At 45.0% G+C, this 72,089-nt stretch overlaps 1 protein-coding gene and 1 long non-coding RNA gene across 2 annotated transcripts; one reads left to right on the top strand and one right to left on the bottom strand.

Moving 5' to 3' along the window:
• Positions 1-5,959: 5,959 nt before the first annotated feature.
• LOC125945443 (uncharacterized) lies at positions 5,960-9,504 on the bottom strand. The gene is made up of 3 exons (XR_007466895.1): positions 9,248-9,504; positions 6,462-6,578; positions 5,960-6,070 (listed from the first exon to the last, which is right to left on the bottom strand). It is a non-coding gene; the product is annotated as an uncharacterized LOC125945443 (long non-coding RNA).
• A 28,348-nt stretch (positions 9,505-37,852) lies between these two features.
• Positions 37,853-61,056, top strand: LOC119454359 (uncharacterized). The gene is made up of 4 exons (XM_049668033.1): positions 37,853-37,918; positions 49,947-50,167; positions 51,712-51,862; positions 60,812-61,056. The coding sequence occupies exons 2-4, from the start codon at positions 50,045-50,047 to the stop codon at positions 61,054-61,056; spliced, it is 519 nt and encodes a 172-aa protein (XP_049523990.1). The 5' UTR covers positions 37,853-37,918; positions 49,947-50,044.
• The last annotated feature ends 11,033 nt before the right edge of the window (positions 61,057-72,089 follow it).

The following is a 72,089-nucleotide window of genomic DNA, read 5'->3' as shown; positions in this document are numbered from 1 at the left end:
TTGATAAAAAAATTGTTAAATTCATTGGCCACCTGCGGGGAGATACTACTCGGGGTTACTCGCCTTTCTTGATTCAACCCCGTTGCATCCTTCACGATATTCCACTGCTGTCTTGTATCGCCTTTGTTTCGTGTGATAAGCCTAGTCAGGTATTCTTTTTTTGATTTTCTCATCATTGCAACCGATTTATTCCTGTAGTACTTAAACTGGTCATGGTAGTATTTGTTCGATCTGTTCTTTTTCCATTTATTGTAGTATGAGTCCTTTCTTTTTAATATGCCAAGAATCTCTTGTGTCATCCACGGACACACGGGTACTTCATAATTGTGCTTTGAGTACGTATGCGTACATTGGGTTAATATCTGTTTAATATGAGTGACAAAATTCTGAAACTCAACGTTTACATCCACGTTTTGCAAGACTGCGAAATCAGTACATTGAAGCAGTGATTTAACACTCGCATAGTCTACGCGGACAAATTCATTTGGACGCCTTTGATACAGAGGTAACATACAAGCCCGCGGCAACAACAGAAATATAGGGCAATGGTCCGCAATGGCAACATCACAAACACCTGCACGTAACGCGATGTCTTGATTGAATAGCATGTGGTCTATTAAAGACGCAGTTTGGCTGCTAATTCGAGTGGGAGTCGTGATAACATTTCTAAGGTTGAATGACTGGAGAAGAAATACATAATCACTGCAATCATTACCCAATAAATCAATATTAAAATCACCACAGATAACAATAGGACCATTTTGTATTGTGAACGGCAGCAAAATAGCCTCCATTTCTGCAATAAATTCGTTCTTACACGAGCTGGGAGGCCGGTAAATGACACCCATTAGAAGACCACAACTGAACCGAACAAAAAGTGCCTCAATTGTTTTTGTGCTGTGTTTCTGAACATCGCAGCAGCGGAATCCAAGCCCGTTCCTGGTAAACAATGCAACGCCGCCGCCACGTGAAGAGCTACATCTAGGCAGCGAGATTACTTCGTATCCCGGTATATGGGCGGATTCACTTTCTTTTAGCCATGTTTCCGTGACGCCAATAATGTCGTAGCGAAAAGAGTGCTGCGACAAGTAAGCGAGGAGGTTATCTGAATTTTTTCGGATGCTTCTTATGTTGATATGAAGAATAGATAAGTCATCACTGCCTAGTTTTGCTTGTTCAATTTGTGATACACTATAAGCCATAGGATTACACTACTTGTGTCAGATCTTCTGCGCATGTAACATGCAGCACTTTGGTTTGTTCAGCTTTCCGCATCAGGATTTTTCCTGCAGACACCCATGTGAAACGCCAGTTTTTTTCCCTTTTTGCTGCCAAGGCCTTTCCTAGGAGCACTTTGTTCGCTGGACAGAGGTGCTCATTTATATATATAGGATCACTGTCCTCGAAGCCGAGGGCAGAAGTATTTATTCTGCACTTCCTAGCTGCCTTCAAGACTCGGTCTCTTGCTCTGAGTGACGCGAACTTGACAACTATGTTTGGTTTATTTTTATCTTTTGACGGTACACGATGGACCGTTTCTACGTCTGATTCACTGATTTCTGATTTCAAAGAAGAACAAATGGTCTGTATGATCACGAAAGGGTTTTCATTTTGTCGCAAAGGGACGCCTTTGATTTCCAAATTGTTCTTTCTACTGTATTGCTGTAGGTCGACTACATCTCTCCTGAGTTCTTTCAGTTCATTCACAAGACGACTGTTTTCCTTTCTAAGTTCCCGATTTTCAGTTTTGACACAAGCAACGTCCTTCCTTAGCGTCACCACCTCGGCCTTGAACTGCTCAAATTTCTCGTTCATAACATCCATTGATGCCTTCACAGTTTCTAGTTCTCTTTCTATAAGCCCTCCTAATTCCTTTTTCAGTTCTACCTGTGCAAGAGTAAACCGATCCGCTAGGTCAGCAAAGGCTTTCCCCAGCTCTTTTACTGTAGACGGTACCTTGTCTCCCATATTGATAACACAGAAGCATGCACACTTGGAGCAAACCAGGAGCTAGAAGACAGTTCGTAAGAAGGTTCTATGAGAGAACGTACCTGCGTGGAAGCAGAACAATACGCAGGTGAATAGCTGTTCGATACCAGCGGCTGCCTGGTTTGCTCCAAAGTGATGCCGGTCCGCCGTCGATTCTGCTTCTTATAGGGGCCGCATGACGTCACAGGTCAGTACCACGCAGGCGTGGTTCGTTGCAGGCTTGTGGCGAAAGCGTTGACGCATGTGGCATTCCGTGAAGTTCAAGATGCAAGAATGGTGTAGCTGGAACAAGTGTCGATGTGGCCACCAAGCGCCTGACCGCAGGAAAAACTGCGTGGAAGCAGAACAATACGCAGGTGAATAGCTGTTCGATACCAGCGGCTGCCTGGTTTGCTCCAAAGTGATGCCGGTCCGCCGTCGATTCTGCTTCTTATAGGGGCCGCATGACGTCACAGGTCAGTACCACGCAGGCGTGGTTCGTTGCAGGCTTGTGGCGAAAGCGTTGACGCATGTGGCATTCCGTGAAGTTCAAGATGCAAGAATGGTGTAGCTGGAACAAGTGTCGATGTGGCCACCAAGCGCCTGACCGCAGGAAAAACTGCGTGGAAGCAGAACAATACGCAGGTGAATAGCTGTTCGATACCAGCGGCTGCCTGGTTTGCTCCAAAGTACTACCATTCTGCGACTTCGTTCACTTTCACTGCTGGGTTGAGAGTGTAATCAAGAGTGAGTGAGTACGAACTTTATTTAGGTCCTGAGGAGAAAGAATTAAAGCGTGGCCGGAGGTCTCGCCAATCAGTCCGTGGCTACACCTAGGCCGTGGGCGGTAGACAGAGTCCTTCGGCGACGGCCCGGGCCCTCTGGACAGCCTTGAGCTGTGCGATGAGCTCTGTGCTTCTGAGCGCTGAGTCCCAGGAGGACTGGTCAGGAAAGTCCGTGTCCGCGTTGGCAGGGCACAGCCAGAGCATGTGTTCGAAATAGTTGCATTCGTGGTCGCAGTGTGGGCATTCAGTAGGAAGGTCAGGATTGATCCTGCTTAGTGTTGTTGGTGTGATGTATGTCCTATTAATGAATTTTCACGTCAATTAGATTATGATAACGCTGGCTTCTTTTATTAGCAAAAAAGAAATGGACGCAAGGCGGTGCCTTGAAGCTTCCTCACGCGGTGCGGGCAAGCAGTGAAGTGATCAAGGGGTGGCAGCGCCGGCGCTTGCGTCTTGCAAGCGGATACCTGTGTTGCGTGCACCGCTATCGGCGAGATTCTGCCGTTTCTCAGCCAACCGAATCGGTCTTAGTCACTTGCGTTCCACGAGATACCGATAACGTGGCCTAAGACGTGCGCTCATCACCACTTATTCCGATGACTAATTCGGTTTCTCAGGGTCACAAACACTGGCTAATGCAGCGGACAATGGCTTGTGCGCAGCAGACGACGGAAGCAACGGGCGTTTTCGACAAAATAATCGAACACTTTCAGCAATAAGCTGTTGTATTTTATTGCGACAGCAATTATGTGGACACTGCAATACATTTCTGTTGAGCCGTCGCCGTGATGTTCTGTATAACGTCCAAACACAATAACATCGTCGCTGCGCACGGTATGGGCGAGTGAAAGCTTGCGAGAAAAATTAATTAAAATAAATCATGGGGTTTTACTTGCCCAAACCACAATATGATTATGAGGCACGCCGTTGTGGACGACTCCGCAATAGTTTGGAGTTTTGGAGCACCTGGGGTTCTTTAACGTGCACATACGTCGAAGTGCACGGGTGTTTTCTTAGATTTAGGTGCACTTAGGTCCACGCTTTTCCTTGTTCTACGTCTCTCCTCGCTCTCTACAATTGCTAATATACTCGGCTTCCTCTGTTCTCGCCTGATAACTATGTATATTCATCGTAAATGGAAGAGCCTTCCTTGGTTGCGTATTCAGTAGAAAACCTGTTTGCTTTATATGCAACTAGTATTTAAGAAATTTCTTATATTTGTGAAGGTTTGACGTGAAGCTGCTTATGTGTGTAGCATAGGACTTATACGTGGTGACAGCTTTCTTCATTTGACGGTGACGTTAAATGTCTAGTGCCTGGCATAAAAAAGGGGGTTTGGCAACTTAGGCCTTGGTTTCCCCAGCAACATAACTGAGTTTTCCATATAACAAATCCTCTATACCTTTTTCGTTACTGCTCCTCCCCCCCCCCCCCCCCTTCGCAGAGTATCAGGTTACAGGCGCAAGCTCAGGCCAACCCTGTTGTCTTTCTAAAATTAATTCTACTACTACTGATACTTTAAGCTGTATACTGTATCATTTTCTGTATGCGATAATATGATTGTCGCGTAGAAAATTGCCACAGAAGTGTGCCACTGCTGCGTTTTCATTGGAATCACTCGTTCCAAAACCTATCAGTTCACGATGATCATGAGTCCTCCTGCTCAGCCGCTTTCTTTCAATCGGCTAGCGCTAACGTTACATGAGACGTGTCATAGTCTCATGTAGGCGGCGGCACTCCGATTTTCAGTGTACGCCTTTTTCTCGCTTGCGAAAGCTCTGTTCTCACTACTAATGACAGAATCGTTTCCCAGCAGCCTAGTACTTATTTCTAGTTCAGTCTAATACTTTCCTTTAGTGTCGTTTTAGCAAACATTGTAAAAATGAAAAAAAGGTAATAAACTTACTGTGAGCTGCGATTACTATTCACATCAGTGACTCCCTAGGACGACAACAGCTCTTGAATTTATTTCATATAGGTGGTAACTTATCGTAATGCACTGATAAACTTTCTGTTGCTTGGCCGGCGTCACTTCTAGCCATTGAAGTGGCCAGTCGCTTGAATACGTAAGGACCCCTGCCATTTTCAGTCCACATACCTCGTCGGTCCGATATGACATTACCTTTCAAAGAATTAAATTTATCTGCCTGCGAATGTTCATTGGACAGAAGTGAAATGTGTACACAGATCGAGTGGGTAATTGGGTAACCGGGGGTTTAGCGTCCATTTTTCTCATAGACATTTCCATTGTGAATACATGTGTCGTCTAGTCTTTAACTGGGCTGAAAATTGGTCCACATTTTTCCTATGACAATTCGGTAATATTTCTCTGCGAACAAGATTTGACATTATTCGATTGACAGACTGTGCTGCAGGCAAAAGACGCACCATTTTAAAGAGTTATTGTTGAATGATTTATTTAAAAAAACAAAAAGAGCATGTTAGAGAAAAAATGCAATTGTCAAGAAACAGCACATTGAATAATTTCAATTGACTAGCCCTAAGCATTCAAGTATATGATGTCTAAAGAACTGCGGAACTTATAAAGTAGCAATATGGCGACATTAACCTAACAGTTCGTGCTTTTCTTCCCTGTTTGTTTTCGTAGACATAGCTATATGTCTTTACATTAAATATTGACGTAAGGACTGCATGACTGGCAAGGAACGCCAATAGTTAATGCAGATGCTAATGACGCTTTGATATTCTCTATTTTTACAGGTATTGCTGAAACAATCTGCAGTGTGCTTATGCATTTCATGAAAACTTCTTTTTACGCAGACATTGAATATGCTTTTCGGTTGTGTGTTTCAGTCTGCCCATACAATTTCCTTCTGCTCATCCTTGATGTTTGTCGGTGAGTAACATGGCGATGACGAGATCTTCTGGGTCTTTCTTTATCTTAACCTCTTTCAGCTTACTTTCGAATTTAGACACAATGATTTCACCAATAAACAAACTTATTTTCCCCCTATTTTGTGTGTTGCTGAATCAATGTTCTACTTTAGTTAATCAATTTTGCGCGTCACTTAATTCCTCTAAAACTACAACAGAGCAAGTCGCTGCAGTAAGGTATCCATAATGTACAGTCCCCGACCAGATAGCAATAATGGAGCCTTCTGATTCCCCGGGTGGTTCCAGTGTATAATATAACTGCCTGCGTAGACCCCCTGCAGAGATGCTAGTGCATACAACTAATACGCTCAGTACACCAACAGGCGTCGTTCCAGCACGAGCGATGACTGGGGGGCCAGAGCCACCAGCAGGAGTCGAGGCAGCTGTTCGCGGATGCTGCGGTCCACCACTCGGCTGGTTACCTGCATGTGGCAAAATGGTGCAGTACAGTGCTTTAGTCATATTGAGCGTGTAAACATTCGGCTACCTTAGTGATGAACTTATTCGAACTTGCAGAAGCTTGGGGCTGTCTGCTAAAGGGAGCGTCGGTGATTCGTTTCATCGAACTGATCGCATAATTTAGAGCCGATCGAAGATTCATGCTCTAAATTGCACAGTATGGGCCTCAAAACTGTACATACCTTTGAAGAAGCTCTTAGCTGTACATCAGTACAGTGAGCGCTAGAGTCATGTAAGGGCAACGGGTGGTCATGTAAGAGCATTGCATTGGTTTTAGAGGAAGCTTAGCATCAATACTATTTTTTGTCATGTCATCAATGGGAAAATGCTGAGGGTTAGAACTTTTTTTTTTACCTGCAGGAGAAAATCAGCTGCCCGGTCTCCTTCCTTGCCCGGTTTTTTGAGGGCCAAGTCAGTCAGTCTTACTTCGTCCACGGTCAGACCTGTCACACGGGGTCCAGGCCACGTAAGCTGCGGGTAGGATGTGATCATAATGAGACCATAAATTTGTCTGACACGGAAAGCTTTGAAAGGAAATGTATACAATCAGTGTGCTGTACAAGTAATATGTGATGGGCATAATGCGACTAGCAGGATAATGTAAATATTTAGAAGTATGTGTACATGGAGTAATCATGACGGAATAGCGTATGACGCCATCGGGTGACGCCGCGTGCATGCTCGTTACGCGAAGGCGGCTTGACATGGTTAGTCAACCTTCCAACTCAAGTTTTTTTTTAAACCTCGTGAGTTCTTACGTTTGAACTACGTTGTACTGTATATTATGGTACACTATTCACCACAAAATTGAGCGGCCGTAGTCACTGCATCATACACCGTCGAAACCGCTTTTAGCGCAAATTACTACACAAGCACGGTCGTATCCAGGAATTATTCTCGGGAGCGGCATTGCGGAGACTTAGGACGGAAATTTCGAAGTATTTCTGATAATTTATTTCCATGTATGAATCAAACACATCACCGACTTACGATAATAAAAACATGTAATACGTATAGTTACACGCACATATAATATTATTACATATATGTAAGTAGCGCTGAGCCATATTTCGCTGCAGGGATAAATTGGGGAAGTGTCAGGATACCCTAACCCTCAGCCTGGGTTGCGGGCCTGCAATCGCGTAAACGTGTTGCAGAGGCTTTGTTCCGTCCATTCAAAAAAGCTTATCTCGAATTTTTGAACGATGAACGCCAGCATTGAGCATTGCGCTGCTGTTTATGCACTCTCAAAAAATTTATTATTTGTGGCTTGCACGCACTGCGCGGTCTGTGGCACGCTCTGTTGGCCATATATATTTTATTTTTGTGGCCTCTCAGCTGATTAAGAACATCAGGGAAGGTGTTTATTGCCGTTCTCAAAAAAAAAGTCACTGACGTCTATTAATGCTGGGCTAGCATTCGTGTAAAGAAAAGTGATGTTTTCTGCAATGGCAAATTAGCGGGAAAATGTGGCGTTAGGTAAATGAGGGATCAGCAGTGTTAAGTTATTGTGCGTGATGCAAGCCGAACGTGCTAAGGAAGCGGAAAGTTACGAAAGCGTAAAAAAAATACATTGTGCGGCTGAGTGCCAGATCGGATGTCTTCCTTACATTATTTCCCCTAGAATAAGATAATTACCCGCGTTTTGCGCGAAAGTGCCATTCTAAGAGAGTATATTATCAATTCAATGCAATCGGAGCGTTTAGATGCCATAAACTCGAGCACTGCCGCCCACCGCGTACGGGGGAAGCGTACCGACGACGACTCATTGACATGTTTTCCGCGGTTGAATGTCTCGAACACCAAGTTGAAGGATGGGCAAGCATAGTAGACAAAGTAGACGAAGTTACGTACTGATTCACCACAGTATTGACATGCCTAGAAGACTATACTTAACTTCAACATGCCTGTGCCTTAAGAGGGACACGTCACGAAGAACACCGCGTCAGCGAGTTCGGCGTGTGTCAGATACGAGGGATACAGTGAATACTGGACTTTTTATATAGAGATCGTCCTACACTCCTGCCTTGGGTAACGCGCACAATTCAACAGTAAGGTTTGCCCAATGTTGCAAACAGCTGCGATCGTGTTCCAAATGCTGCTTGTATTGCCTCAAATATTTCGTCGTGAGCGTGTCATACTTACTTTTAAATTACAACAATAAGTTTTAAGTATATTTGGGGCATTGGCGAAATGAGTTACTAGAGCGCTAGACATACAAGGACGGGAAAGCGGACGCAGAGAGTCACAAGAAAGATTGTGCACACTAAGGATGGCTTAACATGTTTTCCGGAATATAATTTTCGATAAATAAAATATTTTATTTTTATATTGATAAAAGGTGTTTTGCGGCTCTTGTAACGTTTTCTGAAGTTGCATTCTTAAGAAATCGTTCCATCATTCTGACTATAATTAGCATTGAATTCCCGTATTGAAAAGCGATAGCGAGAGAGCTTGCGGGAAAATTTTTCGAAGTACGCTTGAGAATTGAGATATATGACAAAGCATGGTGGAATCACTGTTCGCGAATAATCGCTTGCCATTGAAAATTTAAGATATTTTCTAGTCAATGATAAGTTACCGAAATAATAATTTAACAAAAATATCTGCAATGTAAAGCACGCGAACACGTTCGTTGAATGCAAAAAATAATCTGCTCTACAGTCACTATGGCCGATGTAGAGCGTGCCCATTCGCTGTACATAAAATTACCTGCAAAAAGTTGGCTGCATAAAAAATTTGCCGCACTCAAATGTTACGGCGCTTAATGTTTCTGCGTGTCTTCAGGGCAAGGCATCATACATTAAGCAAATTTCATACATTACACATAGGTTGGTAAAAGCAACTTATGATACATATGCACCGAAGGAAAATTTCGGAGCTACCGTTAATAACGATAACTGTTGCTCTGCCTGCCTTCAGGGCTCCATTTGGATACGGTATAATATAGGGGCGATGTAATTTAGAGAAGTTATGACAACGAGCTAGAAAACAAAGTCATTGCGGACGCCAATGTGCTAACTACTCCCACCGTAAACTGTGGCGCAACGGCTGTGGTGCAGCAACCTTTTGCAATTCTCTTTTCCCTCGGCAGGTTTCGTGCTTCAGTAATGAGGCGACTCGCTCGTCGCAATGCTCACGTTTGCTGTAGCAAGAGCAGACCCCTGGAAGTACAGCGGTGTCGAAGCGAAGGGCAGCGCCAACCTAGCCAATCCCTGTAGAGGAACTTTGAGGAGCAGCCGGGATCCGCAGCTATCGGCTGGGAGTTCCGCCCGTGTCCAGGATAATCCAGATACCAGTCCCCAGCCAAGAAGAGAACCTTTGCCCTTGCGTCCACCACTGGACTGCGCCGGCAGAAGCCATGGGTCCGGGAGCAGCGATCCAATTCGTTGGCCAATCTCTTTCAGCTGCTGCACCACGGTTTCGTTGCAGGATACACCGTCTGAATGAAAATGAAATGAAATTTAAATCAATTGAGTTCTTTTTATATAGTTTAGCTCAAATCTCGTGCGCCGGATTCTCCATCATCACGAGTAATTACATAATGAATACATAAGCTTATCCGCCGTGAAGCACGATACGATTGAAAAAATAAATACGATTGAAATTTATCAATCGTATTTATTTTTAGCATGGAATGTACTAGAAGATGTTACAGCTTTGCACTCTTCTTGTCATACTTAAACACGAACACCCCCCTCCTCTCACCCTCTGCTTAAAACTTATTTCTACTTCTTCCTAAGCTAGATCTAGACTTTCGATCAAGGACCAAACAGCAACAACGTAAGCGCTGATCGCTCGTCATAACCCACTGTAGCTCAGCGAAAATCCCAAGGCACGTTGCGCTGCGCACATAGTTGGAAAACTTAGTCTATCGTTGATGGAAATAAAGCCGAGCCCAAATTAAGACGAAAACATGGACTGGGCAACATGCTCGCTCTTTTCAGTTTCCCGGTCTTCATCAAATTTTGCCCTCTGATCTTCAGGAAGTGGTTTTGGGCACGTTTGAATATTTTAGCGGGGCAATAGTAACAGAACTTTTCGGCGAGTAAGATTAATGTGCGAATTTAGTTAGAGCAATCAGATATTTCGGCATGAACAAGGAAGGCCACCATAAATGCAGTCGCCCCATAGTTGGTGTCCTTGCATCTAGCGCGAAGCCTCCAGCAGGCACGCCTATCACATCTTCCGGTTCCCTGCGTACCGTGTTTACATAAAAGTCCTCCTGCGAACCGGTTTCTCTTGCCCAGGGAGTCTATTCTTTCTATCGATTGTTTTTGTTTCCATTGATCCCTTTCGTTCACCAACACGCCTACACTCCATAATTATGTTATGCATTTGCTCCTGTATCCGTTATGTTTGTTTCTATTCTTCTTTTCGTGATTCTGTGAGCACGGTGATGACGGAACGCTGAATCGTATCGTCACTAGTTAGATTTTTTTTTGTGACCCCATAGGTGGCTCGCCACTTCTTATATTGGCTTACAATTTATTTGTTTTACATTCTGTTGCTATTTTGTGGTTGGAGAAAAATAAACTTATTTTCAAAATGTATAGCCATGCTTCAGCTGCCAACAAGTGGTTGGAATATTAGTCTATAAATGCAAGGATGCATCACCGTGTTCCCCGGAAAATTAGGTGTTATATCGGACAAGAACTGCAGTTACAGCAGGACCTGGCCATGTGGCGACTCAAAATAAATTTGCACACGCAACTGTGGCTGAGATTTACGATCTATCCCTAAAATATACAGGTACCTACTATACTTGGCTTCTGTTATTTCAATTACTGTCATTGTTATTCTGTTCATGAATATAATAAAGTTAAATAAATAAGCAGACCAAAGACACATGTTGTAATTAATGTGAAGCACTGCTTTATCGAAGTGGTATTGAAATGCTAGAAAACTGACGGCCACGCGTACAATTGTGTTTATCTTTGTGTAGGCATGGGTATAGGAAGCTTTGCTTGAAATCTGGCAAACGGTCGTGAGCAAATAGAGACCTATTCAATACAGGTTTCAGATGTGTCACACCGATGAATAGGGAAAAAGAATATAACTCATATTCAAATAATTCTAGCGAAGATTGACGTGCGTGCGCTTCACGAAAGCAAAGTACAAAAATGGAAGCGAGAATGTTAGTTTTGAAAACTATTGACAATTTTCGCCGGCTAGTTCACTAAGTGTAAACAGATGGCGCTTGCACCGCGCCTAGCCATTTTTTGCCTCAATACCCATCGACTTGTCTCCGCGGAGGTGTGGTTCTCGGTCGCTACGCGTGGGTTCTTTTAGTTTCGGAATGCAAAACGCTCCTTCGGTTAGAATTAGCTGCACGTTAAAGTCCACCGAATCGTCGGAATGAATTCGAAGTCCCAGCACTACCACGCTCATTAAAACCCACTGCGCGGTTTGAGGACACTAAACCTAACATTTAAAAATATATATACTGAATATGTTTTACGTGTATAATCTTCAGTTATGCTACGTTTATACTACTACCCTCCTATGGAACAACGTACGTACGTAAGCGCGCAGTGTATTATGTTAACAATGACGAAGTGTCGAAAAAAGATTTACGATATACTCGTTAATGGCGCCCTGTTAACTCTACATTACGATAGCTACTGCCGTCTGCGTTTCTTTCTTTCATCTTGGATTCTATGCACCACAAGCGAGGAATGAACATTAAAACCAATATTTACCTAGTGTGGAACAATTTTTTAATGATTCTTTATCAAAGGCAAAACTCCCGGAAAATTATGACTGCCGGATAGCACAGCAAACACTAATACACACTCGCTTGCGCTTGTACGAGTAAATAATATTTTTTTGGTCTACGCTAACGTCAGACCCCATTTTAGGGTGACTCTTATTGCCCAGACAACACAAGTACATCCTGAGAACCTCACAAGGAGGTCCGGATCGAGTGTTTAGGGACATCTCAGGGATATCCCATAACGGGTAAACATCTCAAGAGATAAAAAAAGAAAACAGAACTGTATTAAATGTCCCAGACCGCGAGCTTTCCGGAGCGTATGGGAATATGTTACATTTTCATTGTTTTTATCTGCACTACATTTTTACGGGACCGCAGATATTCAAAGCCTAACGAATTCCTTTGAACCACTCAAACAAGCATGCAAAATTAGGTGAGCATCTGGAATTTGGCCGCTAAAACGAAAAACTATGCTAATCTGTTTTATTCCAAATCGGCCATTAGCCCTGCGTGACTGGCCAAAACGGCTCTAAACGGCTCCAAACGGCCAAACCGGCTGGAGCCGTTGCCGCCCATAATAGCAGAGCTGGAGCCGTTTTGACCAATCACGGAGGGCTAATCGCCAATTTGGAATGAAAACACAGGGGAATAGTTTTAGGTTATACCGGCGTTTATTGTGCAAATGATCATTTCATTTCATTTATTTCCCATCTTACAGTACAGATGGGGGGGTTGTAGAAAAAAGCTGCGCCAGGACAGCTTGACGAGTCTACAAGCGTAATGTTCAGCAGGGGGGCAGTACTGGAGCTTGTACAATTTTAAAACATAAATAAGTACACCAAGGAATAACCAAACAATACACAAAACAGCAATATGTACGCATAAGCGAACCTAAGCCATGTTATTTAAATACATACTATGAAGTTTTTCGCGCGAAAAGGAAAACAAATCAAAATTATTGACAGCATCGCCATTGAGAAGAGACGGAAGAGTATATTCAAGGCGTTCTTTTCCAATATTAAGCCGAGGTGTCGGTACTATCAATTCCTCGCCATGCCTTCTTGGATAGCCTAATGCCCTTTTCCTTAGTTCTGCTAATTTCCTGAAGTTGGTTATATTACTTCTGATTTCCGATTTAAAGATGACACTAAGGCGATATTTATAAAGGTTATGTACTTTAATCACGCTAGAGTGACTAAATAAAGCTGCACTCGGATGTCTGTATGACGAATCATACACATGTCGGAGATAGCTTTTTGGATTAATTGAATGCGCTCAAGGTTAGTAAACGTTGTCGTACCCCAAACTAACTGGCAATAATTTAAATATGAGCTGAAGATTGAGTTGTATAACAGCATCTTAGTTTGTGTAGGAAGGATGTATTTTATACGACCTATAGCACCAGTGATTTGAGCTAGTTTGCTTAATACGTAATTAGCGTGACAGTCCCATGACATATTCGAAGAAAATATTAACCCTAGGCATTTGAACTGCTCCACTATTTCTACAGGACGTGAATTTAAAATAATATCTTCATGCGGTGGGATCAGTTTATTTTTTGGCCTAAAAATTACAGCCTTACTTTTACCCTCGTTGATCTTCATTGAATTATCTGCTGACCAATCCTCAAGAGCTTTCATTGCGACGTTAGATTGTTCAATAAGTTCGGAAATGTTATTACCGGCAAAAAATAGACTTGTATCATCCGCATAGATGACAAACTTTGCATTATGGCTAATACTTATAATATCGTTTATGTAAATGTTGAAGATTCAATGTCCTAGTGTACTCCCATAGTCACGAATTAGATATTTTTTTTTAAATTTAAGTACCCTGCTTTATGAAGTTAAGCTACTTGGACCTAAATTCCGATTGCCAAGCCAGGCGTGACGAAAGCAGTGACATCAAAATCAACACGGTTTAGAAGGGAACATGTCCATTTGATTCTATGGCAGTCGGCCAAGGTAGCAGGACGTCATGGATAGGAGGGCACAGGCCATGTACTATCTAGGAGACGTTGGCCAGGGGTTGCGTGAGGGGAGAGGGCATCGCTGTGATGCCACGTCACCATCGCTTTCGCTTTCGGAAGCCTGTATTTGCGCGCGTTCCATGTCTGCGCAAGCTCTTGCCTGCGTTCTAACTGGACCTCGGTATATATATAATCGCTTTAAAGAAATTTTCACATAAAATGACAGAGTGAATTCAAAAGGGAAAGCGATGGCGGTAGTGAGGTTAATACCTACGACCCCGCGCTCAGAAGCCGAGTGTGTTGCCCACTGGGCTAATCAGGCTTTGGCCTAGCGTCTCAATGCGCTCGCTTGCTTGCACGCGAGGAGTTCATACCTCGGAGGACCACTCAGCGGCGTTCCATTAGATAATAGTGCTGTCACATTAACAATTCGCCAGAAGTGCTTAGTTGTCCTCGGATTTTTTTAAAAGAGAGCCGGATCTTGAAATTGTGCTTACTTTTCTGGCAATAGCGGATCATTGTCTGTCATGTAGCTCGGAAAACAATTTTTGTTGAAGCCGTTTCTCGAGGGTACTGGCCACATAAAGAAATGCGTGTGTATTCGTGCAGATGCCCAATGTAGTTCATTCACGGGAGCCTGAAATTTTGCAGATGGTTTCACACGTTGGGGGATGGTTGGCAGTTCAACGAGAAAAAATACATAATTGCATTAGTGGTAGTTTATATAGCATTTTTATCTTACTTGAGCTTGGTGTTTTAGTTTCACATTGCTGAAATAATTTCTAACGGGGCGTGCGAATGGTCAAGTCGTGTGTTGGCTTGTTCTTTGCATAAAAACTAGTTGTAACTGAGATAGAAGCATTATTTTTCTACTAAATGTAACCAAACAAAAAAAAGTTACTAGAAATGATTCTTTCCAAGCGAAGAGCAATATTGTACTTTTCTATAAGTATTGTCAAAGCACGTGTTTGCATGCACTCACCGGTTTCCGTAGACTCAGCCGACGCGGCAACGACGAGGCATAGAGCGAGCGCCCAGGATTGCATGACAGCTTCACGATCGCAGCGTCCAAAACCAGCGCTCGATGGCTCGAACGGCTTCCTATATATCGCCGCGGAAGGCGAGAAGCGCACATCGCGCCCCAGTCGAAAGTTGATCCTCATTTGATTCGTTTATTTCGCGGCAAACTGGTTCCTCAAGTGACCGCGGTGGCGGCACGCGATAAAGAAATGGAGTCGGGGGGACTGGAGTGCGACCGCCGTGAATCGACCTCCGTTGGGCGTCTTTTTGTGGCGTTTAACAGAGTGGGAGTTCATGAAGAAAGGAAGCACGGAAAAAGCGGACTTGCAGAGGCCACAAGGAGATTTCAAAACAGGCATGCGCGTCGCCTTATCTTACAGTAAACCAGTTAACATAAATCTTCGCCTGAGTAGTTGTGATATCCGTGTTCCCTGACCTTTTACATGCCAGATTGCGGAAGTACGTGGCGATCACACAATTTCGGTCGCACGGATACTGCTATTTAGCAATCAAAGCACTTTTTTTCTCTGGAAGCGCGTAGTGAGTCATTGCAGGTAAACCTGTAAAAGCTTTTTGCCCATCCGCCCTAACGCTCGTGTCCTTGGGAATATACTGGACAAATGCAATACACCTAATTGCCCCGTGTGCCTCAGAACGGCAGCGTGATTGTAGCCTGCTACTTCGGGGAGAAAAAAACAGCGTCACAACCCACGCCAGGATATTTGTCGCCGGTAATGCGCTTAGCATTGAAGCAATATAGCGACGCAGCTTATTGACGTCGCCGAAACGCCTGATATACGAAGCCTGCTCTGCAGCGTGACTCCTCTCTTCGGCTTCCCTATCAACACCTTGCGCCATCTAGCGCCGACGCCGGGAAGATTGCGTCAGGCTTCTGAAATGACATGCTGGTGCACGCGGTGAGGAACGCATCATTCGGCCTCTCTCGCGCTTTTTCGGGACACGCAGCGCCATGTTGTGGCAAGGCCGAGAAGTCTGCGCGTGTCCTCGAAGACGAGATCCACGGCGCACCGGTGTGTGCGAACGATGAGATTTGTCGACTTTCTGGTGGCGCATAGAATGGTACATACTCAGTGGCCCACGTTGGTGAGAGGTTCATTGTGGAGGTTAGGTTACCTATAGTGTATTAATGGCGCAGCCCGCTAAAGCGCTAACCTGACAAACATTCATTGAAAGGCGCCACACACCAAGTGCATTTGTGGGGCAGCTTGCAAACGCGTCGGGCTTTCCTCGATGAGGCCGGGTGAGGTGGGCTTCATTCAGGCCAGCACGGGAGAAACTTTAAAGGTTCTTGAAAGGTACAACCGGCTTGTCTAAATTGCCGATTGCAGCAATTTCTTGGCCGAAATATAACTGCGTTTCTCAGCCGCTGTACTGCTGCTATAGCTAGCTGCTTCCCATTGCAGATGATGTGCCGCCTATCGCCGCCACCGTAAAGTCCGCGCTCGGGGTGGGTTCGATCAAATAAATTAAAAGGATCTTTTTAGTCATTATAAAGCGGCACATTCGCAATGACAATTACTTAGTTACTGAAGTTGACGTCAAAGACGGTTATTGAAATGCGGCAGACACCTACAGACTGGCACATACTCAGTGACCCAAGTTTGTAGACAGGATGTTCGTTAAGGAGCAGCACAGACCGAGTGGCCTATGCTGCGCTGAAAGTCAGCGTCAAAAAGATTCATTGAAGAGCGATACCCACAAATGCCACATACCAAGTCCCGCGTCTCCAACACGTCATGTGCACGTCAAAGAGGTTCGTTCAAGTGAGGCACCTGGTTACCCAGTGAACAAAGTTTGTCGAACGGTTGGTTTTGAACCCTGTTCCCGAAGCACAGCAGCCCGACGCACTACCAATCCGACCCTGGGCTGCCGAGAGGGCAAGGTTTGCGAGAAAGTCAGTTAAGATAAATATGGACAGATCCGAAGTTAGCCCCGAAAAGTTCGTGAAGTAGCCTAAAAGTGCCAATCAGCATTAACAATTATTTTTGTAGACAACTTGCTCGATATGCATCAGCTCTGTTGGTCAGAGCAAACAGGTTTCTGAGTATTTTTTGGTCATACAAAGCAGTACGCTGCTTTGCGTGCCCAGAAAACTAAAGTGGGTACACTTACGGTATAAAAATACTTCTGTTGTTCACTAGGGTGGCATAACCGTTTTTTCGTCATCTGGAGTATCATGCTAAGCGTATGCCCAGGCAAACATATCCGGCACGGAAATAGTTTTTCAACTTATGTTTCATTGTTTGAAATTAGCATAAAAAATTTTGGACCACGCATGCAACTTTGTTAAGGCGAAATTGCTCTTTTTATATTACCTAGCATACTATTAGCAAACAAACGGACATTTCTATTCGTAATGGCTTTTTAAATATCGACTAGCAGGGAATATGTAGGATTAAGTCAATGTCCACCTCCAGTTCTTCTTTTTTTTTCAGACTGATCGTCTAGAAATAGAATGAGACCCATTTTACGCCAAGGTGAAGTAGTTGCAAATATAATTGTGACTGACGCCAAGGCACAAGAAACAGAAAAACCGCGACCGAATATCAGATCGAATGTCGAAACCTTTCTAATTTACAAAGCAACAAAAATATGTTTGCGCGGAGTCCGTTTGGTAACAAGATAAATGAGGCTGATTTCCATTTACACTTGCATATAATACTGCTCACAGCTAGACATAAAGGCCACTGAGAAGCTTGAAAATGATAAAGAACTGCGCTCAGTTGTCTGGGACATCATGGCAGTGAGATTAATGAAACAAGGGAACACCATGTTACCAGATGTACGTACAGCTTCGTGTTTGCTCAAGGAGAGAAGTGGGATACCGCAGCACCGCAGATTGGTTTATTTTAGGCTTAAACATTATGAGACTGATCAAATTGGAACATATATTTTTGATCAAATCGGAACATATTTTGTGGGCGCGGGAAAGCGGCAACCATGCAGTCGCCGCTAAACCCTTTTTGCTTCTACATGAAGTTTGTCGCGCTTCTTGGAGCATGGCTGTATCCGTCGACCTGCGCATGTGCGGTTTCGCCAGTGCTGGTCTTTGCTGACTCACCTACACCGCTGCCAGTCGTTCTATTTAGAGCAAGTCAAGATCTTTGGCGCCAGCAAGTAATCAAGGGACGCCATCTTCACACCTTTGCACGCGGAACTCACAGCCGCCAGAAGCGACGTCTTCCTTCTGGCTCTACTTTAGCAGCTGCCCTCGTCCGCCCACTATCAGTGGCACGGGAAAGGGGCAACCATGCAGTCACCGCTAAACCCTTTTTGCTTGCTTCTACATGCATGTTTGTGGAGCTCCGTCTCATTATTCTAAACGTACGAGTAATGCCTGTCTGCTGCTTTTCCCGTGCCCAAGGGTATTTACTTGCCTCAGTGTGTGAATGTGTGTTCGTTGAAAGGCTACTCATCCTATGTGGTGATGTTGAACTTAATCCGGGACCCGAAACTGACACGCATTTCGAAGAACTTCTTGCAGCCATTTCTGCCCTATCAGCAAAAATAGGTTCACGACAGACAGAGGTAATGAGGGGCCTTGCCGAATTAAAAGAAAAACAAGCTCAATTAACTAATAAAGTGTCCGATTTAACCACTAGATTAACGACAGTTGAATCGCTTGTTGAATCACTTGAGCTTAACCCGTAGACAGCTGACATACCTGCAGCTGTACCTCACACCCTTAAAAATGAAAATGCCTCTCTCCTGACGAGTCTCGATGATCTAGAAGGCCGCTCCCGCCGTGATAACTTAATATTTTATGGTATTTCCGACACTCTGTCAGAAACATGTGCGCAGTCTGAAAAATTGGTATGTGAACTTTCATCTCATCATCTTAAGTTTGAGGTGCCCGAGAATATGGTATGTAGAGATCACCGACTTGGCTCGTACACTGCTAATAAAACTCGCCAGATTATAATTAAGTTTTCTTGCTCAAAACTAAAGGATAAAATTCTGGCACTCAAATCTAATTTGAAATCCACCGGGGGTATATCGTCTGGGCGAAGATTTTAGCCGAGAAACCCGCCAGTTTAGGAAAAAGTTACTAGATTTTGCTAAGGCATCAGGCCAACCGTAATTAATTCCGGTAAACAAGCTATTTTTGAACAAGAAGTTTTGCTTTCACTGTTCTATCACTGACAATGTATGCGAAGTCAACATGCCACGTGCAGCACGCTCTTCAGTTTGGTCGCGTCAAACTGTCGAAGGTAATAGTCCGACATAACCAGCACATGCGCAAAAGAATAACAGCATATCAGTTTTTTTCACTAACGTGCTAAGCTTACTAAATAAACGTGCTGCAATGTCCGCACCTGATTCATTCGTGCGCTGCTGATATCGTATGTCTCACCGAAACATGGCTCTGTGCTAAGGTATAAACTAGCGAAATTTTTCATTGTGAGAAACCGTATTCATGCTATCGCTGCGATCATGGTGTGGGAACAGCTGGATGTGTCTTGATTATAGCTACTGAAACGCTCATTTCTAACTCCGTTTCCATACAAACACTGCTAGAACTTGTTTGCGTGCGGGATGTACTCGACAACAGAGATGTCATTTTTTACACAGGCTACCGCCCTCCCGCGGCTTCGACGTCATTTTGCGATGACCTTCATGACGCATTAAACAAATTAGTTGTCAGATACCCTAACTCACCGCTTTTTCTTCTCGGTAACATTAACTTTCCCGATATAATTTCGCATAGCGACACGGCAAAGTCCCAGTCTTCTCAGAGTACCCAGCTTTGAAACACTTGTTTGGACTTCCACTTCACTCAGCTTATGAAGTGGAAGATACTAGATCTCATTCTCACTACGAAACCTGATGTAGTTTCCCCAATTCATTACTTAAGAGGCTTAAGTGATCACCTTGCACCAACTTTTCATATCAACAAACGGGCTACTGCTAAGAAAACTGCGAAGGTCATCCGCGGTTACAGCAAGGCCAACTTGGCTTCTATTACCGTTGAAATGGATACTTTCGCAGCTTCTTACATCGCTGATTGTGATCAGCGCTGTGGTGAAGGAAACTGGTGCATTCTCAAAAATAAGGTGTTGTCACTTATCGAACGCTTCGTGCCGCAGAGAACAGTCGTTTGCAAGCCACGGTCCCCTTGGTTCAACCCCTTTTTGAAGAGACTTCGTAGCAAAAAAAAAGAGGTTGTTTCGTCACGCAAAAGCTTCACGCAGTGAAGTTACTTGGTCCGCTTACTACCGCACTGAAAATGACTACAACGCAGCTGCAGCTAGTGCGAAACAGTATTCTTATTCTGTCACACTTCCGTCCCTTTTGCAAACCAATCCTCGTAAATTCTGGACCATAGTTAACGGTACTCCAAGTAAAATAATCCAATCATTATACCCCAATGATGAACCTGTTGCTCCTGAAGAGTGGTGTAATGTATTTAATGATGTATTTTCTTGCCATGTTACCGCGATGCCACATACATTACCTGCTTGTATCGAATTCAGGTTTTTTGCCCATGGATTCAATTTATATTGACTGGGTGGTGTTAGCTGCCTAGTTAACAATGAAAAAAGCTCTTTCTCTGCCGGCCCAGACTGTCTGAATTCAAAAATTTTGAAGTATACCAATGTATCTTATGCTGTTATTTTGTCGCACATTTTTGTCGGAAAGCTGTTTCCAGTTCACAAATCAGGTAACACACACTTACACAGCAATTACAGGCCTATCTCACTAACAAGCATTTCATGGAAAATTTCCTGCATGTAATATATTCGCATTTGGCTGAGTTTTTAGAATCCAACTACATTTTCAACCCCTGTCAACATGGTTTCCGTAAGTTCTGTTCGTGAGAATTCACAGCTCTTATTATTTACTTACGATCTTTTTGCAATTTCTGATCTAGGTACCGACATCGATTGCATACTTTTTGATTTTTCAAAAGCATTTGATTCTGTCTCACATGATTTACTTCTACTTTAGATGACTAAACTTAACCTGGACGTAAAGGTACGCGAGTGGATGAAAAATTTTCTTTCTAACGGGACGCAGTTTGTAAACGCTAATAACTGTACTTCTCGGTTTTCTAATGTACCAACAAATGTTCCTCAAGGCTCAGTCCTGGGTCCACTTCTCTTTTTAATCTATAATACCGATATTCCGAACTGCGTTTTTTCTTCTTCCATAAAGCTATTCGCGGATGATTGTGTTCTTTACCGTAAAATTACTAAACCTTCCGATTCCCAAGAAATACAGCATTATCTTAATCGCGTAACTGAGTGGTGTTCTAAGTAGTGTATGCAAATAAATTCAAATAAATGCAAGGCCATACGAATATCTTGTGAGACTGCCATTCACACCTACTGTATTAATGGTGCACCTGTGACGTCAGTTACGTCTTACAAGTATCTCGGCCTTCACATATCAAATAACCTTTCTTCGCATTCGCATATTGACTATGTTACTAATAACGCTAACCGTATGCTTGGTTACTTGCGCCGTAATTTTAGCTTTGCCCCGTCCTCCCTGAAGCTAACTCTTTACAAACTTTAGTTCGCTCCAAATTGGAGTATGATTCAGCCATTTGGGATCCGACTCAGTGTTCATAAGTTTCTACTCTAGAGAGTATTCAAAACCGCAGTGCACGCTTTGTCTTATTCAATATTCTCGCTATGCAAGTATCCCATCAATGAAACGAACTCTTAACTTACCTGATCTTTCGTCACGCCGCAAATGTTCCCGTCCCTACCTTTTTCACAAAGTTTTTCATTTAAGCCCCCTTTTAAAAGAAACCCTTCTTGCCCCCTCGTCTTATATTTCGGCCCGTACTGACCACAGCCTTAAAGTCGGGGTGCCATTGTGCCGTACAAACCGGTACAGTGACTAACTCATCCCTAGGACAAGCACGGACTCTAATCTCCTTTCCACATCAGTCGCACTCATCACCGACCCTACCAACTTCAAGACTGCTGTTCAGAATGTCATTTGTTAATATTTTTTTTGTTTTGACTCCACTCCTTTCTGTAACGCCTTCGGGCGTTGGAAGTATGTGAAATAAATAAGTAGGCTGCCTAAAAGTGAGGCTTTATTATAGAGTGACTGGGAATTATTGAGCAGACATTATCTTAATGGTGTGTTTGCTCAGGAACTGGTGCTTCTTCGCTGCAACTGTAGCTATCTCGCGGCACAATCATTTGGAACAGCCCTGACAGTTATCGTTCTATCTCCCTCGAGGCTGCCAATAAGTGCTTTATTCGATATTATCTATGTGGGTCTCGCACACTTCGTAGGTATGCATCTGACAGGAAAATGGGGCCGATCTCCGAAGCCAGTATAGTCTAACGTACTGTCTCAATGTGCCAGCTGTCACGAGTGAAGAATGTGAGAACCTGGCAACTAAAGCACGTGACAGTGCATTTCATAGCGTCACTTTTGCACGGGAGAAGCATGCGCATGATTTGAGGGATTTATGTAGATGAAATTAGAATACTGATCATGGTCTAATGGTTAGAGCATTGGACTGCTGGGCTGGAAGACGTAGGTTTAATTACACCATCGGTCGCGCATTCCAAATAGAATATAAAGCACACTTCACCCACTTTGGAGGTCTATAATAGAAAACTCGAGGTTTCCTGAGCACACCTGAGCAGCGCCACAGTCTCCGAAATCACAAACAAGATAAACAAGATTGTGTAAGCTTGACCGTAACGCACGTGCTCGCACCTGTCCAGATGTAATAATCACCACAATCTAGCAATTTTATCGGATTCCTAGGCGCATTCCATTGCCAGGACAGGAGTGGCTCCAAAGAGCAGGAAGGAGCAGACCAGTAGCAGAGCGAGAGTGCAACTGCTTCCTCAACCATTGAAACGTTCCCTGTACGCCAAGTGCAAGTGCAAGGGCAAATATGTATTCCTGGATGAGCTTGTTTACCTTCCCGTAGTGATTATCCGGAAAATTTCGCTTCTCAGCCGCCGTTGCTGCCACGCACTGAACAAAGATGGCGGAAACGCAGCATAAAATAACAGGATATGACGCGCTGGCATCATTTGGCTTCATTCGCACTCCGCTTTTTTCGCGGGAGTAGCTCGAACTGCTCTCGACTGTACTCGGCGTCGCCAGACTGATCTTGTTTATCATTTTAATCACAGCGCTTCTGTTACTGTTTGGCTATTGGAACGCAGCTACTTTTGAGACAACGCTTTTCAGTGCTCCTGTTCACCCAGTGGAAGGCGCCATTTAGAGAGTTAGCGTTGCTAAGTTCTGGCCTAAGTTGCTTATCGCCCACGTGTTCGAAAGAGAACAATATTTGTGAACTTTAAATAGGAAGTTATCGAATTGAATTGTAATCGAATATCACAGCCTATCCCTCTGGTATTCGAAATTGTAAATATTGGCCTACCCCTACTTTACTTTAGTGATCAACCTAACGAACCGCATAGCAGCCTCTATCAGGACAGATATCTCATAAAGGTACGCCACCTACACATCCATGCTCCCTACCTTAAAGGTCTTCCTCAAAACGCATCGACATCCTTAAGTGTTTTTTACCGCTAGAGTTTCTTTTTTTTTATAATATAGCTAACGCGTTCGAAATTTGCAAAGACGCAGGGAACTGCGCTCATAATTCCCAACTGGTTGGTATTAGAGCCGACTTCTGCAAGCTCCATTGAGCACGCAAAAAAAGAAGCAAATTAGAAGCGGTTCACGGACTTTCAGGAAACCGACTATACGGACTTTTTCGTAAGCATACGCGTGTTTTCTTTGAAACCGCACACACAAATGAACAAATTTGCATTTTTTGCTGCTGGGATCATGCGTCAGTTTGGAAAAACATAGTATTATATATATATGGGCCGAATCGCTTCGTACAACACTTCGCGCTGTTACCTGCCTTGTTTGTCAAAAATAAAATAGGGCACACTGATGCCACCTTGAAGAATCACAACCTACTTTCTTTCGAAGCTGTTCTTTTCAGTAGTTGAAGTAAGAATTTGTGATTTTTTATCATTACAGGTGGTTTAAACTGTTGCCCGCATGACTGGTTCTTTGGGGCCTTTCCGGCATGTGATTCTTTCGATCGATTTTTAAGAAATTCTTTACAAGTGCAGTAATTCATTCGAATGCACTTAACTTCGCGACAACAGTGTCGATAATGTCCGCCCGCCTCATTTATAATCAATAATTACATCAATCAATCCAAACTGAGGATGGCTAGTCAATGCGGTGTTCAAACGCTGCTTCACGGGCCTCACCACCCATACGTATCGAGAGAGAGCACAAAAGTAGTAATAACATAATGATTAGAAACCACAATAACATTTTGTCCCACATCATAATTGGTCATCGTACAAATATGTTTAATAAATAGGCAATCAACCATCATGCGCATCAAACAATCACTCAGATCAAGAATAAATCTTTATTTTCTGTGTACAGAAGATACACTCATAGGGGCCTGTGAAAAAAAAAATCTGCCTGGACGGCTTGTTACAACAAAGCATACAATCAAGGTGTTGTATCATTCTGCAAAATTTAAACAACAAACAAATATAAACAGCTTTTTCTTAACAAATGTAGACAAGGAGAAATAATGACTAGGAAGAACCAAACTCACAATGCGTATACAGAAGAGAACAAAGTGATATAGCGGGTAAGTTCTCGAAAAGTGGCTTGTTCAAAAACCAGGCCGAAATTGACCTGAGTATCATCAAGCCACATTTGGTTCGTTTTTTTGGTAACAGGAAATGGAATGGAAATTTCGAATACTGTCGGGTGAACAGTTTGCTATGAGTATCATTAAATATTGAGAAAAAAAAGAGCCATCATGTTGTGCACTAATAAAAACATGAGAAACTGCAATAAGAATGCCGCAGATCGAATGAGTTGGAATCTATATACAGTGAAGCTTTGTGTCAGTCCATAAACAGTCGAAACACGAGTACACGCACGCACGCACGCACGCACGCACGCACGCACACACACACACACACGCTGAGCACAGGCGCTATGTGTTCCTGCAGAAAACATGAGTGTGCATGGGTCCATATGCAGAGCGACAGTGCTCAGCGACCTATATTTGTACTGACTTGACAGAAAGCTAAATGAAGATCTATCCTGTTTCATGGTCATAAAGATTTTAAGGTTTGTGGACGATTTTTTTGTTTTAATTAGAAGTTATGAAACGCATTTCGACAAGGACGTGGCGAACGTTGTCCGCACATCTGAAAGGTGCCTCCAGCATTTGCAAATCACGCATGAAGTGCCAGAAAACCACATGCTCAGATTTCTTGATTTCAAGCTAGTTTTCTTCCCCAGGCCGTGTCTGCTGGATGTACAAATCGCGGAGCAAGAAGCCCATTTTGCCGTTTCTGTCGGCTCACACAAAGCTGGTAAAAAGGGGACTCACTCAGATGGGCCTGCATAATGCACTTAAGAAAATCGTGTAAACGAAGCCTTCACAATACAAATACAGTGCCTAGCTTCAGCAGGCTATCCTAAACACCTGACCATTGCGGTGGTTGAGGTTCTTCTGCGCAAGACGAAGCAAGTACGCGTGACTGATCACGTGCACTGAAATGAAGAATCTATCGAAAAAAGGTGGCCGTCATGCCATATCTGCACATGACGTCACATCATCTCAAAACGATGGGAAGAAATGAATGCTTGAAAGTTGTTATGTCAGAAACATTGAGCAGACAAATTGACCAAGTAGACAAATTGACCAGACAAATTCACCAAGTAGTGCAGGATGACATCTCCGGTGGAAAACCAAAAGAAGGGGTGCAAAGTAAAGCACAAATAAGAATTACTTACATGTGCGGAAGGTGTCTTTCGGATATTATTATCGTGTGGCAGAACATACGACGGAACGATGCGTAAACGAGCGGTTAAAGGAGCACAACAGGAACGTGACAAAAGGACGACAGGGACACTTGGTGCTACAATGCCGAGACTGTCGGTGTGCTCCGTATCTTGACAACACTGCAGTCTTGTTCAGAGACAAAGATCGGTGCACGCGCCAGATTGTGGAAGCTGCAGTAATGAGTAGTGATGTTTACGAGTGCGTCAGCTTACCGTCTCGTTTGTTATCTGCCAAAGAAATAAAATGTAGTTGAGTAGAGTTTGTTGCTGGACGAGTTGGTTGAGATCTGAGGAATACATGGTTGTGCTAACCGGAAAACAAATACCTAGAAAAGCGCCCGACCTTTCGTTTTCTACTTTTCTTTCCAAGTCTGTTTTCCTGTTAGCACACATTCCTCAAATTAATGTACGTTACTAAGCGCTGGTGACAAGCACTTAGTAACTCATACGTGTTAGTACGATCAAGTGATTAGTTATGTTCTTGTGTTTTCTTTTCATCGACTTGTCTGCTTTCCCAACATCAGGCCTTAGACGTTCGTTCGAAGTTAGCGGCTGTCCTGTTCGTGTTCTTTTGCGTTTTTGTAGATTCTGCATTAAAACAGTAATAAGTATGGATTACCAACTTGCCGGAACCAGCGCTTTGCTCGGTAGATCTGTTGGCTGTGAAGCCCTGTTGATGTGTGGCTATGATTGAGCGGTTTTGAATAAAAGGTTTACGATGACGGAGAACGTGATACGTCCCAGACGTTTAGAGAAGTACGGCAACACTGATATTGCTTTATAATTTTGCATGACTTCCTTGTCACCTTTTTTGTATACAACCACTGTTCTTGCCCCCAGTTGCATTTCAGTACGAAACTTCCCCATCTCTTGAGCGAAGTTTGCGTTATATGCGATCATTAGACTTGGCAAGATTTAGGGGAGAACTATCTTTTTATCCTTGTTTATTGGTTGGGCACGTCATGGCTGCTCTATTTTTGTAAGGTGTTAAAAGCTGAGTAAATTTCGGGCTCCACGGTTGTTTCTAAGAAAAATTATCCAGTTGTTCATTATCCTAAAAAAAGATGTAATTGCCCGTTAATAATCCCAGGTACAGCATTGCTGCTAACTTGTGACTCATATCTGTATACTGCAAAAATGGCAAACATTCTTTTCTTATAGCATATTTTAGCAAACAATATCTTAAGCTTTTTGTATGATTTCTTCTAGCCTTCAAGCTCCTTGCCTCACTTTGATCATAATGGCTGTGAAAAAGAGTTGTGCTTAAAATTTCACTTTTGTATTGTGTATTCTTTATCACAGAAAACAGTAATACATTGACTGCCACATTTTACTTAAGTTGCGGTGTCGCTGCAGCCACTTTAGAGGCCTTGAAGGCTATGCGCGGCTGACTAAAGTGCATTTAGAGTCGAACAACTTGGAGAAGATGCGATGCTCCTATGTATTCTAGATATTCAGCTCGCAATCTTTAAGGACCATTCAGCTCTACAAAGGGCAGATTGAAGCACGCTGCCGCAACGTTGAACCAACCCAAAAGTTCTTTAGGTAAAAAAAACCGTCGTTTCATCCGATTTCGTCCATTTGATCCGTTCTCTATGTAATAAGGCTTCTTACATGACATCATTATACCGTTCTGGCTTTTAAGGGCACTTCTGTTAGAAAGTATAATTTAACATCGCCGGTTTCACTACAATAATACGGTGATTCCCATTTCTTAACTGTTTCTGTACACTGTCTAAAGTAACAAGTGCTGCTTCTATTGATTGCACTTTGAGTAACTGTTATTGTTCCGCAGGAAAATGCCATGGCATTTGCCTCATGTTCCCGGCAAATGTTCACGGCAAATGCGTCATCTCCATTGTGACATCGCGCTTCCCTGCTCACGCCCGGCAAACCAAACTCAACTAATGCAGGAAAACATCGGGAGTTCTTGCAATAGCTTCACATTGGCAAAGAGGCACTGCAAAGTAACACTTTCTGAGTGATTTGACGGTAGAATGGCTGCGAGTCACAAGCACAAGTACCTTTGAGCTGCTCAAATATCTTAAGGCCGAGATCGGTTATGCTTACTTGATGACATCTCGCTTGAGTCAGGACAAGATGGAATTTTTTTTGCTTTTGAGAGATTGTCGTATGTTTGTAACGCCAACCCTATACCACAGCCGTTCTGACGACCATTAGCTGCCCAGTTACTCCAGCCTAGTAAGAAGTGGCTGTGGTTCGAATGTTGGGGAGAATGTATCGAGTTCGCTTTTGACTCTTAAGGACCGAACGGCATGTTCCTACGAGCTGGAAGAACTCATCGACCTGGTCAGTAGCAAAGGGGGATTTTGAAACAGCTGAGACTGCACTTGGTAACAGCTGCTCAGGCACTCCAGGCCCTCCTTACAACGCTCCGAGGAACGACTAGAGACCGACGTATTATGTGGCCGGACATGCTGCCAGGAAGTGTGTACTAAAGAAGAAATGTGATGAGTGCAAGGAACAACTCGTGTTGACTGCTTGTGAAGGGACACGCTTAAGCGCTGCTGGCTTCACCAATTCGTGCAACAATGGGGATCTGCTATATCCATAAGTAAAGATGTTCAGGTTCATCAGCGCCCTCTAGGATATCTTTACGGGCTGTTTCAGTGTTTCAAGTGTTTTAATGGTGTTTCACCACCATCACTGCTTAATTGACGTGCTTGCCATCATCGACGAGAAAGGCATGGTAAGTGTTGGCTGTGATGAGCACAGGAAACAGTTCACGGCAAACTTGACAGGTTTCAATACTTTAACAAGGCTCCACTTTTATGTTAAGGGGCTTAACAGGTCTGGTGACATTGCATGGAGGAGGTCACAGCAGCACTTAATGCTGAGTCATTTATGAATGCTTCCTAGATTACTTATAGCAAGGACGGAGTGGTGCTCAATTTGCACTGTCGGCCTCTGGTGCTTTTTGCCCGTGAAACACTGTATTTGTTTAGTGAATACCATGTACATTTTTTGGCTCTGTGAACTTTTTCCAACTCTCTGTAAATAAAGTACGTGTTTTCATTAGCACATTTAAACATTGTGTCTGTCTTGGTTCAAATTTAGACTAAACGAAAATCATGCATATTTAAATATATTTGTAAGCTGGCCACAATTTGTAAAGCTTATTTAGATAACTAACGAAATTGCGTTTAGGGCTAGGTTATAGAAGTAACCAATCACGTTGAGTTATCCATTGAAGTAGTGCGATTATTTTATGGAAAAAACGCAAATGTAGTCTCGCAGAGGCGTTTGAATGTGGAATGCGGAACGTGGCATGTTATATGTTTTTAAGAGGCAGCATTACCTTGGAGCCAACTACGATTGTCTATTCGAATCCACATGAAACACATAAGTGATCTGTTTAGGAAACTGATGGACTTATTTGAATTAAATTTGCTGCATTTAAGAGAGAAAGTTGATTGAAGCAATTGTGTGCGGCAGAACCTTGATTTGAGACGCTGTATTCCTTACGGAATCTCTCGAAAATGAGCGCGTTAAGGAAAAAAAAGACAACAAAGATTATAGATATGCACATGTGCTTTAAAACAGATTTCGCAGTTGTGCAAACCGCAACTGTTAGAGCATCTCGAGCGGGAAAATCTGATATATAAATGTACAGCTAAGAACAAATATTTACAATGTTGACGAAGATTTTGCAAAATTCTTCCCAGAAATTTTGGGTGTAATTTAGAGCGGTGCATAATGCATCATTGTTGTGCGCTGTAGATGTCCCAGTAGATTATTGCATTAAAAATGTGACATTTTGCTTAGTACTGAGGTAAATTTCATGCCTGCCTTTTTTCAGTTTGACGATATTTGTACAAAAAAATTACACCTTAATGAAAACCCTGCTTGCTACAGTTTGATGATTTGAAAGTTTTCTTTCAAAATTCAACAAACCCATCAAAAGCGGTGCAGTAAATGCCGAGCAAATTTATCTTTCTTTGCGCACACATTTAGGTGGGCGGTAGGCCTAAGCTATTTACAGTTCGAATAAGGATTCTGATAACATATAATATGAACCAAAAGCCTTTGGCAAAATTACGAATAATAAAATTTATATGCTGTCATTGCAATACAGCTCACCCCCTCTGCTTAGCTCATTAGAATGCGTTTTGTACGGAAAATGGATAATAAACTGGCAATAAAATGAATGAAGGGCATTGATCGTTCCAATAGTAACGCTTAATCTAACTTACAGGCAGCGTGTAAGTAATACGGTTTTTTAGAATAACGTTATGGTTGCGCTTCACCGCAGCCATTCATGTTACAACCATTGCGCGCGTCAAAAAAAAAAAAAAAAACCTCTCCGAGCCTGCCAATGTACTTGCCCAGCACAGACTAGTTCTAACTAGGTCGGCAATGTACTTCAGTTGTGATGAAAAAGCCACTTTTACGTTCCTTTGTGCAAACTCGCCGTTTATGCAAACACACCGGCAAGCAGCTGCCTGCGAGGCCGGGCGACGCTTTCAAGATTGGTCGACTACAGTGCCGCCGCTACTTTTCCACACGAAAGGGCCCTCTCCACGGAAGCCGGACGCGCCACTCAGAACTATGCTAGTACACTCTAGCTTCGCTTTAAAATAGGAGTATAGAGTGTGATGACGAGGATTGACGTTAGGATGTGACTATATAAATGTTCTTGTGGAAGGGGCTCGTTAGCAGCCTTGAATTTAGGTCGGTGATAAACAAACATTCCAAGAGAGCCTTAATGGCTTGCTTAGTTGACATTATGCCTAATAAAGGGCGAGTGACACTGGACTAAGTAGTTTCGACATGCTGGGGAGAGGTTATGAACACCAGTTTGATATTCAGCCACGAACTGCATTTTAATGTCTATGCTTCAGTGTTAAGTCCGTTGATGGGGGTTGTGACTGATGGTAGCAGTTGGACGCCAAGTGCCGTAGAGAGAGAGAGATAAATGAGGTGCGAGAGGCGGGAAGATTGGTACGGTTGGTGCCGACAGGACAAGGTCGTGACGACCACTTGGAAATACCAAGCGGTAACTTTTGTGCAATGATCGAAAGTGGCTAGCTAGCGACCTTCACATTTCGCCTCACCGATGAGCAGTGGCAGTCGTGCAGACATGATGAGAGAGGCATTGCGAAAATGCAAGACATGGTTCACTAGTCGGATTTCACCGCATTGACATTTTTCTTAAAGAACGAACGCTTTTTCTTGTCTAACAAATCTACTTATTGATTATCAACGGAGTCTCTAGAGGATTACATGATAAAATAGGCGTTCTTATGCAGCGGGACACAATTAGGACATAGAACCCCTGATCTAGGTGAACGTGTAGGGGAACGTTCCGATGGGCGTTTCGGGCGCCAGAAGAACCTAAAATACAGAAACATACCAGCGGCATGAGTCGTTCTGCCCTGAGCGCCGAAAGGCTGCAATTCTGAAATTTCAGTATTGCCAATTTACTAAATAGCTACAGGAAAGTTCAACTTTGAATTCCTTTTATTTAGGTGTATGAGAAGGGATTTTGGAAAAGTATTTATCGTCAGTATGCCTGCCTGAACAGAACTGCCACTGACATAATATCTTTTGTAGTTCACTGCTTTCTGCCTGAATGGAAGTGCCACCGACATATCACATTTATCTGTAGTTGACTGCTTTCAAGCTTTAGCCTCCCTTCACCGCAACAGTTCGTTGTAATTAAGTATACTGAGACACATACTGCCCAATTACTTCGTGAAGAAAAGTCGAGACATCTAAGTTGGTGCAGATTTACTTTTTCCGTTATCCCAAACAAAAATAGCCACAGTAGATGCGGATATTTTACGCACCCTATCGTCGCGCCAAAACCACCGGTGGTTGTAGCTTGACCTGGTGAAAAGGAAGGAACCAGTCATTTATCAATCGATAATGGCGGCAGAGCTGCACTCGCCGTTACGAAATAGGTTCAATAAACTTTCTCCCAACGAAATTTTCTATCGACGCGCACTAGTAGCAGGAACCGCGTGAGATCCGTTGATGCGCCGTAATGTCCGATAAAGTCTACATATACAAAGGTAGAAAACGACCCCAACTCGAAGCACTTGACACTCTCACACCACGCAAGACTAGCGGCGGCACGCGGGAGAGAGGGAGGCGGTCGTGCCAGGTCGGACGCCGCGGCCGCCGGGCGGGGTTAAACGGCCAAGGACTCACGCGAGGCCGTCGAACGGGGAGACACTGCTTCCGGAGGTGTTCTTTCGCGGCCGAAGATGCGATCCCGGCCGATGACACCGCCGCTGCCCTTATGGTGGTTGCTGTGGTGCTCTTGCTGCTGCTGCTGCTGTTTCAGCACCGGTGAGTAACGAGGACAGTTCGCGATTCTTGTGATGTCAAGTGCCTGCCTATATTTATGCAAATAACAAAGGAAGCGAGATGAAATTTTCTAATCGTTCCTCATGCTTGAATGAGTCAATGTGAAAGCGAACTCACTACTTCTCAGGAATTGCCATTGCTTACAGTAACATAATGTCCGTGCACAGAGTGCGACAAGTGAAAATTGTGGCTCTATTTGTTGGCGCTTAGAGTGGAGCCGTAACAGGAGAAAGTTGTCGTCATGTTTTGAACATTCGTTTCCTGAATATGCAAACAAAGCAAGCATAGTATAAAAGAAGAACGTTCATTTTATTTCAAATCATTTATTTCCTCAATAAGGGCCTAGCGGCAGTGTAGCGGCGAATACTTTAAAAAAATTTTTCAAGGTTGCCTGTGGCAGATAGCACAATTATTGTTCATGATCTGGTCTTCTCGAAGACGCAGATATTACTCGCACACAAAAATGAAATGCATACTCACCTAATTAACAAAAAATTACTAATTAAGTTTTTAATGATTACCTTATGGCCAATATTGCAATTCACAAATTCTAGCCGGGGAGTTCGCAAGGCGGATTCACTTGGAATTAATTCTCAGCATGACACCAGTTTCGAGATATGAGGAGAAATGGATTGGCGTTCCAGTTGCTTTCTTAACAAAACGTAGTTTAATGCATTGAAGCACATAATTAACTGGAGCGCCAATAAATTTCTCCGCAAAGTTCGGGAATTAATATGTCGAAACAGGGTAGTCCATATCTTAAATTGCTTGAAATTAATATTTCGAACTCAAAGGCTAGAATTTGTGAATACCAATAGCGCGCGTTTAGCGTGTCCGCAATTTCGGTGGACGCAATGGCGTTTGCGTAATATCCGGATACTGGACGCTGGTAGCTATACCTTGTGGCACGTCGTCTAGCCACAATGCTTTATAAACACGTTTTGGCGTTCCCTGAGTATTCTTGTCGCTAAAACAATCAAAATGGCAGTGTGTTCACAATTGCGCTGCTACCCGAAATTTACGCCAGCAGCCAAGTAAACTACACTTGATTACTGTCCTATTACATCTATGTTTGACCGGGTTAGCTCTACGGCCCTTAGGTGGCGCTACAAACCAAAGCGTTCATGCTTACGCCTCCGGTAACCCGGTAATCAGCAAGCGGTGAGAAGTTTGCGGACAAACTAAAACTATCTATTTGCAGCAAACTTTAAAAAATAGAGTGGTATATATCTTTGACGAATGAGACCAAATGTATATTGTTTGTACTACACTTGAGGTACTGCGACTATATTTAACGTACGATTAGTTATCCTAAATAGTAAAGCTGAAATATACATAATTTAGTGTATTTGGTTTAGGAAATGAGTCGTATTTGAAAAGTTCTGCAGCGTTATGTTTACGGACACATCCAATGAAGTTGTTTTCATGTTGTCTTTAATGTGGTTCTTAGTTTCGGGCGCTGAAGAAACTCACAATTTGTCCACTTCTGTAGACCAGTGGCTATGGCATCGCGCTACTGATCGGGAGGGCGCGGGTTCGATCTCGGCCTAGACAGCCGCATTTCGATGGGGCAGTGTGCAAAACGTTCGTGCAATTACAGATAGTTGCCCAATAAAGAATTGCAAGAAGAAATACTCGTTGGGCTAGTTGCCCTCTTCAGCAAGAAACCCAAGGTGGAAAAAAAGTTATGCTAGCGTCCGCCCCCCCCCCCCCCCCTATGACACGCCTCGTAATGAGATCGTGGATATTGCACGTAAAACCTCAGGATGTACTTAGTTTTAAACCCGTAATGTACACGCTCAGCACTTGCCGGTCTCTTGTGCACAATCGTGGTGGATTTAGATCCTCACAACGAACGTTCTGCTGTATGTTGAACGCCATGGAGATTGTTTTTCTTGCTTATTTACGTTATGCATGCGGAATCGCTTTCTCCCATTTATTGAAAACACGGAACGTTGGTATCCGGGCATGCGATAGCACCGTTACGTGATATTTTTTCCCGTTTTCAAAAAGATTACGATAGTTCATAAGTTCCCTGTAGTCACCTAAGGAATCCTAATTTCCCTTAGTGATAATGCATATTGCATCATTAGTCGTGAACAGAAAAAGCTGCAGATGTATCTGGGGTTTTTTTATAGCCAAAATGCGTTGCGCTCTGTCGTAGTGAAATTAGTGCCCGAAACACTATGTGCTTCGCGCTTCTGTTTACTTTATAACAGAGTTGCCTGTGACTACAAGCGATATCCTAGTTGCTACTCTGCCGTCGAGCAACTCCAACGACGCTCCCACAACCATTTTTGCCGATGTGACTACAGAACCGCGACCATCTAGCACACCAAAGGTAAGAACGGTGTACTTTGCTGCACAAGAAAGAAAAACAAAAGCGCTTCTGAAGCCTATGTTCTGTGGAGTCGCAGCATATAACTGGTGAGGCACATCGAGCACTACTTGGCAATGTAAATAGGAATGCATTCCTTATTGCTGTTACGAATACGACGTTCATTGACGCATATCTCAGGCCTCTTATTTTTGCCTTCACTTTTATCAGAACGTTGTCAGAAGGTTCGACGTGAAGTTCGTTGCGGTGGAACCATTTTACACAATCACGACGTGCACAAATGCACAGGCTCTTTGTACCATGATCCTTGCGAAGCTGACGTATTTAGTGTGTTGCTGCTATGAATTTCTGTTCAGGTTCCTTCGACTATAACCCATCTAGCAGTAGCATTTTCTTGCAATTATTACAGGAAAATTATTTTGTGGCTGACTCCTTAAACCACCCACCCTTAGTAGTTAATGTGGTGATTATTTGCCACAAAATTTCGGAGCAACGAATAGCGATAATTTCTTGAAGAATCGTTGTGAGTGAAATATAGTTGTTAAAAATGTTAAGTTCAGCTATTATGCTAGGCATACTTTCAGCGATTTCAGCCTAAATAAGTGAAGGTAATGCTCAAACGAACACAGTGACGTAGCTTTTACTGCTTTTGCGGGCAGGCCAGTCACATTATTATATTCCATAGCAGTACCATGCATAGTTCTTTTGCTGAATGATAAGTACGATAACAACGATGTAGCTTAACTATTTATTACGTACACAGATAAGAATAGCCGTCAAAATGAGCTCAGACTAGGAATTTATCACGCCATCAGTTCATTAAAATCTACACGGCTAGGTTGTGCACAAGAAATATAGCCTGTAAACCACATAGAAAGCTTAAGAAGTTGTCGAACATGAATGGAATGATGCGAAATCTAGCTTTACTCATATCACGTGTGTGACACTGTTTCAAGATGTACGAGTTTGGGAAGACATTGTACAAAAAATCCACCTGTTTGACTTTTGTTTGCTATATTTATTGCATTTTAGTGCAACACTTAATCTGGGATTGATCCTGTGACGCGATGTTTATTTGAAACACCGAAAAAGCCGCGCGAGAAATGGCCACTGGTGCCAAAAGAGACCGAGAGGTAGCTTGACGTTTGTGATAATTGATTTAGTGACATATCGTAAAGCAGCGCAGTATGATGAGAGATGAAGTAACAGAGGAATCCGGATGTGTTGGGCCAAACGTTTTTTTATGTGCACATGATATTTATAAACCAAGGTGTAAAATGCGAAGCATTTCTTGGCCATCAATTGCCACTTTGACAGTATCTATCAATCTAGCTGCCTACGTCTTGGTGCTCTCATGGTCGTTTCGTTACCTTGGTATGTACCAAAATTGGCATAGTATCAAAAGAACGTATCACGAACATAAATGATAGGTCATGACATGCATGTCATGTAGGTCATGAAACAGCCGCCTACGTCTTGGTGCTCTCTTGGTCGTTTCATTCACTTGGTATGTACCAAAATTGTCATAGTATGACAAGAGTGTATGACGAATATGAATCATGACATGTGTCATGTTAGTTATGAAACAGCCAGCCTACGTCTTGGTGCTTTCATAGTCGTTTCTTTAACTTAGTAGGTACGAAAGTTGGCATAGTATGACAATAGTCCATGACGAACATAAATGACAGAGCATGACATGAATCTCATGACATGCGTGTCATGTAGGTCATGAAACAACCACCTAAAATGGTAATGACACAGCGAAAAAAGCTTAACACTGAAAAACCAATCAAATGTGCTCGGACGTGGGATCTAAGTGAAGGAAACACTAAAGGATGATGGTAGAAGTCATAGTCATGAAGATGATGCAGCAAAAATGACAATGATTAAGCGAAAAAAGGTTAACGTTCAAAAACCACTGAAATGGATTCAGACGTGGGTACTAAGTAATGGAAACGCTAAAGAATGATGGTAGAACTCATAGTCATGAGCATGACTGAGCAAAAATGACAATGACTCAGTGAAAAGCAGGCAGATCCCTCGCCCTGTGGGAATTGATGTTATGCGATGCAGTGTGCGGGGAGCCCACCAAGTTAACGAAATGACATTAGAGCACCAAGACGTAGGCGGCTGTTTTATGCCCTACATGACACGCATGAGTTCTCAGGAGTCCGTTTAGCTACGCCTAAGAGACCTTAATGCGAAAGCTTTAGTCATGCGCATGACTATGACTTCGAGCATTAACCTTTAGCCTTTTCCTTCACTTAGTACCACATCCGAACCCATTCCGTTGGTTTTTGAGGGGTAATATTCTTTCGCTTAGTCATTGTCATTTTTGCTGAGTCATGGTCATGAATATAGCTTCTACCATCATCCTTTAGTGTTTCCTTCATTTCGTACCCACGTCCAAACTCATTTCAATGGCTTTTGAGTGTTATCTTTTTTCCGCTGAGTAGTTGTCATTTTGGTGAGTCATGCTCATGACTACGACTTCTAGCATCACCCTCTGGTGTTTTCTTTACTTAGTACTCATGTCCGAACCCATTTCAGTGGTTTTTGAGTGTTAATCGTTTTAAATGCGAAGCATTTCTTGGTGAACATTTGCCACTTTGTCAGTCTATCTATCTATCTATCTATCTATCTACTATCTATCTATCTATCTATCTATCTATCTAGCCGCTTAAAGATTAACACTCAAAAACCACTCAAACGGTTTCTGACGTGGGCCGCTAAGTGAAGGAAACACTAAAGGATGGTGGTAGAAGTCAGTCATGAGCATCACTTAGCAATATTGAGAACGACTCAGTAAAAAAAAGATCAACACTCAAAAACCCCTGAAATGGACTCCGACATCGGCACTAAGGGAAGGAAACACTAAAGGGTGATGGTAGAAGTCATAGTCATGAGCATGACACAGCAAAAATGACAGTCACCATAGCGAAAAAAAGATTAACACTCAGAAACCAAAGGAATGGGTTCGGATGTGGTACTAAGTGAAGAAAAGGCTAAAGATTGATGGTCGAAGTCATAGTCTTGAGCATGACTAGGGCTTTCGCCTTAAGGTCATGCAGGTCATGTAGGTCATGAAACAGCCACCTACGCCTTGGTGCTCTCATGATCGTTTCGTTAAATTGGTAGACTCCCCGCACACTGCTTCTTATAACATCGATTCCCACAGGGCGTGGGATCTGCCAGCTTTTTTAGTTTCGGAACAAGGAAAGTTCTAGTGCATCTCCTACCGTAAGCTTCAGTGAAAGCGCGAACCCGATGGTTGGAAAAATTCTGCGGTTTTGTTTTTATTTTTTCCACTCTGCATCTACAACGGCGATGAGCATGGCTCAGAACCGTTAAAAAGTACAAAGAAACCACTGTAACGCAGTAGTGCATAAATATAAGTGCCTGTCCATGAAGCACGATACAGTGATGGCAAAGGGAGTGTAGAACGAGTAGTCCATGTCCATGGCCATAGTATATAGCTATCCCTGACACGCACCACCGTTACTATTTTTTTCAGACACCAACTACTACAGATTCACCAGTCAGAAATGACACCTCTGAAACTACACCTCTGCAAGAAACTACAGGTGAGTGCAATTTCCCAAGTACAACGGGGCATTCTTTCAGGCTCTCGGAATAGCAGATGCGCCAAGATTATTGCCGGGACGTAAACGAAAAGTATATAAACATTTCTGTGTGAGCTCACGGAGAATAAAACAAACATCCTTGATCAGCCAGAGTGGAGGTGATAGAAATGCATTCGTGCACATAATACTTAGTTTTAGTTATTGTGTTTCCTAAAGGTGCGGAACAATTTCAATTTAGAGTAATGAGTGTTTTGTCTATATGTAAAGTGTGGCCGCTCACAGTTCAACCAAACTTCTGCAGTTGACGTAATGAAAGTAATACGCAGAGGTAAATTTAAACTCGGTGTACATGTAGAATGTAATGTTGCTTCATATACATAACCACAGAAGTAAGGTTATGTAACGACAGAAGCATAACATGGCTTGGTATAGGTATAAGCTTGGTCTTGTTGAAATATAGGGAGAAGATATGCAGCAGAATCACTCCAATATGCACAAATTACTAAGCAAACTGTAAATCCTTGCTTTGAAACACTCTAAACCTAAAAATGTAAATTTCAGCATTTGTGACCGACAAGGGGCTCGTGTCGAAAATCGCATATTCGCGTAGAATAATAATGTCTTGACGACACGTTTTGCTTTCACTATGCTCTTTCTTCGCATGATAATTTTTACGTAGTTCCTGATGCGATATAAACAGAATGAACGGGAAACCGATGGGCTCCGAATATGGAAAATCAGGACCATATCAAGCCAGCAGGCAATGCCAAGGTAATCATAGGATAATTAGCGGTGGCCGAAATTGAAATGAAGAAAATAAGGAGGAAAAGGGATTTAAACGTAGACGAGAAGCTGACTTGTCGCCAGTAGGGACAAACTTTACTTACCTTCGCAATAGTCTTCACTGCTAAAATCAATGGCTCTGAGTGGCACTGGCTAAATTAGTACACTTAATACTCAAGTTAGTACACATAATACCTAACCTAGTGGACTGATGGCTCAATTGATGACTCAATTCAATTGGAAGTGCATCACAAGTGTAATGTGATGGTTGCGAGTTCGGTACCCACCGGCAACACGTTATCTTTTCGCTCGCTTTCATTTCCCGTTTCCTCATAATTTTCTGCATTTCCTTTTCAACCACAGCTAATTACCCCTGTGCTCTCCTTGGCTTCATTGCCTGTTGGCTTTATGTGATCATAATCTGATATAAATGCTTATTTGTATGTGATATGAGATTATTATTAGCTTTTCCTTCGTCACCTACCATAAATGTGTACGTCCTAGTGTACCACTTTTGTAGCACTTTTCTTAATGGTATGCCGTTGAGAAAAATGAAAGCATTCTGTACACCATGCTGAGCGATGCCTGGGTGGCGTCGCTTGGTTGCAGGGGTGCGCCAGAACCAAATCCAGATCCAGGTGTGCGTCTTATACTTTATCTGTATAGAAACTGCTACCGAGGATCCGCTGCGCCAAAGAGGTAACTAATTCACCTTTTCATACGTTTATCCGCAGTCCTATCCCCACAATGCCAAATCATTGCTTTATCAATGAGGTATGTCAAACTGCACGGTAATGAAGCAAAGGTTTCCTTGCATAGCGTCCGGATTTCCTGCATTTCCGTCGGTCGGTTTCTGGACAAATAAAGTTGGCCGATACCGCGATCCAAGCAACCAACAACAACCAACCAACAAGCAAACTTACCCTATTGCGGAAATGGCGGAGTCAAAACTGGGCTGATTTCAGGTAGTGACACGCTGGACCGGTCCTTTAATGCATGCACTTCCATGTGTCCTTTCAAGAGTTTTGATGCAGTGTTTAACGCTAGCCAATCCGGCACGCAGGGAAATGCTAATAGTCCTAGTAATGCTGTGGCATTACAGTCGCCTGGTCTTCTTTCCTTCCTTGCTACTTCCACTGGGTTTGGCTTGCCGTATTTCGCCGAGCAGGCATAGCGTCGGGTTTCCCACAAAGCCGTGGCGTGCCGGGAGAAAGAAGAATGATATTCACAGGGCAAAGGACATTTGCAAAGGATCAAAGATTTCTTTGCCGGATAGACTCAGCGGGAGCTTTTCGCGGTCGCCTCGGCCAAGGGGATGATGGATGGCTCATGTGTTCGTGTGAGGTGTTGAAGCGTTAAACATGCATAACTATGTTTACCGCATATCTGTACGTTCACCTCTGACCCGCACTGCCTCCTTTATCGCTCACAAAGCATCCCATTAGGATACAAGGCATAGCTGTATGTACGTTGAATAACATGACGCTATGTGAAGTTGAATTTACATTTAGGCAGAAGCTGCATACAAGTACCGGTCTTGTAAATAAGAAAATTTAATGCAGTGCGAGTCTCATTCGATAGCATTTAATAGAAAAAAAATAGAAGAAAGTTTAGCTCAACCTAAATTTAAAGAAGTGCTTTAAATTTGCAGCAATTTCTGCTTTTGCAGAGTACCATGTTCTATGCTTCCCTGACTGCAGTACAGAGGCAGTAAAGTTTTTTTTTTTTACGTCCAACGAGTGGCTTTAAAGCAAAACTATGCATCGTGTGTCTAGACTAGTCATAATGTCGACAGAGCTGTGGGATTGTAGGATAGCTTTATTTCGGCAATAAATGTAAGCAATCAGCAGATTAAGCGTAGAAAAATTTGTCAATTTCATGGGGCAAATGCAACACAGTTGTGCAATTCCTTCGGTTCTGAAAGAATTTACTGTTACAGCAGCATTCTGCCACAATGAAGACCACCATGTGTTTTTTCCTGGCCTTCTTTTCCCCGAAATAATTGCGTTTACTCATTAGTGGACAATGCGCAAGAATATAGCGATTCTAGGCTTAATATTTACGGTAGGGAAACGGTGCTCTGAGAGAATATTACAATAATATTGAGTCATGACCTAGAGAAATACATATTTACACCAACATTTAAATGCTAATAATAAATTGTGTTGTAATAGAGGAGGAACCACTTGTTAAGAAAGGTCACTTAAAATTTTTATTCTTTGTGGTCTATCTAAATTGGTGTTATGTGGCATAGTTAATTATTCTGATAAATTTGAAATATATGGACAGAGTTTATCACTGTAGTACTCACCTATCTATAAATAAGTTTGATTTCCTTACTGTAACTTCCATTTATTTACAGGAAATGTCTTGCTTTTGGAACCTTATGTTCGGAGGATGATGTATTTTTTTGAAGGTGGTCAAACGTTTTATTATTTGAATAAGTATAGTTCACGCTGTCCTGCTCATACATTATTTATTTAGTATCTTTGTTATGCTATAATGATGAAACCGCCATGTGGTTGACGTAGTAGGCTTTGAGATGTTGTGTAAAACAGTCATTATTTTTATTTGCACCATCAAGTAGGACAACGTGCAAGCGCATACCTGCCCACCAGGTCTGCAGCGGGGCCTCTGAGATTGCTTTCACATATGAAGTTTTATTATGATTTTTGAAATTGAGTGTTTATATAAATCGGTGCTTAGGCCGCAGGTCATCAGGTAGTCGCTGTGGCAACGGCTTTGGGGTTTTCAAGCTTGAAGAGTCGTTTTGAAGGCCCCCTATAGTGCCTAGAATATACGGCCTAGTGTGCCATGCACCGGCACTCCTCTAGGGGAGAGTGTTGCGTCGTTTCCTATGAACGTTTCCCTGAGCCTCGAAGGGTGCTCGTCATGGAGAGCGTGCCCTGACATGGCCGGACAGGAAAGCGCAGTAGCAGCGTTCCAACCATGTTTGCATATGCATGGTTTGCCTGAAACACACTCGTTTCGCGTTTGGAATGAGACACATGATCCAGAACGACCGTGGCATGCGTTCCTGTGCGAACTCGTCCAGGTGAAGAATTTGCAGCGTTCCAGCTCCGTTTGCGCTTTTCAACACATCCGCGAGTACGTGCAAAAATAAATTTCTGTTTGTGTGCGCTTTCAAAAACCACTATCCCAGGAAGCCCTTTCATGATTCGGCTAGGGAAGAGGCCGCAGAGGCGACTTGTGTAAGAGAGAAAGAAACAAGCAAGGGCAGGGTAGTTAGACGAACGTCTGACTAACTACCATGCACGTGTGCCACGAATACGTGGAGGCGAGCGACATCTGGCATTGGTGCAAAGAACCCAGCGGCGGTGACTTCGCGCGCGTCCTCCTCTGTGATGAGTTGCCCTACTCGGCAAGAGAACAGCCGCGCAGCCCCCACGGTCACGAAAACTCGAAGAGGTTCGCAAAGAAAAGCTTCACTTTTAAAATGACTTGAAACTTTTGAACTGTTGACCAGACCAGGTATTTTTGCTGAGTAATACCTGGTTTGATCAATAACTTCACAGCGAATATGTTGTGGCATAACGAGAACGTTATTGCCGTCTGACAAAGAGACGCTGTTTAATGAAGACTGTAGAGGCTTGCCTGACGGCACGTCTAGGATCTTACTCCAGGTGAACGCGATGATCAATGAAATGATACACACAGCACATACGACACATAAGCCACGCACACCACAGCATTCAGTGCCGTCAGGCTGTACATTTAGTGGTGTGCACTATGGTCACCTAGCAGAAAACAGGTTTGAGAATGGTGCAAGTGGGATGTTGGTGAGTCGTTCGAACTGGTAACGTAAGGCAAATGGCCCTGACGCCAATTCTCAGGAGTAGGGAAAGAAAAAATTGTAGCGAGTTAGAGAGAGAAAGAAATTGAAGTAGCACCAACGAGGCAACGCGCAGAGCGACTGCCAACGCCGTCTGCGTTGCCATAAAAGGGGCTGCGCCTAGTGGTGCCAACTTTCGCTAGACATGGAGCGGCTAGCCTCCCACGCGTTCGGCGTCGACAAGCAACAGCGTTCTTGGCACTGTGCCAACGTTGGTTAGCCTGCCTGCGTTTGTGGCATCCCAAGAACGCTGTCACTGGTAGGTACCGACGTGTAAAGCGCAAGTCACGCGAAATTTTGCGAAGGGAAGGTACCTTCGAAAATGATCGCTCGAGAATACTTTCCCCACATGCGCAGGGAAACCAAGTTAAGACCTAGCAGTTATCAAGTTAATACCTAGCAGTAGCAGCCAGTAAGACATGAAGGTAGACAGTGTCCCTGTGCCTAAGCGTTGCCCGACCGAGTGCAAACTTGCCTGTTTTGTTGTTCTTTTTTTGTTTTTTGGTTACTTCGAGCCTTACAGCGTACGTGACGCGAGCCTAAGAATTGTGTTTTCCTTCTTAGGCTGCAATTCTTCTCTCTTTCATTACTTCTCGCGGGAGCATATCGTGACTTCTGCACAGTACAGTCACTGCAGCAAATCTCGGCATGCATTTGCTTTCACCTCAGCGCAGTGCAGTATGCACAGAGAAAACCTTCGTGACATTATGGTTATGCTCATTGTTTCGCTCATTGAGGATCTTGCCAGTTTGCACTACGTAGTTCTTGTGACAAAAAAAATCAGAATAAAATAATGAACTTTCTCGGTACATGCAAGAAATTCCTGATGGTTATTTATTGTTCATGACTTTCCTCTGGTTCTGAATAAGAGGTCCGCACAATTTTGACAGCCAGTTCAGAAGCGCCGAAAAACACACCAACATCAGCTGTGTTTCATATATATTTCTGAAAATTCGCGACATACCACGGATATAAGGCTCCGCAGACACTCCTTCTTTCTTTAAAAAAACACATTAAAATTTGCATAAAGGAGCTTCTCGGCATTTCGTACCATTTTTTCCTTCAAACAAGGCGAAAACGCTTGATGATAACCTGCGTTTGCTAATCGGCTAATCTACGTGCTTCCTTTTAAAAACTAAATTGCAATATGTGCTAAGAATACTTGTTTAATGCATTGTAAAAGCATGGCTGAACGATTCCTACATTTACATGCCTTAAGTGCACCGATCGGAATGGCAAGGTGGTTGTGCTACCTGTTGGTTGGACAGGGGACCAACGAGCTAATACAGCTAAAAAATGCAGCCTGCAGTAAAAAATTAGTTAGAAAGCCTCTGAATCGGAAATAGATATGCTAGTACTAAAAGTACTAATACCTTCGTTAAACTACCGAGAATATCACTAGCTGCATTTTCAACTTCAGTTTTGTCACCATCTGAAAGAATCAGCTTCTAGAGCATCAAAGATCCCAACTGTAATATCACGAACGCTTTGTCGCGCATCTTGCGGTGTATTTCAAGGAGCGCAGATTCGCTGCGAAATCTGATGAAGCGTCTATGCTGCGCAGAAGACAGCGCGCGAGAACTAATACAGAGATGAGGAATTGCAGGATTTTGTGACCTGCGTGTCAGTGTTGCGTTCGTTTCCCTGTGAGAATAAGCAATAGAATCTTTTTCTTAAGGTCTGGGGTTTTACGTGGCAAAAGACACGATATGATTAAGAGGCACGCCGTAGTGGTAGATTCCGGAATAATTTGCAATGCACCGGTCAAGGGACTTTTTGTATTTCGCCCCCATCGAAGTGCGGCTGCAGTGGCCGGGATTCGATCCTGCGCCCTCGGGCTTAGCAGCACAATGCCAAAGCCACTACGTCACCACGGCGGGTAATTTTTTTCCTTAGGCACGTATCACATGTGATGTAAGGCTCGGCGCAAAAAAAAGTGTCGTTTCATATGTTCTCCTTTCCCTGTGTTCATAAGCCTTACATATTCCGCACTTTCCGGCAATAAGCGTGAATTCATAGTAAGCTCTCTGTTTTGTCTTGCCTGTACTGTTGTGTCGTCATTGAACTGGAAAACAGCACAAGCTTCGCATACCTTTTGAGTAACGGGATAGAGAATACTGACGGTACGATGTTCCTCCCTCAGTAAAGTAAGGATTATCACAGAAAAGCAAATTAGCTATATAGTAAGGGAAAGAAACTCACGTAATTCATATGTAACAAATCTTTATATAAGTAAATATCTTCTGTGAGAAATACGGCAAGTCGATATGCCGGTCTATTTTGAAGCCACTTCTACATTCTCTCACTCTCTTCATATATATATACACAGGGTGTCCCAGCTATAACGCCGCACGATTAAAAAAAAACAGGAACGGCGTTACGCGAAGCAAACTTAGTGCGTAATATTTCCAGTGCAGTGGAGTAGCCACCAGTAATTTTTTCGTTGCTGAGACTTAATTCGCTAATTGCAATTAATTATCTAACTCGAGAAGTACTGTCCCAATTATCAAAGTGTCAATGAGAAAATTGTAGAGCAACATGAAAAACTCCCGATACAGCTTTCTGTTGCTCAATACGTGCTACGTAAAAGTGTTTTTCCCAGCGTGAAAGAAGCCCGCGAATACACTCAAAATGCCTCGAGCGGCCAGTCACGCGCCAATTCTACGTTTACTCACGGGCTCCTTTCATACTTGGAAAAACACATTGATGTGGCATGTATTGAGCAACAGAAAGCTGTATCGGGAGTTTTTCATGTTGCTCTGCAATTTTCTATTTGTCACTTAGATAATTAGGGCAGTAGTTCTCGAGTTAGATAATTATTTACAATTAGCTAATTAAATATCAGCAACGAAAAAATTAATGACAGCAACTCCACTGCTCTGGAAACAATATGCACTAGGTTTGCTTCGCGTAACGACGTTCCCCTTTTTTAAATCGTGCTGCGTGATATCTGAGACACCCTGTATATATACACCGGCTGTGCTAAATAAGTGTAATGGAGTTTTTAAAAATCGCCTGTGGCAGGTAGAATATTCTTATCATTGAGCTGGGTTATTAGAAGTACGTGAAATCGAAACATATATTCAACTACTTACTTCGAATTGACTAATGAACTTCTTAGTTAATTACTTTACGACATTTATTGTAATTTACGAATTGTAGCCGGTGAAGTTGCGAAACGTATCCACTTGAAATGAATTTCTAGGATGACACCAGTTTCGAGATATTATTTCTCCAAAGTGTGAAGCAAAATACATGGGCGTTCCAGTTACTTTTGTGGTTCAATGTATAAAACAGCCATTTTGGTAAAAAAGTAAGTGGAACAACAGCGCATTTTGACGGCGAGCTCGATGGCGCATATAACGAAACTGGCGTCATTACGGAAATTGATTCCAAGTGGATAGGCCCGACAAGCTCACCGGCTACAATTCGTGAATTGCAATATGTGTCCCAAAGTAATTAACGAAGAAGTTAAGTAGTAACTTTTGTTAATTACTTGAGTATGTGTTTCGAGCTGATTTTTAAAAAATTCCGTAAAGCTCCATTTTGAACAGCCAGCATATATATATATGCTCGATCTGCACTACAGTGTTCTAGAAGCTTTTCTAGTGACTCACTCATCCTTCCTATGCTCTCTACTGAAGCGGCCGCTGTCGCCTGCCAATGCGCCCGCTAGAGGCGCTGCAGCAGCTTCCTCCTGAACTCGCAGTCCGCCCGCCCGTTTCGCTGTCTCGCGAGCGGGTGGTTATTTGTTCTATGCGGCAGTGGCGGTAGGTTGGCTGCAACTTCGTTGCTTGCTTCATTTCCGTGTAGTGCCTGTCTCTGCGTGTCGCCCACGTTACACACGTGTGTCCCGGGTTGGCAAAAATGCCTAATCGTCGCCGCAACTCTGTTTCGCGCCCGAGTGCCATACGGGGTACAGCCGCGTGAAAGGCGCACCGAAGGCATACTTATTCGAAGTTCCGCGAGCTGTAGAACGAAGAAAGCAGTGGGAACGGAACTTTCACCGTGCAGATAAAATATTGGATGAAACATGCGCTGTTCCGAGCTACATTTCTAGCAGCTATATACAGAGGATCACAACTATCATGCACCAAGATTTAAAAATGTTCAAATGCCATGTAGCTGGACTGAACCAAGGTAGTGCTGTTTGCTGTCGCTTGGAGACACTCCGAGTATTTCTTGCATTCCGTCTAATTACATAATTAGTCTTAACTAATTAGGCAACTTCTCAAATAATAACATTAGATTAAATGTGTCAGAAAACTGTAGAGCAACAGGAAAACCCTCGACACTGCTTTCTGTTGCTCAATACATGCTACATAAAAGTGTTTTTCCGAGCGTGAAGGAAGCCTGCGAATACAGGCAAAGTGCTTTGAGCGGCCAGTCGGGCGGCAATTTGGGTGTATTCGCGGGCTTCTCTCGCACTCGGAAAAACTTTTGTGTAGCACGTATTGATCAACAGAAAGCTGTATGGGGAGTTTTTGATGTTGATCAACAATTTTCCGATTGACTCTTTTCATGGAAATATAATATTTGAGAAGTTGATGAATTAAGTAACACTAATTATCTAATTAGGCGGAATGCTATTAAAAATCATCTGAGTATCTCCAAGTGGCGGCGAAAATTACCTAGGTTCTGTCCAGCTACGTTGCATATTTTCAATCTCGGGGCATGGTAGTTCGGACACCCCGTGTAATCAGACACTATGTGCATCTAATCGGTGGGAAGGACATGCACATTCCTCGCGGAAGGCCCCTGCTTTCGGAAGGCGCCACCCCATCGAATCTCCCGAACATGCGTGGTGGCAACGAACACACGGCTGAACTAACAACGAATGTGGTCGGTTTCACCTAACTACTCGGCCGTAATTCTTCGTGAAAGGAGTTAAGGCAGAAAAGCGAGGCAACAACCTGAGGATGAAACTCCGAAAGATGAGACCTAGGCTAAATATGCAACACAGGGGGGGGGGGGGGTCGTTGGGGATGCTGATTACCTTCTGCAGGCTGTTCTGCTACATTTTTGCAAGATGCGCCTGACTAATATGTTGTATTTGTTACTGTAAATACAGTGTTTATACATATGCTTCTGAAAAATGCCCCCCCCCCCTTGCTTGTTTCGCCCAATTTAATCTGATGCGTTGTATTGTAAGGGAGTGGTCTTGTAAAAGCGAGCATGCACGAGTGCCGTGAACAAACCAATTGAGATTGCATATCCATAATTACTGAGCGAATTGGCCTCCGAGCCTATGTGAGCGCTTGGCAAGTTTACGTTCCTGCAGCAGCGTAGTGTACCACGGCAGTTTAACGATGAAACCCGATGCGGTTAGAGCAAAGGGCATGACGAAGGTAACGGGTCAACCGTTTGCGTACGATTAGGCTGTGGCAGTGACATAGGCAAATTAAACGCCCCGCGGAAGCGTAATGATTGTAACAAAAGCTCGACACACATTCAACATCATCGCGGGAACGACGTGAAATCTTCCCCGAGCCGTCTACAGTGGTACGGAGAATCGCACTTTTTTACTCTACAAATAATTGCCCAGTCGGTAGTGCAGAAAACGGCAGTTTGCTTCGAATTGAAATGGTAAAAGCAACGCCTCCCGCTCGGCAGCCGCCGTGTCCCGGAGCGAAGCTTCAGGAGGAACTTCTTGCTGCGCCCCCTCTCGGCAGGCAACATGCCGCGCTTCAGCCCAGGCCCTCCTGTGAGCCCACTACAAAGCCTTCTAGTACACTGTAGTCTGCACTATTCTTCTTTGTGTATTAAGGTTTAACCAAACTTCATGGTCGCGCTTCAATTGACATATATTCACGCTGATCTCGCCTTCGATTACATTTGGCACTATAATATAACTCGGAGCCACGCGAACAAAAAGCGCAAAGAGTACACTGACCACTATGCAAAAGATTGTTTCAATAAACTTGATGTCTAGGCATATCGCAGATTTAGAGCACGCAGGATACAAATATTTCCAAAATTCACGACGTAATTATTTAAGTTTTGTTCTATTCGTGACCGCTTGGGGACACTTCGTTGAATCTTAATCAACGTCTTGTGGGAAGGCAGTGGTCTGTACAGGGCCGTGTTTTTTTTTAAATATTATGTAACTATCTGGATTCTCACTTGTCCCACTCGCCATATTTCCCATTTTTCTGTGAAGGGAATTAATGACCAAGGTTCACGTAATACCTATGTTTTGGAGGTCATGTACACCTCATCTCAGAGGGCATTCTTGCGCACTTACGACTAAAATAGCGGCCACATTTCGCAGGAAGCGGAACTGGTCTTTCTCCTTTTGAAAACAAACTAAGGTGATGGGAAGCTGACTTATCCAATAAAAAAGAAGCTGCAAAAGGCTAAAAACGGTTTCTGGACTATGAAGACATGGAGTATTTCAGACTATTTCGAAGTCCGAAGCATTGAACCATAACGTGTGCAACAATGCTACGTGCCGCCATAGGGTGCCTGCGTAAGTGACTGAACACATTTGTGCTGCGAATTTCTGATAGGCTGCTCGTAACTGTTATTGTGCGGTATAAACGCAGTTCTTGAACTCACTGCATATCTTCAGACTTTTGACAAAGAATTTCGGACATTGATTGAGAGGCGGGTGGAGGAGGAAATAACTTTATTGAGTCCTGAGGAACCCCTCCCCACCCACTCTTGGTTTAGTGGTCGGCAGGAGTAGTCGCGGGCCGCACCCACGTTGGGACGGGAAGCCCGTGAGCCTCTGCCCTTTCGTGAGCCCTGTGGACGGCCCGGAGCTGGGTCTGGTGGTCGTCGCTTCGCAGGGCGTCCTCCCAGTCTTCTTCTTTAGTGAACATGGATAAATTTCACGTGCTATTCGCGGTGAATAACGTGGAGTTATTGACTTGTATTGCACCGGCAATTTTTATCACAAGCGCCGTATTTTGCATCTCGCAGTGATCACTAATCTGAAGTGATCATTCTTTCTCGCAATGCTAACCACTTCTCTCTATGAATACTTTATTCTCAAGACTACCTCAGAAAAGAACCAAGTTTCCGGCCTCATGGCTTGCATTGATGACGCACTGCCATTAAAGGCCGTCGTTATTGGCCACATTTGACAAGAACCTTGACTCCTACTTAGTACAATATTTGTACTTCTCTTGTTAATGTATATTTCAAGGAGCTGAAATTTGTAGGCATGAACATGACGTGCCACGCGCCTCCCCACGTAACGCCCTTTGGACCCTGAGGGTAGTGCAATAAATAAATATACGAATATTATTTATTGATCGCGCGCTTTCACGCAGCGACTGGACAAGATATCTCAACACGAGACTGGTTAACTGTAATTGTGACCCCGACCATCTGACCTCTGTTCATTCACTTCGGCTCAGCCACCACACTGCGTTTGCGTATGTGCAGTGGCCACAGCGGCGCCAACGACCACATCTACCACCGTAAGCCCGGTGCCGAAGCTCTCCAACGTGTCGGCACCCTGCTCCGAGCGGCTGGGGACATTCATGCGTCGCGTTCTGCGTGGCTTCCCTTCCCGTCTACCCGAGCTCTGGGAATTCCGGCGCCGAAGATTTCTGCGGGCAGCGGTTGTCGGTGGCCTGCCACAACTGGGTGTAGAACGCATGCAGGTGCTGAAATATTCCATTGAAATCGGTATGCGCATTGTAATTGCCATCGGTAGTTGATATTTAAGGTAACTGAACAAAGGTAACTGAATCGAATTGAATTTACTGAAAAGAATGTGTGCATGCGAATTCATTGATTGTACCGCCGAAGCTGTGTGGCTTGTGCGCATGAATGAGTGGACTGTAGATTTAATCCAATAGTTGTGGAAAAAATACAAACTCTTATTGTAGAAGCATGACTGCGAGAGAGGTAGCGGTGTGCTGTTTTACAGAGAGCTACAGATTAGCTGTTGTGCAGCGCAACTAATGATAGGTGAGTAAATTCATTCTTATCCACATTCAGCCTAATAGGTATGCGTCTAAAGTCACTCCTGCCTCTGTATTTGGCACTGCGTAATCTTGTGAACTCTTCATACATGTTTTGTTATCCCTGATCCCTAATTTGTTTGACACTGCTCCTTTCCTTTTTTTTTCAATAAGTATACGACAAGCTACCTTAGCATGATGTTAGCATGTCTACATATCTGCCACTTGACGTGACAGACACGCACAAATTGTTTTGTTGAGCAGAGCAGAGGAGCGACATCCATCGTTTTATATTTTACTGGGTACCCATAAACTTGAAGTTAGAGGTAGTGTGGTCGTAGGCTTATGCACAAAGTCGCATACAAGGTTGTAATGATATTGGCGTGGTCAATTATGCCGGTGGTCTCGTACCGAGAAACGATAAATATAGAAAAAATATTCACCAAGTAGGAAATGACTAATCAGGAGCATCAAGCTGTTCTATGTTAAGAACACATAACATTTGCGTAGCCGATTGCGCCGGTGGTTTCATAACAAAAAACACGCTAAATTTAATAAAACATTTCACCAAGCAGGAAATTACTCATTAGGACCATACAAAAATTTATGTGATTAAAACTTATGGTATTTCCGTAGTCAGCTATGCCGGTGGCATCATACCGAGAAACACATCAAAAATGTGAAAAACTTTCACCAAGAAGGAAATCAGTAATTAGGAGCATACGAGGTGTTTTATGTTAACACACCAACCTCAAGCTACCTTAACATGGTTATAGCGTGTTCACCTATCTGCCACTTGGTGTGACGAACACGCGCAATTGATGTAATGAGGTGAGGAAAGAGACGACATCCATCGTTTCAGTCTGTCTACAAAAAACGTGGACGTAGAGGTCGTTTAGGGGTAGGTTTATACATAAAGTTGCACATAAGGTTGTAATAATATTTGCGTAGTCAATTATGCCGGTGGTCGCATACCAAGAAACACGCTAAATAGTATCAAAATATTTCAACAAGAAGGAAATCACTATTTAGGAGCATGCGAGCTGTTTTATGTTAAGAAAACAGCAAAGCGAATAATAGTACGTCTGTGGGGAAGCTGGACAAAGAAATACGTATCGATAGTAAAGATGCAATACGTTTAAAAATAGGCAGGTGAGGTGCTAAAATTTTTGAGGTAATAGAACCGAGACGCAGTAACCCTGACGTACGTGCATTAACAAGCAAACTGAATACATTCGCAGGTGAACTGCAATTTGAGCTCAGCGCACACAACGTGGAACGTGCGGCTCCGTGCCCAGCTCGATGGTATCTGTAACCTGGGCATCACGGGCCTACCACGGATGTACCTGCGCTTCACAGGACCGGTGGTCGCCAATGCGCGCTTTGGGGCGTGTAAGTATATGACTAAGTTCATCTCTTGCTCTGATTGCATGGTTCGATGTTCTAGTAGCATAAAGAACTAGTTTTTCGCAGTTGCACTTGCTGCAGGCATAACTATTTATCTTCGAGAAAATTGAGCGGCTCTATCATGTGTTTGATCTCATGCGGAGGACTACTAGAACGCACATGTTTGCCATATCCGAGAAGGCTTACACATCATTAGGAATCCAACTTGACATGATCATATTATAGCTTATCCAAACCACGTGAGTGGGCACTTTGGTGGAACTGTCATGTGTGAAAGGCAAATGATCGATGACCCTTTCGTGCACACGCAAGCTCTCTTTGCCAGCTAGTGAACTTCACTGCGGCCTTATTTAATGTTAGTGCGTTAAACGATTCACATGAGCGAATTAGGGAACTGATGGACACACTCAACAAGATGCGAACTACCGTGTGTCATGGTATACTGTGCACATAGGTGTTCTACAAATAAACACCAAACGCACCATTACGTATAAGAAAGAGGCCATTGTTTATAAAACAAAATGAAGGAAGCAGTAATCACGGAAAGCTTGATTGAAATTTGCTTTATTTTGCAGGCCAGCACACATGCATTTATTACATACATACGTACACGCGATCCATACGTACGGACTAATCGCAGGATGTGAACGTGGTCAGCGGGATCCTTTCTCACATGAACTTCTGCCATCGCTATGCCAAAACCACGTCCTCGTACCTGAAGAAAATTTGCGCTGGTGGTTGACTAATTAGGCGGTATATCGGAATTTCGTTGCAGGAAGGCAGTTAGGTGCTTGCTCAGGACCTATAAACATGCTAAATATCTCTCCAAGTGCTGGCTGTGAGCAAATACCTGCAAACCACATTATTAATATATTCTTGCACGATAGCGTTATTTGGCTAAAAATTAAAAATGAGCAAGATGCATTCTTTGCGTTCAATCTGAAACCGAAAAACTATTCTATGAAATATTCTAGTACGGAGCCGTGAGGTCACTTTAAAATTGCCAGGCACATTTCAGTTTAGCGGACCTTATGTGGTCTGTTGGGACTGATTGACGAGATCATTGTAGCCCTTTCTTGACGCAGTCGCTGAAGGCTTATACAGTTATATCAGTTTTTCATGCAGAACACTCTGATTGCGAATAACATTCTTGGCGTTGTCAGACAAGCTTTATTTTCGGCTATCTAAATTTTTAACATAAAGTACGGACCAGTCCATTATATAGTGCAGTCTAAAAATGTAGGCTGATCCCGAAGGTACCACTAGCACTGTGCAGCACGACTAGACGAGGACAGAGCAGAAAATGACACACAAAGCGCTACACACCTTTCCAACTCAGCTTCAGGGACTCGCTTGGACATTTGTCGCAACACTGCCAAACGTTCAGAAGCAAACCTCATTGGCTCAACGACCCATTCGCGGAGGCCATTTTTCGATGGGGCGAAATGCAAAAAAAAAAAATGACCCCACATTGGGTCCAGGTTAGAGACATCAGGTCGTCAAAATTAATCCTGAGTCCCCCAATACGGCGTGCCTCATAATGACATCGTGCTTGTGGCACGGAGAACCCCAATTATTTATTTTCTTTTTATATAGAATGAACTCCAAACGGATAGCAGAGTCTGAAAATGTGGGCTTCATCTAGCTCATGGCGTTCTTCAACTATTAAAAAATTGTCGCAGTTCCGCCCGAAAGGCGAAGCATCAATAGCGATAGCAAATAAGTTGAGAGCGACACGGAGTTAGGATAGTAGTTTTATCAGCTGTATAAACTTGGACATGCAGCAGCATCAACAACGCGCAGAACTGTTGTCGGCGCCGTCGGCGTTTTGCCGTGCACGCACCGAACGTGCGCGGCGTTGGTGGCTGTTGCCGGTGCGTCTGGGGGCGTCTCGGAGGTTCTCGACGGGATCAGAATGGGACACTCGTCGAGCTGCGTCGGAAATCTTACCCACCTTCTCACCTCGCAACCTTTTTATATAATTACGCATTTGGTGCCGCAGCTAAACGTCGCCTCCCCTCCCTCCCTCCCTCCCTCCCTCCCATCCCCCCACGGCCTTTCGCGCGACGGAAAAAGTCGCGTTTGCTTTCTGTAAATGGTGATTGTAAAGGAGGAAAGAGACGCTTAATTCTGCAGCCCTTCACGGAGCACGGCGCCGAACGCGCGTTTGCTCACCGACGTGCGTTCGCTCCCCGTGAAAGCGCGCGTCCCTCGCATCCTTTCTCTCGCACAAACAGCGTCCGGAGCGTGGCGACGATTTCATCACCGTTGACGTCATACGGAACCTCACGGCGACGGCGACGGCAAAAATCCGCTTTGGAGTGTCCATATAACTGCTATCGCAATAAAATGTCTCTGTTGCTGGGCGGTATATAAACCACATCACATAGGTTCTACAAGCACAGCACCCCGACGCTTAAGCGCACTGCGTCACGAGCACCCAACGAGAGGAAGTGATTATTTCTCAATTTTCGCATGAGGGAGGAGCACCGGTGCGCCATGCATCTCGGAGGCAACTGCTTGACTTCACAGGCATGCAGCTATATGGCGAAGCGTGTTCAGCGAGAAGTGCAAGGGAGGCGCCCGGCGGGAGTACACACACCATACTTGACGCGGTTGGGTACTTGGAAAGTCATCGTAGATAAGTTCTGCCCGAATTTTATTGCGACAGCAATTATATGGACACTCCAAAGCGGATTTCTGCCTTCGGCGTTGGCGTCGTTGTCGCCGTCGCCATGAGGACGACAACGACGATGAAATCGTCGCCGCGATCCGGCGGCACCACCTAGAACTAGGTGGTGTTGGCTCCGGACGCTGTATGTGCGAGTGAAAGGGCTCGAGGGAGCGACTTCACGTCGGAGAGCAAACGCGCGTTCTGCCCCGTGCTCCCTGAAGGGCTGCAAAATTAAGCGTCTCTTTCCTCCTTTACAATCACCATGTATAGAGAGCAAACGCGACTTCTTCTGTCGCGCGAAAGGCCGTGGGGGTGGTGGTGGTGGTGAAAAACATTTATTTGTACGACAAAACGTACGAGGAGGTATGCTCGGGACGACCCTGAAGAGGCCGCCCCTTACAAACACTAGGTGGAGTCCCTAGTACGGGACCCCAGTGGCAGTAGCCGCCGCCTGGGCGCGCTTAACCAGGGCTTTTTGGGCCCGTAGGTCTGAGCAGCCAAGCAGGGCAGCCTCCTAGTCCTCCCGGGTAGGGTTGGGTAAGGGGGAAAAGGCAGGGTTGGATGGGCAGTGCGGGCAAGCACTTCTCCGCACAGTGCAGGCAAGCTCCAGTAAAGGCCGGATCGAAATGTTTAAGAGCCGCCGGGCACAGCATAGTGTTCGTGAAGAAACGGAGCAGGAGACGCTCCTCCTCCTTTTTGAGGCCTCTACACGGGCGGGGGTAGAGTTCGTGGCCGGATTGATAATAAGCTGTAATTTCTGTATACGAGTAGATTGGGTTTGGGGTGGAGTCCTGAACGGCGGGGTCAGAGAAATAAGGAGCCCGGTGAGAAAGCGCGCGGGCGGCAGCATCCGCTGCCTCATTTCCCTCTAATCCCATGTGAGCAGGAGCCCAAACGACGTATCGGGGGTCGGGGTCCCCGGTTCGGCAGCTGAATTGAAGGACGCGATAGGCCAGGAATGGTATCTGACCCTGCTCGTAGTTCCGACAGGCCCCTCACGAGTCGGTAATGATGGTTTGAGAGCGAGAATCGGCTGCAGCCAACGCGATGGCGACTTCCTCCGCATATGTTATGTCTCTAGCGCGAAACCTAAGGCCGTTAACTGTTTTGCCTTCGTGGACCACCGCGGCCGTAAACCATCCCCCATGGTGTGGGCCGGTGGCATCGACGTAGAAAACGCCGGGTTTGGAATCATAATGGCGCGCCAGGGCCTCCGCCCGAGCCAGGCGTCTGCCATCATGGTGTGTGCATGCCATGTTCCGGGGAAGAGGGCGCACGTGCAGGGCATCGCGCCATTCTTGTGGCGTACGTACGCGCTCTTCCATCTGTCTGAGAGGTTGGAGGTGTAGTCGGGCAAGGAGGCGGCGACCCGACAGTGTCCGAGAAAGACGTGTGATTTGGTTGGTAAGATGAGCTTCCTTGAGCTCCCGATACGTATTCACCATCCCCAGGCCAAGAAGGCGCTTGTTAGAGGTGCTGACCGGGAGATCAAGGGCCCGCTTAATCATCTTTCGGAGGATGACCTCAAGGGCGTCCTCCTCATGCTTGCGGAGATGGAGGTATGGAGTCGAATACAAGATTCGACTAGTCACAAATGCATTAGCCAGCCGCAAGGCATCTTTGCATCTGAGACCCCCGCGCTTGTTGGAAACCCGGCGGACCATGCGGCCCACCTGGTCCCCCACCTTCCGCAGCTTCCCTAGTGTTGTGTCGGACCGGCGGTGTTGGTTGATGAAAAGTCCGAGGACTCTAATTTCGTGTTGTTCAGGGATTCGACCATACTCTAGAGAGAGAGCAATTTTGGACGTGCATTTGGGCGAGGGGCGGAGATGCACGAATTAAGACTTTTGGGGGCAACATTGGAGGCCACAAGCATGAGCATATCGGTCCACTATGGTCGCCGCTTGCTGCAGGTTGTCCTGCATGTCTCCCAAAGAGCCTTGCGTGGCCCAGATGGTGATGTCGTCCGCGTAGAGTGCGTGTTGCACATCCCGGGACAGCCTCCAGCTGGGCAGGCAAGTTCTTCATGGCCAGATTGAACAATAGGGGGGAGAGGACAGCGCCCTGTGGTGTACCTCTGGACCCTAGAGTGTATGGGCCATGTTCGGTGTCCTGTATGTGCAAGTATGCGTGTCTCTGTGTTAGAAATTGTAAGACGTACTGAAACGCGTTACGCCCGCAGTTGGTTTGAGAGAGATGAATTAGGATGATTTCATGAGTGACGTTGTCGAATGCTCCATTAAGGTCCAAGGCCAGAACCACCTTGTCGTTATGGGGGCATTCGATGGGGTATAGGTCTTCCCGATTAAGTTGGAGGAGCACATCCTGTGCGGATCTGTGGGGGCGAAACCCGAACATGGTGTCCGCAAATGCGTTATGGTATTCCATGAAAGTAGACAACCGGTCCCGCACCATCGTCTCCATTAACTTGCCCACACAAGAGGTGAGAGAGATGGGGCGGAGGTTGTCCGGATTTACTGCTTTGCCAGGTTTAGGAATAAAGGTGACAAGTGCTGTCTTCCAATCGATAGGGATGGGCACTTCTCCCAGCCAGATAGAATTGAAGTATGCCAACAGTGAATTGTAAGTCGAGTCTGGTAGGTTTGCCAGGAGCTTGACTGTAATTTTGTCCCGTCCGGGTGCAGTGCCACGTTTCATTTTGGCCAGGGCTGCCTTCAGGTCATGGAGCTGGAAAGGTTGATCCAGCTCGGCATTCTCAGAGCCTGCATATGAGTATGCCGTCCCTCGGGTATCCTGGGTAGTGCACAGGTATTGGTCCCTGAGCTTGTGGGCTAGCTGAGTTGTGTTACCAGCAAAGCCGTGGATGGCGCGCTGCAAGTGTTTCTGCGTGCACTGGCCGTGGGGGGACGCGAGGGAGGGCGGGAAGGCGACGTTTAGCTGCGGCACCAAATGCGTATTTATATAAAAACGTTGCGCGGCGAGAAGGTGAGTAAGATTTCCGACGCTGCTTGACGAGTGTCCCATTCGGTTCTCGTCGAAAACCTCCGAGGCGCCCGCCCCCAGAGGCACCGGCAAAAGTCACCAATGCCGCGCGCGTTCGTTGCTAACGCGGGCAAAACGCCGACGCCGTCGGCAACAGTTCAGCGCGTTGCTGGTGCTGCTGCATGTCCAAGTTTATACAGCCGATAAAACTACTATCCTTAATAGGTATAGCTCTCTACTAATTTGCTATCGCAATTGATGCTTCGCCTTTCGGGTGAAACTGCGACACGATTTTTAATTAGAACGGTCACATCTAGACACATTATATTTTCGCAGATAGGCTACATGGCGAGGCAAACTGTAGCATCGAAAGAAATTGCAGCAATAATTTGACGAAATAACTAGGAAGTAGGAAATAACTTTTCAGATTACTACTAACTCTTTAGGGTGCATGTCCCACTTGCCAGATTAAAAGCGAGGAGTAGTAAAGTCATGCACGCGTTGCAGGAGTCCTAAGACTAGCACCACTTTCGAGGTATGAGACCGGATAAAATGCGTTGACGTTCCTTTTAGAATTGTCCCCAACAGTTCGAGGAACACTCCTGAGAAAATGCAAAGTGGAACGCCACTGTACTACGTAACACATTTTAGGGTCGGATATCTTAAAACTGGTGCGAGTGTTAGGATTTCAAAGCACAGCCGACTTCACTTCTCCTCAGCTTCCACTGCGCAATTAAAAAAAAAAATTTCGCACATTTTAGTTACTTGATATATTGAGCATTTTCTTACTGCTATGCCCACCGAGCACGTAGCCTATCAGCCACAACGACGGATGTCTAAATATGTCAGTTTCAAAGGCTTCGGAACAAAATAGTCACAGGCCTGCGCGGCACACGCAGCACAGCCACAGCGTAAGCTGGTGGAGCGGCTCAAAAGTAGCTCCAATTTCGCCACTACGCACTCCAGGATCTTCGTGACAAAGTCTCTTCGCCTCGTTTTGACAAGAACGATCTGAACTGTCTGCCCGGCGTCGACGGCAAGCTGCGGCTTGTAATGCTCTCTGCACAGCAGTCTGCTGAGCCCGATGATGCCTCGTTCTAGATGCGCCCGTAGCTCTACGATTCGCTTCTTCAGCAGCGTTTCGTACCTTGCGAGGATACGCCATAACTTGTATCGAAGAGGTATCCAGAATAGGTGGCGCACATCTCACGTCGGAATTGCGTTGATTGCACGCCTCGTCTGAATCGCATCTTGTCGTCTGCGCCTGCGCACGCTGCGTTTGGAGGCACCTAGACTAGATGGCGCCAACATACTGGCGGAGGCTGGGGATCGCGTTTTTTATGGCGCGCCTCGTCTGCATCGCATCTCGTCGTCTGCGCCTGCGCACGCTGCGTTTGCAGGCGCCTTACCTAGATGGCGCCACCATACTGGCGGAGGCTGGGGTCGTCCAATGGCAGCGGCGGTGGCGGCGACCATCGCGAACCGGAACGGCTATTGAAATGAGCCCATAACAGCTTACGCTGTAAAAGAAACACCGTGTAATATATTGCTACCTGGTGTTTCTTAGGCTTGCTTACAAGCGATGACGACGAAGACGTAGGCTACGCGTTAGCTGGACACCGATATTTCCTGTCGTGTATTCCTCTAAGTAAAGCTTTTGTTCTGCTCTGAGGTGTGGCAAAAACTGGTGGAAGTGCTCAGTATGAATTAGAGTTTGTTCGCGAAACACTACCCAATATTAAGAAACAAGGAGCACATATTTGTAAACAATTATTTGAGATGAGTACATGAAAATCTAGCAGTGCTTCTTGTATTGTACATGACCATTATGGCTACATTATAATGCAGGCAGCGACTTATTTGTTCCTGTATGAAGGGAAAATACAATCTGCATACTTATCCCCATATTGTGTTCCTCTACTCAACATTCCTCCTTTTCTCAAGAAAGCGAATCGTGACACCACCCCTCGAGAGGTGGGATCAGTGCGCTTCAATGACACATCTGAGCAATTCTTGAGAAGCGGAGGGTCTTCAGCGAAGGCGTGGCGCGTTAGTCATTCAGGTCTAGTATATAAGGTGCTTCGACTGAATGATCGTTTTCAGAACCCAACCTCTCGGGGTGTTGAGCTGAGAAACTAAGCGGACAATTCGTGTGAGTTCTAACAGGCAGCCTTACTTCACTTAGCGAAATTGAAATTATTGTGTCACAACAACATAGAAATATCACTAAAACAACCGTAGTGTTAAATACCGACCATGCATGTCCTCCTGCACATCTGTGGTATAACGCCACTTGCAATTGGTTGACTTTGTGCACGCATTGTAATTTATTGCAAAATGAAACAAAACGGTTACTTCTGCAAATTTAGTGTGCATTAAGGGATGCAGAATAATTATCATCCATCCGTGTCTGAATACCCCAAAAAGGAAAACAAACCTTCAAAGAACACCTGTTAACCGCCGTTCCTTATCATATTCATCACCACCAGCTCATTTTTATGTCGAATGTAGGACGAAGCCTCTCCCACTGATCTCTAATTACGCCTGTCTTGCGCTACGTGATTCTAAATTGCGCCTCGAAATGTCCTAATTTCATCGTCCCACCTAATTTTCTGCCGTCTTCGATGTGTGTACCTTCCCTTGGTACCCATTCTGTAACTCTAGTGATCCACCGGTTATGTGCCCAACGCATTACATGGCCTGCCCAGTTCAATTTTTTTCTCTTAGTGTCAGCTAGGATATCGGCTATAGCCGCTCAGTGGCTGATCCACACCGCTCTCTTCCGGTTTCTTAACCTTACACCTAACAATTTTCGTTCCATCGCTCTTTGTGTGGTCGTTGAGTTGTTCTCGATCTTCCTTGTTGACCTCCAAGTTTCTGCCCCCCATGTTATTACCGGCAGAATACAATGACTTTACACTTTTCTTTTCAACAATAGTAAGCTTTGAGTCAGGATTTGATAATGCCTGCCGTATGCACTTCAACCCATCTGTATTATTCTGTAGATGTCCTTCTCATTCATTAGGGTCACCTGTGAGTATTTGACCTAGATAAACGTTCTCCTGCACAAACTTTAAAGACTGACTGGTGGTCATAAATAATCTTTGTCTGGTGCATAATAATCCTGAACCCTACTCTTACTCTTTCTTGTTAAGGAACTCAATTCTTTTGTTGCAAAGGGTCTCTATAGTCGGGTGTAGACGCTTTCTTATGGGACAATAACACCTGGATGTAAATCCTATCAAGTTATTCGGTCCTATTATTTATTCTTAGAGCGTGTTATTGATGCACTGTCATTTGCTACTGATACATTGCAGCTCTGTCAGACGACTCAAAGCCTCAGCTAGACGATCTGCAGATCTTGTCGGCTGACGTACAGGAGATCCACTACCAGAGTGTGTTGGGCTTCGAGCAGCCATTCGTGGAACGAGCTTCCAAGTACCTCCTCCAGAGAGCGCTGCGCGAGGAAGTACTCGGGCCCCTTCGAGAGGCCATCAACGCCGAGATCGAGAACCCAAGCCCTGAGCCGCCAGCCACAACTGAAGAAACCGCTTTTCCTTGACAGATGCACTTCATCGTAGCTGTGCCATAAATGAATAAATTATTTATTAGCTATTGTACAGAAGACTGAACAGCAGACATTAAAAAATTCCGCCTCCATTCCACCCCATTAAAGTCTATGTACAGCGAAGCTATTGCTGGTGTTAGACAAGCCCTACCACCTCAAGCGACGGACGTCACGCGCGCATGCGCGTGTGCGGAATTGTAGTATACATCATCATTCTTCTAGGCCCTCCACCAAGTAATAGTGCCTTATTGAACTAAATAAATGTTTCAAAGTAAACTGCGTCCGAAAATGCGTAAAGTACGACTAACACACAAGCTGCAGAAATGATAGCTTCGGATTGTTATTGGAATACACGAGAAAACTTGAATATGTTACGCTAGAAAGCAAAATACAAAGCCAGCGGCCGTTTGAGATCTGTCTGAATGCCAGCGGCGGCTAGGTGGTGGTACCGTTTTGGACAGTGTTTGCCATAATGTCGATTATGGTCGCAGCACACGCTTTGCGACTGATGCAACGGGCCGACAGACAGACAGACAGACAGACAGACAGACAGACAGACAGACAGACAGACAGACATAACAGACAGACAACAGACAGACAGACAGACAGACAGACAGACAGACAGACATACCGACAGACAGACAGACAGACAGACAGACAGACAGACAGACAGACAGACAGACAGACAGACAGACAGACAGACAGACAGACGACAGACAGACAGACAGACAACAGACAGACAAGACAGACATACAGACAGACAGACCAGACCATAACAGACAGACAGACAGACAGACAGACAGACAGACAGACAGACAGACAACAGACAGACCGACAGACAGACAGACAGACAGACAGACAGACGACAGGACAGACAGACAGACAGACAGACAGACAGGACAGACAGACGACAGACAGACCAGACAACAGACCGACAGACAGAAAGACAGACAGACAGACAGACAGACGACGACAGACAGACAGACAGACAACAGCCAGGACAGACAGAACTTTTATTTTGGTCCTGAGAAGACGATGAGTGTCCCCCTCAGGGGGCATCGTCTGCGGGCCGCACTCACGATGGAGCCGGGAGGTTGAGTCTCTCGGCGATCTCGCGGGCACTCTGGACAGCCCTGAGCTGCTCTTCATTGGCGGAGCTGGTGAGGAGCCGGAGCCAGTCTTCCTCCGAAGACAGAAACCCCGAGCCCCCGCGCAAATCTAGGCACTGCCAGAGCATGTATATAAGAGTGAACCTGGGATGTCCGCAGCGCGGACAACCCGGATCGATGCCTTCTATAAATTTTGAATAAATAAATGGAGACGGATACGTCTCCGTCTGCAGCATTCGCAGGGTGATTGTCTGTGCTTTGTTTAGGCGTGGGTGTGGAAGCGGAAACTTCGGACGCCCCAGTTGGTAGTGCTTGCAGACCTCGTTAAAAATGAGAAGAGTTTCCCTTTGCCACTGCCCTCCCCCGGCCTCGGATGGCCCACTTCCGGCACGGCGAGTGAGACCTCGTGACAGGGAGTGTGCAAGTTTCTGGCGTTGGGGATGGCTTCATGAGCATCGCTGCCCATGTGACCGGGGAACCGGATTAAGTGCTTTTTGCCTGTCCAAGATGCAGCAGAGAGAACGCGAGCGGCTTCCTTGCATACCGAGCCTTTCATGAATCCTCTGGTGGCAGCTCGCGAGTGTGTGAAGATGGTGGAACGATTTGTGGTGGCTATGGTGATGGCTATGGCCACCTGTTCGGCTTTGTCGGCGTTCGTATTTTTAAGCGTAAGCGACGTCAGCAGCGACCCCGGCAGCGAGGTAGCCACCGAAACAAAGTGATTTGAAGCTGCGTATTGCGCAGCGTCAACGAAGGTGACGTTGTCCTCAATCTTAGCCGCTAGGCTAAGAAGGGCCCTGGCTCTCGCTTTACGTCTGCCGTAATTGTCTTCAGGGTGCATCTTTCTAGGTATCTGAGATACAGAATACATTTCCCTGACTTTGACGGGGAGCGCGCACTCCCTCTGTCTGCTGATGTTGGTACCTTTACCGAAATAAGCTAGTAGCTGTTTGCCGGCTTCCGTAGAAGCCAGTCTTGCAACTTGTGCCACCTGTTGTGCCTCAACTATCTCATCAAAGGTGTTGTGGACGCTTAGCTTCAAGAGTCCTTCGGTATTGGTGTTCTGTGGGAGACCCAGTGCCTTTTTTATGCTCCTGCGAGTGATTGATTCTAGTCTAGCCTTGTCCCTTCTGCACCACTTGTGGGCCAGGGCTGTGTAGTTAATGTGGCTTATGAGGAAGGCGTGGAAGAGTCGCCGAAGATTCTCCTCCGATAACCCCCCTCGTTCTTTGGCCAACCACGTGATTAACTTTGTCATAGAATCAGCTTTGGATGCAATGCGCTCTAAGGTGTAATCATTACTGCCATCCTCCTCCAGGAACATGCCGAGGATTCTGACTCTTAGTACGACCGGGATAACGAATCCATTCTCGGTGGTGATAGAGATATCGGGAGGTTTCCCTTTCTTTGCATTGGTTGTGGGTCAGTATAGTAGCAGTTCCGATATCTTAGCCGACAGGCAGAGTCCTGCCTTGTTGAGGAAATCCTGAACGACTCTGATAGCTGTTTGTAATTTCTCTTCGATCTGCCCGTCACTACCTCCATCGCACCAGACTGTAATGTCGTCGGCGTAGAAGGCGTGAGTCCTGCCTTGTTGGTGACCGAGACCTTCAATTTCGGCGGGAGAGAGCTCTCATGAATAACTTGAATTAGAACGGGGATAGGACTGCCCCTTGCGGGGTGCCTCTGGATTCGAGATCAAATGTTCTCGAGCACAGAACTCCTAGGCGAATGGTGGCTTTTCTGTCCTTAAGGAGCTGACGTACTTGTAGAACTTTTCGTCCAGACCCGCTTCTTTAATCGAATCGAGTATGTGAGAGTGTGTTACCTCGTCGAAGGCCTTTTCCAGGTCCAGTGCCAGAACGGCTCTGGTGTCTCTGGAGGCCTTGTCAATGATCTTGTGCTTTAGAAGTACCATTACGTCCTGTGTGGACATGGATGGTTTGAATACAATTTGATTAAGCGGAAGGAGACTCCTTTCCTCAGTGAATTTAGTGGCCCTATTGAGAATGACGTGCTCGGCGACCTTCCCCACACACGAAGTGAGTGAAATCAGCCGGAGCGAGCCAATCTCCAAGGGTTTCCCCGGTTTCGGATGAGGATTACGGTCATGATGCGCCACTCCAGTGGTACCTCGCCTGTCTCCCAAACCTCGTTGATGCTATTCGTGAGGAGTTCGATTGCCCCGTCATCCAAATTCTTTAAAAGTTTTTGTGATCCCATCGGGACCCGGTGCTGATCTGCAATACCCTCTCTCACATCCGCGCACGTGAAGGGGGAGCCCAGAGGGTCGGTTCCGTTCTCGTGCGTCGCAGGGGGGTAGAATGTTACTTCACGCCATGCTCGATGACATCACGTCAGGCCACCTTGGCTTTGTTCGGAGACTTCACCGACTGCGCCAGCGTTTCTATTGGCTCAAGCTCTGGAAGACGGTGAAGCAGTACGTTTCCGGCTGTGCCATTTGCCAACGCCATAAGCAGCCAACGACGCCTCCTGCAGGTGCTTTGCAGCCAGTTAAACCGCCGACCGTGCCATCTGAAAAAAAAAGTTGCAGTGGCTTAGGTTCAGCTGATTATTCTTAGCTTTCCTGGTTGTCTAGACTGTCAAGGATTAGCTTGATTGTCATGCTTACTGCTGCTCCAATGACACACACGCGGTATACGTATTATGTGGCACATGTATTCATTCCTCCTACGCTCAACCGCTAATTGCCAGGCAACTACTTCGGGATCCGATGAGTCAAGCTTCTCCGTTCTTCTGCGCTGTTGAGCAGCATTTGCGCTCTCCTTCGCCATGGCTATACCACACTGGCAAACGCCAGTCAGAAGCGCAGCGGTTTCAGCGCAGTGTCAGACGGCGACTGCACAGCGAGCGCGCCGGCGCCAGTGCGTCTACCACGGCTACGACGTCACTCCTCTGGAATGCGCAGACCGGCGGCGGTGAGTCGCGCGCGGCGGCGGCGGAGTGCGCGAGAGGTGCCGGCTCCGGTGGCTCTCCGGTGCGCAAGCCGTGTGAGATCACTGATCCTTGCGCATGCGCAGCACGGCTCTTGATGTGCCGCGCGAAACGGGCTTGGCTAGGCCAGTGTAGCTAACGCTACAAAAGTTGGCGTCGACTTGCTAGGTCCCTTCCACAAGTCTACTTCCGATCGTCGCTCGATTATTGTGTGTGTGGACTATTTGACCCGGTACACTGAGACGGCGGCGCTCGCTTCGGCTACAGCAGCAGACATTTCATCTTTCCTGCTTTACTCCGTCATTCACCGCCATGGCGCGCCACGCGTTGCGATTAGTGATCGTGGATGGCAGTTTACTGCGGACGTTGTTGAAGAACTACTACGTCTTTGTGGATCTGAATACCGGCATTCAACTCCTTACCATGCGCAAACGGACTCACTGGGCGCACGAACCGTACGCTTACCAACATGCTTGCCATGTATGTCTCCACCGATCACAAAAATTGGGATTCAATCTTACCATTTGTTACGTACGCCTACAATAGGTTCCGTACAGTGAACAGGCGGCGCTGCTGTGCAGCAGCGGTGGCGCGATGCTCAGCGTCGCATGTGGCGGGCGGCGCGAACCTGGGAAGGGGGGAAGACAGCGAGATTTCGGAACTACGTATACACGCCTCCGAAAGCCGCACGTATATCCGCGATCAGCATTTTTTTTTTTTTTTGTGCGTGTGTGTACGTGAAAGTACAAGCGTGGCCCTCTGTGATGGCACAAATAGTTTTTGCGGGGTTCAGACCTATTAAAGGAAGAGACGATTACTTTCACGGTGCAGCGTTAACCAGCGGAGACAAGCTCTGCGCTGCTTCGCATGTTGCTTGTGTGAAAGACGGCGTGGACGTTCACGCGAAGTGCCATTCGCAACAGGGAAAGCAAGTATACGACGTCATCCTTCACGTGAGTAAAGCTTACTCTTATACTAAAATTGAAGTCACTAAACTGGCACCCTGAAAACGTGACACCCTGAAACCGATTTTTAATCGACGCCTCACTGTTGGCAATGCATGCCTCATTTCGCTCCGGCGCGTTGTACGCCGCGGCCTATCATTTGATGCCCCTGTCACACTGTTACTTTAGATTGTCATACAGCTCGATCTGGACCGCGTGCAGCTACACGCTCACTCGTAGGCTGTCGTCAGCACAGTCATGTCGAGTGAGCTAAACGATTCGGATTGTTGGATCGTGTGGCAGTGACCATGCTATCCTCGTTGACTCGTTTGGGACCCAGTCGGAGCCACCTGCTGCGCTGATAAACGAGATTTATTAACTAGGCGATCTTAATTTACATGACGCGAATGTTCGTTCTTCATCATGTACAATGATCGAGGCTCATTAGGCCCCTTTCACGAGATACGATATCGCATGCGAATTCCTTTCCTTGCATACGCGCTTTACTTTTACAATGATACATCGCAAATGTATATCATAAGAAAAATCGCACCATGTGAAACCGCGCCTCTCAAGCGCCAGCGGCCGAAACTAGGATCGTCGAGTTAGTGCTCGCCAGCACAAAATAGGCTTCCTTGGCATAAAATATTGCTCATCGCACATGCCAGTGCTATGCTGATCATACCGAATGCTAAGACAACGGCAAGCAGCCGTCAAATCAGCAAAGTCGTGACAAATTTCTTTTAAATGTTCAGCAGCTGGCCATGGCCGCTGGCGCCGCACAACGAGCTGTGAAACGCACATGTGTAGCACGCTTTACAGAACAAAACCTTGTCACAAATATCAAAGAAGCTGACTTTACTCTCCTCACAGCTGCGACCCATTTCTTTCGCCGTTCGATCTCATAAGATTTGCCAGGAAACCTGTACAACTTTATCACCGGCTGGCCTTCGTGGTTGTGACAGCCCTTTACGCAGCAGTATCACCGGTTCCACTTGCCTTTTTTTTTCACCTCCGACGCTTGCCGATGAAGCGCATGCCATTGCACCGTCGCAAGACGTACAAAAAAATAAGGAGGCTGGTGAACAAAGCAAAATGGCTTCAACCGTGGCCGAGACTAAATGTAGCGCGCGGGAAAGAACACTCATCGAACCGACCGAGCTGCGGCGCCCACTTCCCAACACTGTTGCGTCGCTGCGCCAGATGGCGCCAGAGCAGCCGCAAACTCGACTGTACGGAGCCTATACTGCCAAGCACAAAGTCACCGGCTATGCGCCTTTCTTCTCTATGTTCGCAATCCCCAAAGCTTTATCGACACCATCTTTCCCTGGTCCCCACATGATGACTACTCATTGGGCCATACTTTATGCCGTGCCAAAGATGCGCATCGACTAGCCCGCCTCAAGACTCTCTGCTCTCAAGATCGTGCCAAGACTCGTTATGACGCTCGACATGTGCTCGTCACATATGCTCCTGGGGACTTTGTTTGCCTTTGGACGCCTGTGCGGAAAAAGGGGCTGTGCACGAAGTTTCTGTCTCGATACACTGGCCCATACGTCTTACTGAAACGACTGAGTGACGTGACCTACGTCATCGCATGAGTGACTTCGCACAACCGGTGGTCACGTAACACGCAATTCCTACACGTCGCCCGACTCAAGCTGTACCATCGTCGGGCTATGTAACTTGCTCGGAGAACTTCCTCTGCCCCCGGAGAAATTGTCACGCTGCACGGCGCAGCCGAAGGAAGAGGAAGTAGAAGTGTGCGCGAGGAGCTGGCCGCTGCCTGTTGGGCTTAGATGACCGTCCTATCCCTTGTGCTACACTAACCATCCATCATGCTCCGTTAATAAATCCATCCCATCCGTTACAATATATTTAGCCACTTAAGTAATGTTTATGTCCTTAATATAAACTATAAATAATAGCGGCCCATGAATGCTTCCCTGAGACACCCCACTTGTTACTAATTAAAGATTTGATGTGCGATTTCTTATTACAACCACTGGACATTGGTACTCCAGATAGCTCTTTATTATACTTAAAAATACGCCTCTAAAGCCATAGGTTTCGAGCTTTCCAATTAGTGTTTCATGGTAATTATGGTCGCAGGTCTTGGAGAAGTCAATGAACAACCCTAGGCTTAATAACTTTTGTTCATATGCGTTAAGTATGAATTCTTTCTGGATTAGGAGTGCCCGTTCCATTGAACATCCTTTCGTGAAGCCAAATTGATCGTCGGTAAGAATGTGATGTTTTTCACAAAACGAAAACATTCTAACGTCAACAAATTTTTCAATACATTTAGAAAAGAACCGTAGGATCGATATAGGTCTGTAATTGGATAATAGGTTCTTATCACCACCTTTAAAAAGAACAGTAACTTTCGCTACTTTCTGTGTTTTCGGAAATGTACCATTTAAAAATGCGAGGTTAAAAACATGCTCTAATACCGGGGAGATAATATCAGTGACATATTTAGCAGGGCGAATTTGCAAACCATCAGTATCAGTGCTTCTACTGCTCCGAAAAGTTATGAATGCATTATATATCTCCTGAGCACTGGTAGGTGTTAGAAATGCACTGGCAGGATTGTTAGATGTAAGATGGTCTAAGCTTGCAGGATGATGAGGGCTTTTTATGAGAGAAGTGAAGTAATCATTAAACGAATTTGCTAATGAAGAACCTGACATTGGTGTGCCATTTAGATTCATTTCCGGAGACTGCTTTGCATTCCGGTTTACTCTCCCTAGCACGCCATTTAGCATTTGCCAGACGATGTCGTTATGTTTCATTATCTGTGGATTGAATACATTGTGCATATAATTCATTTTAGCCTCTCTGAGGGCATGCGGTAATTTGTTTGTGAAAGAGTTAAAATGGAAGTCAATTGCATCTCTCGTTTGCAAAAATTTTCTATGCAGTCTATGTTTTTGTTTTATTTGAGATAGAAGGCTCCTTGTGATTCAAGGTTTTTGTACTTTTCTGTTGCGTGTTTTCGTTTATTCGGAAAATGTTTGATGTAAGTGCATTTAAACAGATGTAAAAAGGAATTATAGGCTACACCAAGATCAATCTCATTGTATATTTCCGACCAGTCTATGTTCACTACATTCGAAATTGTTCTAGTTAAAGCGGATTGATATCTTGAAATGAGATTGGGCTCTTCTTTATCGGATAAGCGACATGGTTTATGTAGGTGAGTGATAAGAAAGATTGGGAGGTGACCACTGATGTGTACGCCAATTACGCCCGAAAGCAAACTGGAAGTGGGGTTGTTCGTCATAAAGAGGTGAAGTAACGTCTCAGTGTTGTTTTGGACACGAGTGGGCTCATTATTAGTGTTAGTGCAAGCATTTGACTCTAACACCATTAGGAAATCACGCTGTGTCGGGGATGCGTGTAGTAAGTTTATGTTCATATCACCACGTATAACTAGCTTTGATCCAGTTTCGTTTGCCCAGCTAATGAATTTATCCAGGAATGCCAGGAATGCCGCTGTATTACCATTTGGGGGACGATATAAAACAGAGAAACCATTGTCACCGTTTGATATTGTTAGGATTTCAAAATCATCAGTCATTTCAGTGTAGTCAGGAGCGATGTTCAGTTTGAACGAATTCTTTTCTATGAGTAATACACCGCCCCCTTTTTTGACTGCTCGGTTTAACTAATGTGTGGTGTAACAAGCAACATTAAGTACTTCATAATCATTTTGGTACCAGGTTTAAGAAATCATAACCACATCACATGCGAAGCTAAAACGTGAAAATAAAGCATGCAAGTCGTCTTCTTTGTTTCGCGCAGACTCTGCGTTTAGATGAGTAAAAGTAAAGCTAGACTTCATTGTTCTGTGTAACGGGCATACATCTATCTGAGTTAAGAATTTCCCTGCCATATCTCCCGATTTCAACTTGGATGCGCGAAACAAAGCCGCAAGAAAATGTTTATGCTATTTTGTTAACGTCACTGACGCAAGTGATACGCAGTACACGCGATGTTTCAGTTTTACGCGCAAGGATTTTTTCGATTTTGGTCCAGGCGTATTTCCATTTTTCCCCTTTCTTACGTGCAACAGATTGGCCAAGAAGCTTCTTGAGCCTCGGGCATAGGTGCTCATCTATAAACACCATATTATGGCCCGGTAGCTGAAGATCAGATGTGTCCAGTCGTTTCTTGCGTGCTTTATCAAGCACTGTGTGTCGCTTTGCGCGATGTCTGAACTGCACTACAATATTTCGGCATCCTTCGTTTTTTCTAGTGACACGATGACACACATCTATATCAGATGGTGTCATCGGCTCTTCTATCATGTCCCCAATTTTACTCAGTAGGCCCAAAAGGTTCTCGTTTTCTATGACTGGTATGCCTTTTACCTCTAAGTTTTTTGTTTCTGGAGTACTGTTCGATTTCAGTCAACCTTTGTTCAGAATCGCACACGAGCTCTTTCAGTGACTTGCATTGGGCAAGCAGTGTCGCATTTTCCTTTTTCAGTACAACGTTGTCCTTTTCAATTTGAGAGAAGCGTGCGATCACTGCCTCAAATTGTGTGTTGAACATACCCATCAATGAATTGATTTCTTTGAACTCTTTTCGCAGTTCTTTTTCCGTTGCACGGCGCAAGTCATGTATTTTTTGTCGGAACTCTTTCACGAGTTTTGAAATTTTGGATGGCATTTCGTTAGATTATAGGCACACTTTCAAACCAGCACGCTTTCAGTTTGTCAGCAGCAGCGTAAATAAAGAGTGCAACCACACTAACCTGTATGGAAATCACAGCGTGAGTTCGTGCAAGGTCTGCCACTGCTGCTGCCAAAGTGAAGGCCAGGCGGAACGCAGGTCAGCTTTTGTAGTCCTCCCGCTTCTTCAGCAGTGATACGCGTGGTCCCAGATTATGACGTCACCTCAGGAATCCATGAGCCTATCCGCTGAAGGTAAAGTCATCCATCGACCAGATAGCGCCGGGCCGTAAACCAAGAAGATACAAAAGCGAAGCTTCGTCCAACCTGCCTGGAAATCACAGCGTGAGTGCGTGCAACGGCTGACACTGCTGCTGCCAAAGTGAAGGCCAGGCGGAATGCAGGAGTGCTATGCAGGATGTGCCGAGTTTCTCGTTCGCACGAGTTTGACCAGAGTTTGCTCGATGGCAGTCAGTGAACGGAGGTAGCAAGGAAAGCGCAAGAACAGCGGGCCAAAAGAAATGTCGACATAAAACCGCGTATGACAACATGAGCGCACCCTGCGCGGCGTTTCAAGCACAGAAGACGGCGCAACGAAACGCGCCAGCGCCGCGTATTGTTATCAACGTATTATCGCAATTTAGCAATAACGTAACTGTCCCGCTGTCTATCTGCACACTTGCCGTGAGCCGCTTGCCACGCCTTTCTCGGGTGTGTCAAGGGCGTGCCTCCTCTTTCGGGCATTATCTTTCTATCCTCCGTCGAATGCGAACAGGGCATATGCGGTGCATTCTTGCATCCACACTTTCCTTCAATCGAATACATTACAATGCAACAAATAAAATAACGAACAATTTATCTCGGTTTTTTGTTTTAAATGCTGTAAATTTCTGATGACAAACGGAGATCGAGCGAATTATTAGATTTTGCACTTTTTTGCCGTGAGTGGCGACAGTGAGGCGAAAGCTTACAAGCGGATACATTCTAGAGGGTTGCACAGACGAGGGAGTTCATACGGTGACAAGTCGCCAGGGGCGCTGCAGTGCTATTCTCGGTTAAGTCAATCATGACAACGATCGCACCATTTCCTGTCTATTAGAGGAAGGGCAACGCAACGCCGCGGCATGGCTGTTCACCGCAGGCACTTCACTGACGCTATTAAGGCCGCCGCTTTACCAACGAAAAACGACACTCTAGCCGTAGAGAGGGGAGCAACGGCTGTCGCTGCAAAATGGCTGTACGGTACCATGTTTACTTCTTTGTGCGAAGCCTCTGTGATGCATTGTGAAGAAGAGCGAGCTGCGCAGCGTCACAAATAATTGCTTTTCATCGCTTGCCCA

The sequence above is a fragment of the Dermacentor silvarum genome, chromosome 5, assembly GCF_013339745.2.
Source record: "Dermacentor silvarum isolate Dsil-2018 chromosome 5, BIME_Dsil_1.4, whole genome shotgun sequence".
Classification (NCBI taxonomy): Eukaryota; Metazoa; Arthropoda; class Arachnida; order Ixodida; family Ixodidae; genus Dermacentor; species Dermacentor silvarum.
This window is presented reverse-complemented; position numbering and strand designations above follow the sequence as displayed.

Excerpts from the sequence above, each read along its gene's own strand:
- LOC119454359 (XM_049668033.1), top strand. The coding sequence starts at position 50,045 with ATGCGTCGCGTTCTGCGTGGCTTCCCTTCCCGTCTACCCGAGCTCTGG. Across the intron at positions 50,168-51,711 it reads TGGGTGTAGAACGCATGCAG|GTGAACTGCAATTTGAGCTC; the intron begins GTGCTGAAATAT and ends ATACATTCGCAG. Across the intron at positions 51,863-60,811 it reads CAATGCGCGCTTTGGGGCGT|CTCTGTCAGACGACTCAAAG; the intron begins GTAAGTATATGA and ends GATACATTGCAG.